Source organism: Eschrichtius robustus, chromosome 3, assembly GCF_028021215.1.
Source record: "Eschrichtius robustus isolate mEscRob2 chromosome 3, mEscRob2.pri, whole genome shotgun sequence".
Taxonomy (NCBI): Eukaryota; Metazoa; Chordata; class Mammalia; order Artiodactyla; family Eschrichtiidae; genus Eschrichtius; species Eschrichtius robustus.
Window position 1 is genome coordinate 175,912,398 of NC_090826.1, and position 72,089 is coordinate 175,984,486.

General features: G+C 37.2%; 1 non-coding gene across 1 annotated transcript; it reads left to right on the forward strand.

The window, feature by feature from the left end:
• The first annotated feature begins 30,607 nt into the window (after window positions 1–30,607).
• Window positions 30,608–30,715, forward strand: LOC137763149 (U6 spliceosomal RNA). Its single transcript, XR_011073713.1, has one exon. It is a non-coding gene; the product is annotated as a U6 spliceosomal RNA (small nuclear RNA).
• The last annotated feature ends 41,374 nt before the right edge of the window (window positions 30,716–72,089 follow it).

Consider the following 72,089-nt stretch of genomic DNA (forward strand, 5'->3'; position numbering starts at 1 on the left):
TCAGACTCAGTGTTCCTACCATTTTGAGCGCGTTGACTCTTTGTTGTGGGGACTCTTCCTGTGCACGTGAAGACTGTAGAACAGCATCCCTGGCTTCCACCCACTAAAAGCCACGGGCATCTCTTCCCGTCTGGTGGTGACAACCAGAAGGGTTTTCAGACATTTTCAAATATCCCCTGGTAGGAAAAACCACCTGCCAGTTGACAACCACCAGTGTAAATAGCAGCGAGAAGAGGACGGGTACAGGGATGAGAGTAAGCCCTGGGCCACTCCAACACGTAGAGCTTGAGAAAAGGGAGCGCAGCAAAGGAAACCTAGAAGTTGCAGCGAATGAGGTAGTAGAACACGGTGGAGAAACTTCTAAGTTCAAAGGTAAAACAACTGAGTTTGTCCTTTATAATGAGATGACAGCTGTCCTAATAAAGTATATATTCCTAATGGCACAAGAACTAGTAATAATATTTCTAGACTAGTAAGTATCGTGATTCTTTTAAAATGAAAATCATTTTGCTGCCCTGTTTCCATGTTTCCCACTTCTTTTGAAGGAAAAGCCAAAATCCTTACACTGGCCCCAAAGTTCCTCGATGACTTGGGCCCCTCCGCCATACTCTTCCCTGGGACTTTATCCTCCAATGACCCCTTGCTCACTCAGCTCAGGAATGGCTGACGTTCTGCTTTTGTGCCCGGTGCCCACGCCCCACATTCAGGGCCTTTGCCCTCGCTGTTCATTCTGGCGGGATTGTTCCTCCCAGGTATCCATCCCCAGGGCTCCCCTTCAGCTTTTCCAGTTTCCCTCAAATGTCTTCTCCGCTGACCTCACTTTCTAATACTGCCACTCTCCTCAGGGGGGCGCTTCTAACCCACTTCCTATTTGACCTTCCTCCCTTGCCTTTGTCACCATTGAACAGACTGCTTATTTTTACTTATTTTCTGTCTCCCTCTATTAAACGGCATGTTCTATGAGGGATTTTTTTGGCTGTGCTGTCCATCGTTCTATTCTTAGCACCTATAGCAGTGCTTCATACGTAACTAATATGTATTGAATCAATGAAAAAAAAATAAATGAACTAACATTTATTGTGTGCTTACTATGTGCCAGGCACCATTCTAAAAGCATCAGAGTGTTAATCAAATTAATTGAAATGTGTGTCATTTAATTTTGTTATCAATATTTTTGTTTTTCCTTTAATCAACAAATGTATTGCCCTTCATTGTTCAACAAACACATTTAATGGTTATTATAGGTCCGCTACTGTGCTAGGATGTGGGAATAAAGCAGCAGTTCCACTTAGGAGAAAGATTAGGCAATCCACATTTCTAACAGGTGCTGGGATGGAGATCTGCCCAGGAAGCTGTCAAAGCTCAGTGGTGGGACACATACATTAGCCTCAAGGGTTAGGGAAAGCTTTCTGGAAGAGATTATCATTGGACTTTGTTGCAAAAAGATAAGAATTAAACTAGAACAAAATGGGCATATGGAATCTAAAAAAATGATGCAAGGGAACTTATTTACAAAGCAGAAATAGACTCACAGAAATAGGAAACAAATTTAAGCTTACCAAAGGGGAAAACGGGAGGTGGGGGGGAACGATAAATTAGGAGTTTGGGATTAATAGATACACACTGCTATATATATCAATACAATAGATAAACAACAGGGACCTACTGTATAGCACAAGGAACTCTATTCAATATCTTATAATAATTTATAATGGAAAAGAATCTGAAAAAGAATATATGTATTTTATAAATATAACTGAATCACTTTGCTGTACACCTGAAACTAACACAACATTTTAAATCAACTATACTTCAATGAAAAAAAAAATGGACATTCCGGAAGGAAAACAGCACGTGGGTTAGTGTAAAACAGTATGGGCCATTTAAAAATCTTCAAAGACGGTTCATTATGTATTTACTGGAACGACTAGAAATGAAACTTACATGCTTGGCAAAAGAGTTTTCGTATTCTGAGACCTATACAAGGGAGGAACTGAGAGATTTTGAAGCTAGAAAATGACAAGATCACATGATCACATTTTAGCAATGTCAGTTTGGCATACGTTGAAGGTTTGCTGTCAAGGAACCACACAGGCAAGCTGGAGGGTGGCAGTGGAGTCATGGCGTTTTTCCAGTAGAGTGCAGACCATGGGCTGAACAAAGTGGCACTGAGATGAATAAGGAGGGTGATATAGAAGCCTTCCTGTGTTAAATTACAATTGGCTAACAATTATTTTTATTTTCTTAAGGCACATACTATGATAGGAAACCAATGTTCAGTGCCATTTGTTCTTTGTGTCTTCTTTGAAAAATTCTATCCTATGGATAATCTGTGTGACTGTATATGGAATGAAAAGTGATTGAGCTTTTAAATATAACTTACGTCTAACATTATAGGATAAGCTAGGCATTTTTTTAATCTCAGTTTTATTCAAATTTATTAGACAGCCCCTGAGAACATAGGGTATATATCACAAAAGTTAAATATTCAGAACACTAAGACACATAGCCTATGTTCCCAAAAGTAATTCAATGAAAGAGAGAAATCAAAATACATATAAGGTATATATCTGCTTTGGTTTATAAATGAACATAATATGGATTTGGATTTTTATGGAAAAGTACATTAATTATCAAGAAAACTGACAGCTCTATTATCTTTTTAAATAGGATCCCTCAAGCCCTTATTTAATAAAAGCTTTTTTGTTGGTTCATCTAAATGTTGCCCTTTGATGAGCTTTAGAGTCTATCAGTTTAGGAGTGCAGCCCTCAGATTAATGGGTGGGCTGGGAACCAGATGTCTGTTGTCAGGTCTGAAAACCCAATTAAAATAGAGGTCGTGAGGGTGGAAGGAAGAGAAGGGGTCAGCTGGAGCCTGTTGGAGCAGGGCACAGGCTGGGAGAAATCAGAGAATGTGTGCTACCTTGGCAGATCTGTTAAGGAAAGTAATACATAGATAATTTTATCAAATGCTTTGAAACTCCTGAACCAGATGGGATTCAGGGAGATATTAACCTCCATGAAATTTTCAGAAAGAGTTTGCTCTGAGTGTTGATCTCAAAAGTAAAACGCAATTTTGAAAAATCCATTAAAACTTATGTATTAGTACAGTTATCGAAAGTCTCAGTAATGATTTTTAAATCATATCTGAAGTATCTTTCTGCCTGGATATATTAATATTTGAATAACCCACCTATTTATTTATCTCTACCTAGTCAATAAACTAGTGCAAAACTTTCTTACTGCTTCCTATTCCTTTGGCCTCTCTGCCTGTCATGCTATCGTGTAGAGCACTCTAGGTTAATCTTCCTAAAGCAGTGCTCTAATATGTCAATATTTTTAAAAATCTATGAGAACTACCAACTGGTTACTAAATAAAGTCGAAATTTCTTTCTCCCCAAAGTGAGAATTTGTACAGTTTGATCCCATCTTTCTTGCATGCATTTATTCATTTGATAAATATTTATTATGTACTCACTGTATGCCAGACATGCATCTCGGTTCTACAGATACAACTGCAAATAAACAAAGCCCTCACCCTCATGGAATTCATATTCTAGTGGGAGGAATAAAAAAATAAAGGAAAATAATATAATACACACACATACACAGAGGATAAAGAATACTCTGGAGAAAAACAAAGCAGTGTAAAAATAGGTAGAGATTGTTATAGTATTGTGTGTGAGGGTTTTTGTTTTTTTTTTTTTGGTAAAAGGTATTTTAAAAAGGCTTTATTGAGAGGCTAACTTTTGAGTGGAGGCCTAGAGAGGTGCGAAATGAATTTTGAAGTATTTGAGGAAAGACCACTCCAGGCAAAGGGAATAGCAAACAATAATCCTGAAGAAATACCATGGCTGGTAAAGAACTAGGCAAAGGCCATGGGCCTGGGGCAGAGTGAGCAAAGAGGCACATAGTAGGTGACGTGATCAGAGAGGTAATAGGGAGGCCAGATCAGGTAGGATATTATAGGGTATCAAGATGGTGGGAAGTTTAAGAACTTTTAAGAGAGGAGAGACATGATATGGCTTATATTTAAAAGAAACACTCTGGTTCGTGTGTTTGAAAAGACTATGGGGGTAAATAATATATGAGGATCATGAATGTATTTATAGCCATTGAACTTGTGGGTCCACCAAGGGAGTAGGTATAACTATAAAGAGGACAGGGTCTGGGAAAGGAATAACCTTTGGATATTCTCATATACTCAGGCAGATGAGGGAGGCAGCAACAGGGCTTTAGAAGGAATGGCCAGTGATCAGGAGGAAAACCAAGAAAAGGGTTATCTCATATAAAGAAAGTGATCAGGAAGGCTCAGGGGATCAACTGGGTTAAATGCCTACAATAAGTCAGATGAGGGCTGAGAATCATCACTAAACTTAACAAAACAGAGGTTACAGGTGATCATGAAAACTATATTCAGTGGACTAGTAAGGAAAGAACAAGCACAGACAATTCTTAAGGAGTTTTGTCATTAAAAAAATAAAACATAGATAAGAATGATAGATGAAGGGTGACGTAAGGTTAAAAAAAGTGTTTCTTATTAGAAAAATTTCAGCATATTTGCATGTTGATAAGACAGTTGGTAAAAAGTAAAAAATAACAATGCAGGTGCAGAGAGCTCTTGAGAGACAGTCAGGGAGAGTGCATGAGATGAGAGTTTGGCTTCAGGTGGGAACGGGGGTGGTTTATAGGAATTAGAAACACAAGTGTAGAGATAGATTGGAAGGTGTCCTGGGAGTGAGGAGGTTTCCTTCTGATAGTTTTTAATTTTCAGGGAAATATGAAAAGGGTCTTCATCTGAAAATGAAGATGGATAAGAGATAGGTTCACGGAAAGAGAACGTATAAAATATTATCTAAGACGGTGAGAAGTTAATAAATCAGGCAGATGTAGGGCTAAGGAATTATTGGAATCAAGGTAGTGGAGAATGAGGATGTATGCTGGAAAGTTAGGAGATAGAGAGTGGAATGCATGAAATTGACTTTAATGAGGAGGATCCTTTATTTTTTTTAATTGAAGTATAGGGGACTTCTCTGGTGGTACAGTGGGTAAGACTCCATGCTCCCAATGCAGGGGGCCTGGGTTTGATGCCTGGTCAGGGAACTAGATCCCACATGCATGCTGCAGCTAAGAGCCTGCATGCCACAGGGAAGATCCCACGTGCTGCAGCTAAGGCCCGGAGCAGCCTAAATAAATAAATAACTGTTTTGAAGTATAGTTAATTTACAATGTTGTGTTAGTTTCAGGTGTACAGCAAAGTGATTCTGTTTATATATATATCTCAATATTATATATATATTCTTTTTTTTGTGTGGAAAATTTCAACTTTCATTAATTTTACACAAGCAGAGGTAGTCAACTTTATGATTATCTTTACATAAACATCAAAAAATTTCATTTTCCCCAAATTTGCAAGACTGAAGATGGTAGTTTATATTCTGTGTGTGCAGACATGATCAATATATGTTACTAAATAGCTAAACTTAAGTAATCATTTTGGCAAGAGAAATAGAACTTTCCCTAAAATGTGACCTGTGAAAAACAGAGTGTAGAAACCGTCACCTGATGAATATTAATGCTCTAACCAATTCACATGTAACGCTTATAAAGAAAATTGAACTGTAATGAGGTTTATTTGTTTTTAACAATAATCTCATGACCATCACCACCATCGTTATAAGTATCATCATCATCTCCTTTCTCTAGCTTCTTTATTCTTTATCCAGTTGAGCTGGTCCATCATTTCAAAAATGCATGTCAATACATTAACTCCTTTGCCCCTGATGTCACATAGCAAAGCACAAATGCTGGGGGGATCCCATCACCCACGTCCTCTGGTGCCTGCATCACTTTCTGTTGACTCTCTTCTAACTGTGTACGCTTACTACGTTGCCTACAAACTTCCTGGTAGCGGGTATATTGCTCTCGCAGTGAATCTAATAATTTCATAACCTGTGGCTGTGCAAGCAGTTCATCATCCATAGGAGACCACGAGACCCCTCCGTCTGAGCCATTAAATCGACGCTGCTGTAATTCGGATAACAATTCATGTCCTGTCTGAAGAACAGTTTCAGGATCAACTGATGGAAGAAAGTTTAAATCCACAGACCTTTCTTTCTCTTGCTGATTTGCTTTATCACTTCCATTGTTAATCAAAGCAAGTTCATCTAATAATGATGTAGATTCCTTTGTAAACTTCTCAAAAACCAGCCTCTTATTTAACCAGTCCATATGATCATAGGTGAGACTCCCACCAAAATCTTCTGTTAACTGGCATGGTTCTATATAACGAGTCAATTTATTGGCAGACACTAAAATAACCTCAAAGCCAAGTCTATCCTTTTCTTTCCAAAAATAAAAATGCGTTACTTTCTTATCCCAGAATTCATCTGGCTTCACTACACAAACAAGGGACACTTCAGCTGGAACAACATTCTGTAGCATTAAGACTACTGTTTTCACCACATTCCACTGGGATTTTCTGCCATCCACAATCACGGTAAATCCTCTAGCCTTACACTTTTCACTTGGAATGCTGAGTAGGTAGTCTAAGGTGACACTCAGTTCATCCATATTTGTCTGTTCCAGGCATAATGGAATTGTCAGAATGAGGCCACTTCGTCTGTCCTTTCCTCCTGAAAGGAAGGCTAGTTTTTTCTTCAGAATGGGTAACATTACTGAGGCCTCCATTTTACTCCAGTAAACTTCCTCCAGTAAATTTTCCTTTCTGTTGCACGATTCGGGTCCCTTTCACCCAGAAATGAACAAGGGTGCTCAGGAGGGGAGACGCGCGGGCTGCCCGGGCTTTGCGGGCCGCGACCGCAGCCGGCAGGCGGCGCAGAGGCCTATATATATATTCTTTTTCAGATTTTTTTCCCTTATGGGTTATTACAAGATATTCAAAATAGTTCCCTGTGCTATACAGTAAGTCTTGTCGGTTATCTATTTTATATACAGTATTATGTATATGTTAATCCCAAACTCCTAATTTATCCCTTCCCCCCTTTTCCCCGTTAATAACCATAAGTTTGTTTTCTATGTCTGTGAGTCTATTTCTGTTCTGTAAATAAGCTCATTTGTATCATTATTTTAGATTCCATATGTAAGCAATATCTTATGATATTTGCCTTTCTCTGTCTGGCTTACTTAGTGTGATAATCTCTAGGTCCATACATACTGCTGCAAATGGCATTATTTCATTCTTTTTTATGGATGTGTAATATTCCACTGTGTATGTATGTATGTGTATATGTATATATGTGTCTGTGTATATACACATATACCACGTCTTTATCCATTCATCTGTCGATGGACATTTAGGTTGCTTCCATGTCTTGGCTATTGTAAATACTGCTGCAATGAACACTGGGGTGCATGTATCTTTTCAAATTATGGTTTTCTCCAGATATAGGCCCAGGAGTGGGATTGCTGGGTCATATGGTAGTTCTACTTTTAGTTTTTAAAGGAACCTCCACTCTGTTCTCCATAGTGGTTGTAGCAATTTACATTCCCACCAACAGTGTAGGAGGGTTCCTTTTTCTGCACACTCTCTCCAGCATTTATTATACGTAGACTTTTTTTTTTTTTTACACAGATTGCTTTTTTTTTTTATTGAATTATGGTTGATTTACAATGTTGTGTTAATTTCTGCTGTAAGCAAAGTGATTCAGTTATACATATATATATACATTCATTTTTTAAATATTCTCTCCCATTATGGTTTATCATAGATTATTGATTATAGTTCTCTTTGCTATATAGTAGGACCTTGTTGTTTATTCATTTATAAAAGCTTACATCTGCTAACGCCAACCTTCCACTCCATCCCTCTCCCAACCCCCTCCCCCTTGGCAACCAACAGTCTGTTCTCTATGTCCGTGATTCTGTTTGTTTCATAGATAGGTTCATTTGTGTCATATTTTAGATTCCACATATGTGATATCATATGGTATTTGTCTTTCTCTTTCTGACTTACTTCACTTAGTATGATAATCTCTAGGTCCATCCATGTTGCTGCAAGTGGCATTTCTTTGTTCTTTGTTATGGCTGAGTAATATTCCATTGTATATATGAACCATGTCTTCTTTATCCATTCATCTGTCAATGGACATTTAGGTTGTTTCCATGTCTTGGCTATTATGAATTGTGCTGCTATGAACATAGGGGTGCCTGTATCTTTTTTTTTTAATAGATCTTTATTGGAATATAATTGCTTCACAATACTGTGTAAGTTTCTGTTGCACAACAAAGCAAATCAGCCATATACATACGCATGTCCCCATATCCACTCACTCTTGAGCCTCCCCCCCATCCTCCCTATCCCACCCCTCTAGGTCATCGCAAAGCACCGAGCCGATCTCCCTGTGCTATCCTGCTGCATCCCACCAGCCAACTATTTTACATTCAGCAGTGTATATATGTCAATGCTACTCTCACTTCGCCCCAGCCCCGCCCTCCCACCCCATGTCCTCAAATCCATTCTCTATGTCTACCTCTTTATTCCTGCCCTGCAACTAGGTTCATCAGTACCATCTTTTTTTTTGTTCTTAGATTCCATATATATGCGTTAGCATATAGTATTTATTTTTCTCTTTCTGACTTGCTTCACTCTGTATGACAGACTCTAGGTCCATCCACCTCACTACGAATAAACTCAGTTTTGTTTCCTTTTACGGCTGAGTAATATTCCATTTTATATATGTGCCACATCTTCTTTATCCATTCATCTGTCAGTGGACACTTTGGTTGCTTCCATGTCCTGCCTACTGTAAATAGTGCTGCAGTGAACATTGTGGTACATGTCTCTTTTTGAATTATGGTTTTCTCAGAATCCTTGCATCCCTGGGAGAAATCCCACTTGATCATGGTGTATGATCCTTTTAATGTATTGTTAGATTCTGTTTGCTAGTATTTTGTTCAGGATTTTTGCATCTATGTTCATCAGTGATATTGGTCTATAATTTTCTTTTTTTGTGTGATATCTTTTTCTAGTTTTGGTATCAGGGTGATGGTGGCTTCATAGAATGAATTTGGGAGTGTTTCTCTCTCTGAAATTTTTTGGAAGAGTTTGAGCAGGATTGGTGTTAGCTCTTCTCTAAATGTTTGATAGAATTTACCTGTGAAGCCATCTGTTCCTGGACTTTTGTTTGTTGGAAGATTTTTAATTACAGTTTCAATTTCATTACTTGTAATAGATCTGTTTATATTTTCTAATTCTTCCTGGTTCAGTCTTGGAAAATTGTACCTGTCCGAGAATTTGTCCATTTCTTTGTGGTTGTCCATTTTACTGGAATATAGTAGTTTGTAGTAGTCTCTTATAATCCTTTGTATTTCTGCAGTGTCAGTTTTGATTTCTCCTTTTTCATTTCTAATTTTATTGATTTGCCTCCTTTCCCTTTTTTTCTTGATGAGTTTGGCTAAGGGTTTATCAATTTTGTTTATCTTCTCAAAGAACCAGCTTTTAGTTTTATTGATCTTTGCTATTGTTTTCTTCATTTCTATTTCATTTATTTCTGCTCTGATCTTTATGATTTCTTTCCTTCCACTGACTTTGGGTTTTCTTTGTTCTTCTTTCTCTGTTTGTTTTAAGTGTAGGGTTAGATTATTTATTTGAGATTTTTCTTGTTTCTTGAGGTGAGATTGAATTGCTATAAACTTCCCTCTTAGAACTGCTTTTGCTGAGTCCCATAGGTTTTGGGTCGTCGTGTTTTCATTGTCATTTGTTTCTACGTATTTTTTAATTTCTTCTTTGATTTCTTCAGTGATCTCTTGGTTATTTAGTAGCGCACTGTTTAGCTTCCATGTATTTGTGTTTTTTACAGTTTTTTTTTCCTGTAATTGGTTTCCAATCTCATAGTGTTGTGGTCAGAAAAGATGCTTGATATGATTATAATATTCTTAAATTTTCCAAGCCTTGATTTGTGACCCAAGATGTGATCTATCCTGGAGAATGTTCCGTGTGCACTTGAGAAGAAAGTGTATTCTGCCACTTTTGGGTGCAATGTTCTATAAATGTCAATTAGATCTACCTGGTCTGTTGTGTCATTTAAAGCTTGTGTTTCCTTATTTACTTTCTGTTTGGATGATATGTCCATTGGTGTAAGTAGGGTGTTAAAGTCCCCTACTCTTAATGTGTTACTGTCGATTTCTCCTTTCATGGTTGTTAGCATCTGCCTTAAGTATTGAGGTGCTCCTATGTTGGGTCCATATACATTTATAATTGTTATATCTTCTTCTTGGATTGATCCTTTGATCATTACGTAGTGTCCCTCCTTATGTAAAACTGTTACTGTTTGCCGATGACAAGATACTGTACATAGAAAATCCTAAAGATGGCACCAGAAAATTACTAGACTGATGAATTTGGTAAGGTTGCAGGATACAAAATTAATGCACAGAAATCTCTAGCATTCCTATATACCCACAACGAAAAATCAGAAAGAGAAATTAAGGAAACACTCCCATTTACCATTGCAACAAAAAGAATAAAATACCTAGGAATAAACCTGCCTAAGTTGGGAGAGTGGGATTGACATATATACACTAATATGTATAAAATAGATAAGTAATAACATGCTCTATAAAAAATAAATAAAATAAAATTCAAAAATTCAAAAAAAAAGAAAACCTGCCTAAGGAGACTTGTACTCAGAAAACTATAAAACACTGATGAAAGAAATCATAGATGACATAAATAGATGGAGAAATGTACCGTTGTTGAATTGGAAGAATCAATATTGTGAAAATGACTATACTACCCAAAGCAATCTACAGATTCAATGCAATCCCTATCAAATTACCAATGGCATTCTTCACAGAATTAGAACAAAAAATTTTACAGTTTGTTTGGAAACACGAAAGACCCCGAATAGCCAAAGCAATCTTGAGAAAGAAAAACAGAGCGGGAGGAATCAGGCGTCCTGACTTCAAACTATACCACAAAGCTACAGTAATCAAGACAGTATGGTACTGATAAAAAAACAGAAATATAGATCAATGGTATAGGATAGAATGCTCAGAGATAAACCCATGCACATATGGGCACCTAATTTACAACAAAGGAGGCAAGAACATACAATGGAGAAAAGACAGCCTCTTCAATAAGTGGTGCTGGGAAAACTGGACAACTACATGTTAAAGAATGAAATTAGAACACTACCTAACACCATACACAAAAATAAACTCCAAATGGATTAAAGACTTAAATGTAAGACTGGACACTATAAAACTCTTAGAGGAAAACATAGGAAAAACACTCTTTGACATAAACCACAGCAAGATCTTTTTTGACCCACCTCCTAGAGTAACAGAAATAAAAACAAAAATAAAGAAATGGGACTTAATTAAACTTAAAAGCTTTTGCAAGCAAAGGAAACCATAAACAAGATAAAAAGACAGCTCTCAGAATGGGAGAAAATATTTGCAAATGAAACAACAGACAAAGGATTAATCTCCAAAATATACAAACAGCTCATGAAGCTCAATAGCAAAAAAACAAACAACCCACTCCAAAAATGGGCAGAAAACCTAAATAGACATTTCATCAAGGAAGACATACACATGGCCAAGAGGCATATGAAAAGATGCTCAACATCACTAATTATTAGAGAAATGCAAATCAAAACTACAGTGAGGTGTCACCTCACACCGGTCAGAATGACCATTATCAAAAAATGTAGAAACAATAAATGCTGGAAAGGGTGTGCTGAAAAGGGAACCCTGCTGCACTGTTGGTGGGAATGTAAGTTGATACAACCGCTATAGAGAATGGTATGGAAGTTCCTTAAAATCTAAAAATAGGGCTTCCCTGGTGGCGCAGTGGTTAAGAATCCACCTGCCAACGCAGGGGACACAGGTTCAAGCCCGGGGCCGGGAAGATCCCACATGCTGTGGAGCAACTAAGCTGTGTGCCACAACTACTGAGCCTGCGCTCTAGAGCCCGTGAGCCACAACTACTGAAGCCCACGTCCCACAACTACTGAAGCCTGTGCACCTAGAGCCTGTGCTCTGCAACAAGAGAAGCCACCACAATGTGAAGCCCACGCACTGCAACGAAGAGTAGCCCCCGCTCACCGCAACTAGAGAAAGCCCGCACACAGCAACGAAGACCCAACGCAGCCAAAAAAAAAAAAAAAAAAAAAATAGAACTACCACGTGTATCTTTTTGAATTATAGTTTTGTCTGGATATGTGCCCAGGAGTGGGATTGCTGGATCATATTGTTATTCTATTTTTAGTTCTCTGAAGAATCTCCATACTGTTTTCCACAGTGGCTGCACCAACTTACATTCCCACCAACAGTGTAGAGGGGTTCCCTTTTCTCTGTACCCTCTCCAGCATTTGTTATCTGTAGACTTTTTAATGATGGCCATTCTGACTGGTGTGAAGTGGTACCTAATTGTAGTTTTGAGGTGATACCTCATTGTAGTTTTGATTTGCATTTCTCTAATAATTAGCAATGTTGAGCATCTTTTCATGTACCTATTGGCCATATTTCTTCTTTGGAGAAATATATATTTAGGTCTTCTGCCCATTTTTCTATAGGGTTGTTTTTTTGTTGTTGTTGTTGTTGAGTTGTATGAACTGCTTATATATTTTGGAAATTAAGCCCTTGTCAGTCACATCATTTGCAAATATTTTCTTCCATTCTGTAGCTTGTCTTTTTGTTTTGTTTATGGTTTCCTTTGCTATACAAAAGCTTGTAAGTTTCATTAGGTCCCATTTGTTTATTTTTGTTTTTATTTCTGTTGCCTTGGGAGAGTGACCTAAGAGAACAATGCTGTGATTTATGTCCGAGAATGTTTTGCCTATGATCTCTTCTAGGAGTTTTATGATGTCATGTCTTATATTTAAGTCTTCAAGCCATTTTGAATTTATTTTTGTGTATCATGAGAGAGTGTGTTCTAACCTCACTGACTTACATGTGGCTGTCCAGCTTTCCCAACACCACTTGCTGAAGAGACTGTCTTTTTCCCATTGTATATTCTTGCCTCCTTTGTCAAAGACTAATTGACTGTAGGTGTGTGGATTTATTTTTAGACTCTATTCTGTTCCATTGATCCATACATCTGTTTTTGTGCCAATATCATGCTGTTTTGACTACTATAGCTTTGTGGTATTTCCTGAAGTCTGGGAGGATTATGACTCCTGCTTTGTTCTTTTTCCTCAGGATTGGTTTGGTAATTCTGGGTCTTTTATGGTTCCATATAAATTTTAGGATTATTTGTTCTAGTTTTGTGAAGAATGTCATGAGTAATTTGATAGGGATAGCATTAAATTTGTAGACTGCTTTGGGTAGTATGGCCATTTTAACAATATTAATTCTTCCAGTCCAAGAGCAGGAGATATCTTTCTGTTTCTCGAGTTGTCTTCAATTTCTATTATTAATGTTTTACAGTTCTCAGCATATAAGTCTTTCACATCCTTGGTCAGCTTTATTCATAAGTATTTTATTTTGGGGGGTGCGATTTTAAAAGATAATGTTTTTTCACATTTCCTTTCTGATATTTCATTGTTGGTGTAAAGAAATGCAACCAATTTCTGTATGTTAATCTTGTATCCAGCTACCTCGCTGAATTCATTTATCAGTTCTAGTAGTTTTTGTGTAGAGTCATCAGGGCTTTCTATGTATAGTATCATATCATCTGCATATAATGGCAATTTTAACTCTTCCTTTCCAATTTGGATACCTTTTATTTCTTTTTCTTTTCTTATTGCTGTGGCTGGGACTTCTAATAATATGTTGAATAGAAGAGGTGAGTGTGGGCATCCTTGTCTTCCAGATTTTAGTGGGAAGGCTTTCAGCTTTTTACCATTTAGTATTATATTGGCTATGGGTTTGTCATAAATGGCTTTTATTATATTGGGATATGTTCCCTCTATACCCACTTAGGTAAGAGTTTTTTTTTATCATGAATGGATGTTGAATTTTTCAAATGCTTTTTCTGCATCTTTTGAGAAGATCCTGTGGTTTTTGTCTTTTCTTTTATGTGGTGTATCACTTTGATTGATTTGCCTATGTTGAATCATCCTTGTGAACTTGGGATGAATCCTACTTGGTCTGGTGTATGACCTTTTTTATGTATATTCATCAAAGGTATTGGCTGCAATTTTTATTTTTTGGTGGTGTCTTTGGTATCAGGGTGATGGTGGCTTCATAGAATGTCTTTGGGCTGTTCCCTCCTCTTCACTTTTTTGATAGAGTTTGAGAAGAATCAGTATAAGTTCTTCTTTATATGTTTTATAGAATTTGCCTGTGGAGCCATCTGGTCCTGGACTTTTGTTTGTAGGGAGTTTTTAAATTATAGATTCTATTTCACTTCTAGTGATCGATCTTTTCAAATTATCTATTTCTTCTTGATTCAGTTTTGGTGGGCTGTATGTTTCTAGAAACTTGTCCATTTCTTCTAGGTTGTCAAATTTTTTAGCATATAATTGTTGATAATTCCCTTATGGGTTTTTTTTCTGTTTCTGCAGTATCAGTTATGTATCTTTTTTCATTTTTTATTTTGTTTATTTGGGTTCTCTCTCTTTTCTTCTTAGTGTATTTGTAGACTCTTTGATAATGGCCATTCTGACCAGTGCAAGGTGAGGCTAGAGTATAACCATGAGTGTGATGGGTAGAGATACTGTGAATAATAAGGTAATCATTGGAGTGGAGGTCAAAGTATTCAGAGACAGGGTTCTGGAAAAACTATCTATATGATGATTGAAAACTTACCAAAGTTATGAGCGTGATTGTGGAGATTAAATTAGAAGCTACAATCTTGAAGGAACAAAGGGAGTGAACTGAAGTCTGCAGAGGACTGCAACAAGGAAGGATAGTGGGTGAGATGATCTAATGGTTAGAGCTTCAAACCTCCAGTTTTTAAAGGGAAGGGTGGATAAGATTGGAAGAAACAATGTGAAGTAAGACCACCTTCACCACCTCCAGGCCTAGTAGGATAAGGGGTGTAGAAGAGAACACAGCCTGTGATTGAGAGAGCTGCAAGGGAAGCCCTGTCTTCAGGGAAGAGCCAGGTATTAGGAGAAGTGAATACTCATAGAAGCAATAGAAGATCTGGGAGATTTTTCTAATAATGAACTGTAAGATCCAGAGTGCACAGTGAAAGGGTTTGTAGATCAGGAGATAAAAATCTGATAAGAGATGAGGGTCACTGGGGACAGTTGTATTTCTGGTGACGACTGATATAATCAGGAATTGATTGTGTGATGCAATCAGTGCTCAGAGTCTTTAAGGGAGGTTGCATGGAAGAGGCTGTGAATATTGATGGGGTAAACAGGAAAGGTGAGAATGGGGGTGCGGATTGCACAAAGGCACGGATATGAGGACATGGGGATCTTTGGAAACCATTTCAGACGCTCTGTACCCCAGCTACAACCACAGTGCATAGCTCATTTCGAGATCATTGTTCTTTCCATTACCCTGTGCTGAATTGTAATGAGTAACATTGGGAGCCTTGGCACTTCTCAGAAGCCAATGGAGGAAGAAGAGCAGTCTTAGCAGGGGCACTTGAGCTTTGGGGGTCTCCTCTTCACTCCTGCTTTTGAAGGCATGGAAGTTTAGAGAGTGGATGGGGCAGTGATACTAAGACAAGTGAAGTCCCGGAGCCATTTCTTTTCATTATTTTTCCAACTGCTCCCTGTTGTACACATTATCTTCATCCTCTCCTCTGTTTCAGTTGTATCCCTCCTTTTTAGTTTTTACTTACATTATTCTCTCTATCTGTAATGATATCGATCCACTTCTGAAAACCTGACTTTCTCTATCACACTTTTCTTCATGTCCTGTCAGTATCAATTTTTCTCTTCTGCCTTTCTACAGTATTGTATGGCATTATCACCCTCCCAGAGATCACCAGGAAGCATGGTTTATTTGAAAGGAAAGGAAACAAGTAGGTAGAAGAGAATTAGAAATTCCAGTGATGTTAGGGATTTCCCTTATGAGACTCATTTCTCTTAACAGTATTTAATTACAGTTTTGCTGAGCATCTTAGTAGATGTTGCACACATAGGACACAGCTGAGGTTTATCAACTAGCAAGCACATAGGCATTCTTATCTGTTGTCTTGTGAGCTTTTCCACTCTGACCCAGGCACTCTGCATTATCAACATAATATTTTCTCACTTTGCAGCTGCACACCTGCATTATGGCTATGCTCTTATCCTCAGATGAGCTATCAGAATAGGCATCACTGTGCGTCACTGTGTATAGTATTTTATTTATACCTCTGGGAGCTCCATGAAGGTGGGGATACAAATCTTCTTCATACACTCTGTATAATTGCACCCAATACATTCCCCATGTATCTGATAAATATTCATGAATGAATGCTGATTTTTAAAATATTGGTAAAATTTTTACATAAAAGAGTGAACATATCTTAAGGACAAAGTAGGTAACTGAAAGATAGACTTGAAGTTATATCCCAGACCACACTCAAAAAAAACCCAAAAACAATAAACCTAAAATATCAGAAAAAATTGCAGAATTCTTAAAAATTGAAGGAAAAATTCAGAAAGCAGGACATAGCCAATTAGGAATTCTAGAGAGTAAAAATAAAGAGAAGTTAGAAAAGGAAATAATCAAAGGCATGAGTATTTAGATTTAAAAAACTAGTCAAATATTGAGTAGGAATAAAGAATATTAAGAGAGGCTCATTTTTATATTGGTGAAATTTCTGAACTCCAGAGATAAAGTTGAAATTCTAAATGAGTCCAGAAAGAAAAACAACAATAACTGTTATGTAACATAGTATAAAAATCAGAGGCATCAGATTTCTCATCACTAAAATGGGTTCTTACAATGGGTTCTTACATCCTTCTATATCCTGCTGTTTGTAGTGATTTAAATAAATAAAGAAATGGAACGAAAATAATATGTCCAGGCTAATCACAAACAAATATATTGGACTATTCTGCAAATATAAAGAAAGATGCTCAAACTATTAGACAAAGTAGCAATAAAATAGCATTTTGTACCATTTGAGATAAGATACAGAGCTTTTCTCAAACACTGATAGAGAAAATGTACATGGTTCTTAATTTTTTTTTTTTGGAAAGCAAGATGAAAATATCTAAAAGTGTTTAAAATACATAAACCCTTCAAGGATTAAAAATATACATACAAGGATATAAATTGAAAGATTCTTGATAGGAACATAAAATGGGAAAAAATAGTGGCTGAATAAATGATCATATACCTATACTGTTGTAGAATCATTAAAAAATGATGAATCGAATTTTTATACTAGTAGACTTGGAGGGATTTTCATGAGGCATATTAAATAAGAAATGCAAGATGAAAAAGTTTATAATATAATGTAGTTTTATAAGGGGGAAAGTAAAACATATGCACTTGTATGTGTACATATGCATATGAATAAGATGTACCTTTCTATATATCGATACATACAAGTAGTGGCTTGTAGTTGCTTTTGTATTTGTATATAAACTTTGAAAGACTATAGGGGAATAAACACCATTTTGTTACACTTAATGAATAAACTGATTAATAGATTTAGGCAAGGGACATCAGTGGTTACTAAAATTACTAGATGGAAGGCTAATGGTAAACTGGATATTCTCAGGGCACTGAAGCATTACTCCACAAATAGTTGCTTGTCCTTAAGGGGAAAAAATATAGCATTATAGAGGAAAGTTAAGGCCGTCACAACTCTAGTGTGATCATTTTAGAAATGCTGTTAGGATAACCAAGCATTAGGTACATAATGATATGACGCTATAGATTAGAAGAATATGTGATATTCTTTTTTTTTTTAATTAATTTTAAAATGCACATTTTAAAATTAAAAGTTCACAGCTTGATTAATGTGAACTTCATTAATGTTCCCAAAGTTGAACAGTCATGTATAACAAACATCTAGAAACAAAATAGACCACTGTCTGCCCCACAGAATCTGCCCCCTCTCCCCAATTCCCTAATCCCTCCTCCCCTAAATTATCACCCTTCTGGCTTCCACCACCAACTATAAAGTAAGCTTTCCATATGTGTTTAACCTGAATCTTATTTATCTTATAGGTCTAAATTCCCTTCTAAAGAGAACTTCTCTAAGTTCTTCTAAAAAATAGAAAAACATGCTAAATGACAACATGAGTAAACTATCTAACAACTCCAGAAAATGCTACCTTCTAAAGGACAACTTGCCATATCTCTGCAGTGACAGCTGGAAGTGGAGAAAAGGAAACAATTGTTAAAAATTTAAAAAGACATAAAAATTACAGTACATTGAATTCATGGTCTTGATTGGATCCCAACTAAAACCAGCTGTAAAATACTATTAAGACAATGGGGGAAATTTGAATTTGGATTGGGTATTTAAGATAGTAAGGAACTATTTTTAACTTTGTTGGTTGTGAAAATTAGTTTGGCCACGTTGAGTAAGTTTTTTGTTACACATTGAAATAGTTAGGGATGAAATGTTATGATATCTATAATATGTTTTAAAATATTTAAGAAAATATAGAGGAATAAGTATAACAAACTGTAACCATTGCCCAATCTAGACTAAATTATAGGTATATGAGTCTTTACCATATTATTCTCTTTTCTTTATTATGTGATTGAAAATTTCTATAATATAACATTTAAAAAAGACACATCAGGGGCACCCATATATTACATAGATTATATCTACTGTAAAATGAGAAGGTATAATTTAAGTAGTGACTCCAGATTTGCCTGCATTATATATTTAAAACATTGTATGTGTCATTCAGAGACATTTTCTTCTTCACCTGACTTTATATATCTATTTTATTGATGTTGTTAACAGTCTAAACCTTTCTAGAGTTTAATCCAAATTTCCTTACAAAGGATTTCACACTAATAGATATATTTGAACGTGTTTCAATTTCAGTATTACTGGAACCACTTAATAGGTTTTTCCTTCAAACTTCCATTTTCTTGTGCTCTGTAGAAAATCAATATGAAGTTAAGAAGGGACTGTTAGGTAAAATTACAAGGGTTAAATCTTCCTTATGTTTTTTATAGTGGTGCTAAGTAGACTTCTTACTCTTTAATTTCAAAATGGAAGTTTTTGAAGATTGCTTTATATCTGAATCTTTCTTTTATTACACAGGTTCTTTTTCATGTTTAACAGAAAAATATCTCCTTTAACAAGAATGTCTAACAAAAAATATGATTAAATACCAAATATAATTACAAACAATAAAACCAAAAACTGGTAAAGGCCAGAAGCGCTATCAGCTATACTTTCAAATGTCTAGGATATTATTGAACTAGATCTGAGATTACTGTAAAATCTGTACTTTGATAGTGTAGGTCATCTATGGACTATAGATGGTATAAATGCTAATTATTTAGTTGTTTCCTCATAGTAAAATCCTTAAAGTACAAGCACATTTAGGGCTTTATTATTATGATTTTCATAATCTGTTGGGCCTCCAGTCTAAGCTAAACTAAATATTCTTGATAGTTCACTAGTTAATACAGTATATATACTGAGCTTTCTGTTACAAAAATATTACAAAGATTTTATATAGATCTGTAGCTCAGTTTGAACTGGAGAAATAAAATGATTTAAAAGATATAGTTAAGCAATTTGGTATCTTAGATCATTTCAGCTCAGTTAGAACCAATTCATACTCACAGGAATAAGTACCATTTATTGATTTGTTTATTTAAAGATACACGTAGTTCCCTTGAAATTTCAATGATCTTAATTGCACCCAGTGACTTTTATTTGGTTGCCTGTTATGGAGAGGTCTCATTGACCTGCTGCTTGTTCTTTTCAGCAAGTGGTGAATTTCAATTAACTCTTTTTCTGCAAAAAAGGAGAAAATTGGTTTCTCTGCACTTCTATATCTGGGATCAAAACAGAAGTCCTGACACTTAGAAAGCCTACTGACAAAGTTATGTTTTAATTTTCTCTTGATGTTTCATTCAGAATCTGTATTCATGGATTTATTTAAATATAAGAGTCAATTTATTTATGTGATAAATAATGTGACAAACTATTAATGATAAAAATGCATATATTGTGAAACATTTCATCCCAGGTAATAGAATCAAATGTAGTCCAGATCTTGCAATGGCTGTAATAGAACATTGCTATGTATCATTTTCCTAGATATTGGTTTGCACAGTTTGCTACAAAGATTTCATTAACAATGAATGTTTTCCATGTAGAATCATAAGTTATGTGCAACCAACTATTTTCTTTGTATTGTTTGGATTTAGAAAAATGCAATTTAGAAAAGATCATAGAACCTCTTCTTCCATGCATAAAAGCAATATTTCTAATACAGAAATATTAGAATTAGTCTGAAAATAACAAGAAGCCATGATAAGACAAGAACAAGGTCAGTGCCCTAAGACATATAAAAAGAAATAGTTTCAGACTTACAAGAGAACAAAAGTATCCTCATCATCTTGCTTGATGAGGATACATGTAGCTGTAGAAAACCTATAGTTTTAAATGGAAGCCCCTACAGAGGCCGAGACTGTACTAAAAGTACTCTGAGAAATTTATACCTAAAATAGCTCAGAATTTTAAACTAAGTTTGGCACCTGAGAATGAAAAATAAGATATATAAGAAAAATATAGTTCTTTATGGCCCTAGACCTTTATGACAGTGCAAAAAGAAGTCTCCCAGTAAGGCATTAATCCTAATTAATACTAATTAATTGCTTAACATATCTAAAAAGAGAGGGGTGGGGTAACCTGCCAAAATCCTTAAACAGTCAAAGAGCTAGAGTTCAAAGCTATTTCCAGCCTTTGTCTTGCCAAATGGCAAGGGAGGAAAATAATGGTCAATAAATAAGTATGCTTTCCTTTTGGAGTCAAGGGAAGCTAGCTCTTCTTTTTTTCTGTCATGGCAAACTATTCCAATCCTACCTAAACTCCAATATTTTGGCTTCCTTTTTACAGTAGTATAGTATAAATGTATATTTAGTTAAATGGACATGATCAGCATTGAGTGAAATACAACTAGTTGACATTGTGACTTATGGATATATCTTTTGAAATTAATTATTTCAAATAGGTTTCTAAGAGCTAGATATAATCTGGAATCATTGAAAAAAAGAAGTGTTGGAATTTCTAATCTTGAGTACCAGCCTCCAAACTTGGTTCTTAAAGTAGTTCTTTTTAAAAATTTTTATTTTATATTGGAGCATAGTTGATTAACAATGTTGTGTTAGTTTCAGCAAATCAATCAGTTACACATACACATGGATCTATTCTTTTTCAAATTCTTTTCCCACTTAGGTTATTACAGAATATTGAGCAGAGTTCCCTGTGCTATACTGTAGGTCCTTGTTGGTTATCTATTTTAAATACAGTAGTGTGTACATGTCAGTTACAAACTCTGAATTTATCCCTCCCCACCACCTTTCCCCTTTGGTAACCATAAGTTTGTTTTCTAAGTCTGTGAGTCTGTTTCTGTTTTGTAAATAAGGTCATTTGTTATTTTTTTAAGATTCCGCATATAAGCAATATCGTATTTGTCTTTCTCTTTCTGACTTACTTCACTTAGTACGAAAATCTCCAGGTCCATTCACGTTGCTGCAAATGGCATTATTTCATTCTTTTTAATGCCTGAGTAATAATCCATTGTATACATGGACCACATATTTTTAAAATTTTTATTGGAGTATAGTTGATTTACAATGTTGTGTTACTTTCTGCTGTCAGAAAAGTGAATTAGTTATACATATACATATATCCAGTCTTTTTTAGATTATTTTCCCATATAGGTCATTACAGTATAGTGAGCTCCCTGTGCTATATAGTAGGTCCTTATTGTCTGTTTTATATATAGTAGTGTGTATATGTCAATCCCAATCTCCCAATTTATCCCTCTCCCCCTTTCCCCCTGGTAACGATAAGATTGTTTTCTACATATGTAACTCCATTTCTGTTTTGTAAATAAGTTCACTTGTCTCATTTTTTTTAGATTCCACATATAAGCAATATCATATATTTGTCATTGTCTGACTTACTTCACTCAGTATTACAATCTCTAGGTCTATCCATGTTGCTGCAAATGGCATTATTTTGTTCTTTTTTATGGCTGAATAATATTCCACTGTATCTATCCACTGAACATCTTTTTTGTTCATACCTCTGTCGACGGACATTTAGGTTGCTTCCAAGTCCTGGCTGTTGTAAATAGTGCTGCAATGAACATTGGGGTGCATGTGTCTTTTTGAATTATGTTTTTCTCCAGATATAAGCCCAGGAGTGGGATTGCTGGATCATATAGTAGTTCTGTTTTTACATTTTTAAGGAACCTCCATAGTGTTTTCTCTAGTAGCTGTATCAATTTACATTCCCACCAACAGTGTAGGAGGGTTCCCTTTTCTCCACACCCTCCCTCTCCAGCATTTATTGTTTGTAGACTTTTTGATGATGGCCATTCTGACTGGTGTAAGGTGATATCTTATTGTAGTTTTAATAATTAGTGATGTTGAGCATCTGTTCATGTGCCTCTTGGCCATCTGTATGTCTTCTTTGGAGAAATGTCTATTTAGGTCTTCTGCCCATTTTTTGATTGGGTTGTTTTGTTGATACTGAGCTGCATGAGCTGTTTGTAATTTTTAGAGATTAATTCCTTGTCTGTTACATCATTTATAAATATTTTCTCCCATTCTGTGAATTGTCTTTTCATTTTGTTTATGGTTTCCTTTGCTGTGCAAAAGCTTTTGAGTTTAATTAGGTTCCATTTGTTTATTTTTGTTCTTATTTTCATTACTCTAGGAGGTGGATTGAAAAAGGTCTTGCTGCAATTTATGTCAGAGAGTGTTCTGCCTATGTTTTCTTCTAAGGGTTTTATAATTTAAGGCCTTACATTTAGGCCTTTAATCCATTTTGAGTTTATTTTTTGTGTATGGCATTAAAGAATGTTCTAATTTCATTCTTTTATATGTATCTGTCCATTTTTCCCAGCACCATTTATTGAAGAGACTGTATTTTCTCCATTGTATAGTCTTTCCTCCTTTGTCATAGATTTATTGACCAATCCAGGTGCATGGGTTTATTTCTGGGCTTTCTATCCTGTTCTATTGATCTATATTTCTGTTTCTGTGTGACAGTATCATACTGTTTTGATGACTGTAGCTTTGTAGTACAATCTGAAGTCAGGGAGCCTGATTCCTTCAGCTCCATTTGTTTTTCTCAAGATTGCTTTGGTTATTCGAGTCTTTTGTGTCTCCATACAAATTTAAAATTTTTTTGTTTTAGTTCTGTGAAAAATGCCATTGGTAATTGGATAGGGATTGCATTGAATCTATAGATTGCCTTGGGTAGTATAATCATTTTAATAATGTCGATTCTTCCAGTCCAAGAACATGGTGTATCTTTCCATCTGTTTGTGTCATCTTCAGTTTCTTTCATCAGCATCTTTATAGTTTTGTGTGTACAGGTCTTTTGCCTCCTTAGGTAGGTTTATTCCTAGGTATTTTATTCTTTTTGATGGAATGGTAAATGGGATTGTTTCTTTAATTTCTCTTTCTGATCTTTTGTTGTTAATGTATGCTAGAGATTTCTCTGCATTAATTTTGTATCCTGCAACTTTGCCAAATTCATTGATGAGCTCTAGTAGTTTTCTGGTAGCATCTTTAGGATTTTCTATGTATAGTATCATGTCACCTGCAAACAGTGACCATTCTTAAAGTATTTCTTTAAGGGCCTGAACCAACCGTTAACTGTCCTGAGAAGGACATTGAGAAATGTTATTTCTGTCTTGACCTTGTAAAGTCAGGAAACATAATATGTGCCAAATCTGGAGATTCTGTTCTCTTACATTGCCCAGATAATATTTTTGACCTTGATTTGTTAACTTGTGGTATAAAATACTCAAGAAATCTGTACCTAGGAAGATTTGCTCAACTAAAAATTCCCTCTACCTTAGAGAAGAATGAAAGTATATTTGATTTAGTTGTTTTTTCCTCAACTCTGTAGAAGATAACATCTGTTATATAAATAAAACTTGTGAAGACATTACTGTGGATGGTTAGGATTTTTCTAATATGTTTAAACTGAAACTAGAACCTTTTCAGGCAGTTCAAGATGAAAATTTGTGCATTTATGATGCAATCAATGAGATCTTTTCAGCTCAACTCATGCCAGGAGATATTTCTTCATACTTAGTGGACAAGTTTTGCTTTGCCATGATTAATTTTTTAGCTCGTGTTTATGTTTAAAATTAGTTAATTGAAAAGAAAATGCGTGTGATGCACAAGTAACTGAGGCCCATTCTGGGAGATAAAAGGTGAATTCATTCATTCACTTATTCATTCATTCATTTTGGATTTTTTCATATATTCAGTAATATGTGAATAATTATATATGAATTCTTAATAAGTTTCAGGCACTTTCCTAAGTTCTGGTCTTACAATATTGAATAAAAAGAAAGTGGTCTCAGATCTCATGGGTTTAGAAGCTTTGATAAATGAATAAAGTTGAATGAATTAATGATATAAATTCATATTATTTTTCTATATGAAAATATTAGGGACCAACAGTATTAAATAGAATATGGTGAATGGTTAAGAATTTCATCTGTTGCATTTTAAAACTAACACTGTTTTCTAAAAATGAAAGAATGTTACATAACCAAAGCATAGTGAGTCTTTTTGTTAGTTAACACAGCTTGTGATGGACTAACCCAATTAGAGGCCCAAGAGTACTGTTAAATTTAAGAACTAAGATTCCAGCTGCCAATACTCTGTCAAGAATCCAGATGGTGCTTTTGGAAGAACACATTTTCAGTAATTTGGCATCATTTAATTCCATCATTAGTGAACAAGATCTTCATAAATTGAGTGGATTGTGTTATACCAAGAGTTTTAATATATTTATTTTTACCACATTTGAAACTATACAAAATAGGAATATGTATACTTAAGATGAAATAACTTTCTAAGAAAAGTTAATATGTGTTAGTCTTGAAACTACTTCCTTTGAAACTCATTGAATGTCGTGAAGGCAAATGTTTCATCATATTGATCATTGTGTCCCAAATTTTGAGCTTCTTTTTTAGTTGTACTCTTTCAGGTAGGTGATACAGTCCTAGGAATATGGGAACACTGATTGTATCAGTACAATTTGGGGTGAGGTTAGCATAGTCCTGTTGTGATCCTATCCAAGCATCACACATTGATCTCCCTCTTCTATTCTCTTTGAAATGCCTGAAGCTCTGATGTAATTCCAGCTGAAACTTTTATGCCTCTCAAGCTGCCTTGATGTTCACAATGTTCTTCAGAATGTTAGAGGGCTCCCACATATCCCTAGCTGCCTGTTTTTCTTTACTCACTGTTTATTCAATGATTTTATTGAAGGATTCCAGACTCTATAAACTTAATTTTCACATTCACTGTGATACTTTTTTTTTTTCTTCCTGTGGGTCCGTGTTACTAGTTGAACAACTTTTACCATCCATTATGGATCTAAACAATTCTCTAAGAAGTATGTAAATAAATGGCTTGAAAGGAGCCATAACCAAACCATGGTGTACTCAACCAATGCCAGAGAGCATAGTAGGGCACTAAGAAGTAAAGGTTATTGGCAGAATGTGTTATAACACTGTTGTAGTTTCCACAGGAAGCAGACTCTGAGATGGAGATTAGTCTGCAGGTGTTTTATTAGGGAACATTTCTGGGATCAACACCAAGGGGAAGAAGGGAAGGAAGCAGGAGTGGGCTAAGGGAAAAATTGTCATGAACTCTTGATGGGAGGCTTCAGCCGGCTCCACAAAGAGCTTGTGAAATAGGAAGCACCTTTTAGAATTGTACCCAGTTGGGGCAAGGGCCCCAGGGGTTCATATACCCATGTCTGACCAGTCATTGGATGTGACTTGACTGTTCCCAGATGGCTTACAGCTGAAGCCTTTCTTTCAGCAGCACTCCCCACAGTCCTCAGTCCTAAGGGAAGATCTGTGATGCCTGGAAGTATCTGTTCCAAATACTCCTTGGCCAGTATTATCCAGTGAAATATTCCACGCTACCACTCATTGACTGAGAGCCTGCAATAGTGCTCAGAGAATGAGGAGAAATACATATCAGTGTTATTTCACAGATTTGTTTCATACACACAAATACATACATGCATATAAATATATATTTGTATATTTTTATATAAAAAATCATTTTAGTATATTGTTTATCACTTATAGTTGTGAATTATATATTCAAATGAACTTATAACTTCATAATCTTGGATGAATAGCACATACTTAAATGGCTGCAAGCACTTCATTACTAGTCTTGTGAAACTTTAAAATATTTCTGCCTTTGTCATGCATTTTTCTTTTTCAAAAAATATTTTTTTTAATTTTCTAAAATGATGTTGAAATTACCAAGCAGAAATTCTGTGACATTTCTATGGTATCAGACTTTAAAAGTGACATGTAATCCACCATGCCGATTTAACAATGGACTCCAGCAATCTTTCAGTCTGATACTTAGACCACCACTGGTCTCAATTAGCTCCAATTTAATGGCAGTCATTCTTTTTTAACATGATCTGATTTAGTGAGGAATGAGCTGGACTAAGTACCAATTCACCTAAGATTGGCCAACAAACAGTAAACAGATGATAACAACTTTGACTGGATTTACATATGGGCTAGAAATCAAATAATGACTGTACCATAGAAATTTCTATGCTTTTATTGAATTCACTTAATATCTATTGCTTCCTAGGTACCTGTTCAAGATATATTTTTTAGGTTTGGAAAATTATTAATGAAACTCTTATTAAAATGTCACCATTTTGTTTATATGTAGATACATATATATATACATGAAGTTATATCATAAATATATACGTACATAAATTGCTGAAAATAGTTTTAATTTAGATAAGCTAAAAATAATTTTAGAATATGAAACATATATATTTGAAATTGTGCTTTTCTTAGTCATCTTTTAAATTAGTAGTCGATATACATAATGTCGTTTTGGCATGGATGAAGTTAATGATGTTAGCTCATTTTGGCTCAGGATTCACTGAGTCTAAATATAAACCATTTAACATGGACACTAGAATGTTTCTCCATATGGGCAAGGACATTATCTTCCTGTCCACTGCTGTGCATTCAGCACCTAGCCCAGTGCTTGTTTAATTTTAGGCTCAAAAAATATTTGTCAAATAAGTGAATAGATGTATATTTAAGTGACATTTATTAAATCTGTAAATATACATTTTATATTTGTGTACATTCTTAATAATACAAAATTTACTGAATAATATTTAGCTCTAGGGTGTGGACAGAGGTGAGTGTATTAGGAGTATATATTCTCTTCCAGAACTTATTTATTGCTGGTCAAACTATAAAACTAAAAATATATTTTTGAAATGAATTTATGTAAGTTATGGCACAAATAAGTGCACTCATTTCCTGGGTTTAAATTAATTTTGAAAATAAGTAGATGTCTTTGCATCATTTAAAGGTACCATATTTCTTTAATATTTTAAATACTGTGTTACTTGTTAAAGCACTCAACATAATGTCATTGGTGATGTTCTTCATAATTCTTTTAAAACATACTAAATGATATTCTATCTGCATCATTAGGTTACCGTACAACACTGTCCTTTGAGAATATGGTTTTGCTGTCATTTCTAGTTGTAATTACTTCCAACAAAAACTGTACAGGCTTATTGAAATGACTTGATGTGTGAAGGTTGAGAAGACAATGTCTACGATCACTGTAAATATCTGCAGCTTGATCACATGGCGTGCTTATTTCACATAGGCTCACTCTTACAAGGTGCCATATTTCTGGGTACGATTTTTTAATCCTCTCCAGCATTTATAGTTTCTCTATAAAAGTCTGAAGTTTGAGATTTCTTGTAACTCAAAGTTTCTCAACCTCAACACTTTTGACATTTTGGACCAGATAATTATTTGCTTTATGGGGGTACAATGCGTTGTAGGACGTTTAGAAACATCTGTTTTCTCCATTTACTGGATGCCAATAGCAACCTCCACCTCAGCTGTGAAAATAAAGTGTCTCCAGATATTGTCAAATGTCATGTGAAGGCAAAATCACCCCTGGTTGAAAACTACTGCATGACTTTCTCTTTAGTGCATGCGTGAGTGTGTGTACAGTAGGATTTTCAGGGGAATGTTAGTGTTTCCAAATTTTGCCAGGCTAAAATTAAGAATGAAATGTCAAATGCCACTCAGTTTAAAGAGAGGTGCCCTGGAGCTACCCAAAATGGGGACCAGGCACCTTGCCCGAGGGCTTTCTTGGAGGCAGAACTAGCTCTACTTTTCCACACGTCACCCTAGTCATCCTCTCCCCATGTACTGGTCGATAGGAAAAGAGAATGATCAGATGGGTGATTCCTGCACAGATGGGAATGCAGAGCTTCTGAAAAGCTTGCTCACTCAGGAAACTGCTGGAGGGAATCCATGAGAGCTTCTGAAGTATCTGCCTGTGTACTGGGAGGGAGTTATATTAGAAGGTAGGATAAATAGTCAAGTGGCTTGACCAGTCACTTACTGATTCTAATGTTTGACTTACACATAAGAGTTATTTGAAGATTCTTATCTCGTGTTTTTGTTTCTTTGCTAGTTTGTTTTTGGGTGTGTTTGTGTGTATTTTCATTTCTTTTGTGCAAATACCAAAGAGTAAACTTTCTAGATCAAGGAGTGATAGGTGTACATTTAACTTTATAAGAAACTGCCAGAGCTTTTTCCAAAAGGCAGCAAAGCCTTCTCTTCATAAGACAGTAACATCACCACATTAGGCTTTGGTTTCTTTCTCCTCTCGGCCTTCAAACATGGGAGCAACTAGAGCCAGAATGATGGTAGAAGAATATCCGCATATTTAGAATCAGGTATAAGATTGGAAGTTTTAAATAGATCAGACCAAGTTTAATTGACAAAACTGACTAGAAATTATTAAAATCTGTCACAAATAATACTATAGTACAGGAGATGAAGATATGACAAACCACGGTATTGGGTAAAAATAAGATTCTTCTATATTTATGCCTCAAAGAGTTAGTTAAGACTATGGAATAAACTTGTTTCCCACAGGACACACAGACACACACATATGCTAGTGTATATGTGACAAAGCTCAAATATACAGTCAAAATTCAGAAATGAAGCATTAAAATCTTTTTTTTTTTTTTTTTTTAACAGATCTTAGCTTAGCTTTGGGGCTGCCATTTCTTCTCATGGAGTAAAAAACCAGAAACAAAATTCTACCTGATAAGCATGACTCTTTAAATTTAAAGCTCTGTCACTTTGGGGTTAAAATTATTATTTTTAGGTAAAATTAACTCAAATTTAATATTCAAACCCAACCAATTTAAGACTAATTTTTTCTCTCTTCTTACTTCTTCTCTACCCAGAGTGAGGCAAATGAAGTGTTCAGGGCATCTGCATAGCCCTGATATCAGTGAAGGGGCATTGGGTCCATGGAGGCCATGGTCTGTGGTCGTGCTTAGTTGTACAATCACGCTTAAATTTTTAGCGTCATCCTGCAGCCTCAGTCTATGTGCTGCTCAAGTCTCCACAGCTGATACATTGCTGGTAAATGAACTCTCAGGGAGCCCAGAATTGTTCCCTAATAATAGCCTCAACCAGTGCTTCATAGTGTCACTGGTAGCTGAACTCAGCTCTGTCCTTCCCCTGGTTCCCTAACTTTAAGCTATTTATGCAGAAATTCTTATAGTCCAGCTTTGGGCAAAGTTTTATTTTTTTAAAATTTTAACTGAGGCCTTCATAGGCATGCTTTAAATTACTTTAACAAATACCAGGTGACATTTTTCTTTTAGAGTTATTGCCAATGCTGATTGCAGTTTTTCTTATATTGGATTGGCCAAAAAGTTCGTTCGGGTTTTTCCATAACAGCGTTGAAAACCCCGAACGAACTTTTTGGCCAACCCAATATTTGCGCTCCACTTGATAAATCCCTTACATATACAACTTCTTTACAAGTTTTAACCATGTAGTCAAACAGACATTTTCAGGATCTGTTAATCATTAAAGTACCATTCCACCATTATTTGAAGTCCCCCACCAAGTTTTGTTATATGTTTTCCACTCAGCACCTAATTTTGCAATGCAACAGCATTTAGAAAATGGATTTTACAAAACTCAAGGTAAATGATACACATAAGTAAATACACTAAAGAAATTTATAACATTTATATATATGAAAATTACAACAATATTAAAAGCAAAGCAATGTGTCCTTTATCATGCTGTTTGACCTGAAAAAAAAAAAAGATTTCTAAAGAAATAAAAGTATTAGATATAGGAAGAGAGATCAGAAGGACATGATGACTGTAATTGTTTTATATTCTTAGAGCATTTATGACAATAAGGTATTCAATATATCGTCAGCATTCGCAATGTTAATTATTCATAAAAATAACTTTGGCATCCATCCAACTGTAAATGTAATTAATTTGCTTCTGTCCTTCAAATACAAAATAAAATCCATGTTGTAATTTTTTCCTCAAGAAAAATAATTGAATTTTAATTTTTTCAAAGAATCAATTCTAATTTTTTCTACTAAGGTATTTGTCAAATATAACACATAAATATTAAGAATATTTTTTGTTAATTTTTCAATCATTGACTAATAATATCTTATCCTTGTGCTTGCTTCAGCAGCACATATACTAAAATTGGAACAATACCGAGAAGATTAGCATGGCCTTGTGCAAAAGAATAATATTCTATCCTTTTAAGGAAAAAACTTCATGGAAATTAAAATTGAATAAGATATGTTAGAAAATACTGGATTATTTAAAAATTATAAGTACATATTTCAGTTAGCTCTGTTGCCTAATTTTTTTGCTTCTTATAGTACACAAGCATACCTCAAAGATATTGTGGGCTTAGTTCCAGACCATTGTAATAAAGTGAATATTGCAATAAAGTCAGTCATATAAATTTTTTGTTTCCCAGTGCATATAAAAGTTATGTTTACACTATGCTATTGTCTATCGTATGTAATAGCATTATATCTAAAAAACCAATGTACATACCTTAATTAAAAAATTTATTGCTAAAAAAATGCTAACCGTCTGAGCCTTCAGCATGTCCTCATAGTACCATCAAAGATCACTAATCACAGATCACCATAACAAATATAATAATAATGAAAGGGTGAAATATTGAGAGAATTACCAAATGTGACACAGAGACAGTAACTAAATGCTGTTGGGAAAATGGCACTGATAGACTTAGTCAACACAGGGTTGCTGCAGACCTTCAATTTGTAAATTGCAATATCTGTGAAGCACAGTAAAGCAAAGTGCAATAAAACAAAGTATGCCTGTAATGTTCTCCTCCATAATTTTGGTTATTCATAAGCACTGATGAGAACATTGCTGGCTTATTTATATCGGTGTTTGCTATACAATTGTTTTGACTTTTGTATATGCTTAAAATTTTTTACACAAAAATATTTGAAAAGTATTTTGTTCACATTGTGGAAATATTCTGTATCTCATTTTTGCTGTGTAATGATATTACCATTAACTTAGCAGCTTGAAACAGCACAAGTTTATTTTCCCAATGTCAGTGGTCAAGAATCTGGGTATGATTTAGTTGAGTTTTCTGTTTTAAGGTCTTATAAATCTGTTATCAAGGACATGCTGGTTAGGGCTGTGGTGTCATCTGAGGTTCAATTGAGAAAGGATGCACTTCCAAGTTCATATGGCTGTTGGCAAGATTCAGTTCCTTAAGGTCTGTCATCCTGAGATCTTTAGTCACCTGCTTGCTGTTGGCTGGAAGCCACATTCAGTTCCTTATCACTTGGACCTTTCCATAGAGCAGCTTAAATGCCAGCAAGGGTGAGAGTTAGCAGAGAGAGTTTTCTAGTAAGACAGAAGTTGTGAGTTATGATCTTAAGCTATATTTCTCTTTTTGTACCATTTCTGTACTGTTTTGATTAGTGTAGCTTTGTATTATAAAGTCAGGGAGCTGATTCCTACAGCTCCGTTTTTCTTTCTCAGAATTGCTTTGGCTATTCGGGGTCTTTAGTGTTTCCGTACAAATTTTAAAATTTTATGTTCTAGTTCTGTGAAAAATGCCATTGGTAATTTGATAGGGATTGCACTGAATCTGTAGATTGCCTTGGGTAGTATAGTCATTTTGACGATATTGATTCTTCCAATCTAAGAACATGGTATATCTCTCTATCTGTGACATCTCATCACCTTTGCCATATTCTCTGATTAGAAGCAAGTCATGGGTCCCACCCACACTTAAAGAGAGGAGATTGCACAGGGCATGAATACTAGGAGATGAGGAAAATGGGAAGCCATTTTACAATCTGTCTGTCTTTCAAGCCAATTAACAATTTATTTTCATTGATTTTAGAGAATAGACTTACTGCACAACCGTTTGAAGTAATTTCATAATAGTTATGTTTATGGGCAACTTCAGCTCCCAGAGTACATATGGTATGTAGTCCTTGAATATTCACTGGCATGGTCTGTGGGTAAGTTCACCTGTAGGAAGTGCATTATTTCATCTATTTTCTGGTTAAAGGGGATGAGACATAACTTGGTTTGACTAATGATTATGTGTCATGTATTGGCATAGGGATCTTTATTAGGTCTTATTTAATCAGTATGGATATTGCAAAATTTATTTTTACATCTGGCTAGATGGAATCAAATAAATTCATGCATATGTACATGCATAAGTAAACAAAATATAAATAGCTGCCCTCCTTTGGCAATAAAAATGTTGGGTAGGATGAAAGAAAAAAGAGAAGGGACTAAAAACAGACTTATAAACAACAACAAAGGAAAACATAAAACTTGTAAACAAGTGAGATATTTGAGGGCTCAAGGCCTTTTAAGACTAAAAGGATTCTAATCTCCCATCATTTTGTGAAGTCTCATACATACGTTTTATATGGTGTTCATGATTAAATTACAAAAGACCTCATAAGTTTACCTTTAAATCTATTGGAGATGTTTGGCAAATGATATTTGTGGGAAATGAGAAAAGGCGGAATTAGTTTAAAATCTGGCAAGAAGAAGAAAAGAGAATAACTTGTGTGTGGCAAGATTCCAGGAACTTTGAGGCAGAAGTAATAGAGGCTTCCCAAAATTCATGGAAATTACAAGAAAGCCTTGGGCATTCCACAGAGGGCATCTCAAAAGGTGAAGGTAACTTTGATGACTCAAGCTCAAATTTACAATGATTCTATAGGGGGGAATATTTGAATCTCTCTCTTATAATGAAACATAATCTCAAGGAAGATAATGATTTACCTAAGATGCCCCAGTTAGTGATTACAGGAGTAGGACTCATACTTGGGTGAGTCTAACTCTACATCAAATGTACCTTCCACTGCAATCTGGTTGGATGCCACAGGTGGAGGGAACTGGAAACAGCTGTAACAGTTCAAGGAAGGTTTTGTTGTAATTTCGTATCATTGTGTGTGTGTATGTGGTGTGTGACCCAAACAATGAAAATATAAATGGTAGTCAATAATCAAATAGTAAATATTTTTGAGGACCAAGCCTTTACAGGGCAGTGAAGTTACAATAACTTAGGTTTTATAGTAATTATTTTTAAATGGATGTACATACTAAGTGTGAAAAAGTGACAAAACTCAAACAGTTCAAACAAAGGCTGCTTTTGGCATGTGATGTAAGGCTATAATATTAGAATGGAGGCTTTACAAATAATTGTATTCAAATATTTAATTAAAATAGCATTAAATTTAAGACTAAAGGATGTAACTCTTATTACATAGGCAAGTCATGACTGTATTATACATTTTTCATCCAGGACAAACTGTAGAATACTACAATGCATTTCTCTTTAGCCCTGTTAACAATTTTTGGCAAATGATATGTAGCTATTTTAATAAAGAAGAATTTTATAGAAATCTGACTTCCCAAAATAATATCTGTGTGCTTGTAAAAATCAGAACTTTGAACACCATTTGAGCAATTAAAGGAAACGACTTATTAATTCAGAAGAAAAACTTGCATAAATGTGAACTGGTGTGCAGAGAATAATTAAATTGTAATTCCAAAAGGTTAATGTAGTGATTTACTTGTCCTGATTTTTAAATTTAGATAATAGTGCAGATTTTTTCAATATGGCAAACCAATGCATGATTTATGTTCCAGTACAGATGGGAATGGTACATCTGTGCTAAGGTTTTTTGTATGTTACTCTACAATTATTTGATATCAATATTTTTACATACTGCATGCCAAATTGTATTAGCATTTAGGTTTCAAAAGTTTTAAACTATTCTGAGTGCAACAACAATACAATCACTTTATATATAAAGTTGACTGATGAATGTCCTTGTAAAAAAGCAAACAGTGAATTTTTTATGCTCTATAGTGTTGTAACAAATATTTAATTTTCCTTATTTACCACTCAAAGTCCCACTTTATTTTGGGCACCATTTCTCAGGCAAATTTTGTTCCTTTCTTTTAACTTATTTTACATTTTCTTCTTTTTCCAAATTGACAATAGTATTAATCAGGTTCCTAGAAAAAAATGAAAAAAAAACATAGCTCAAATGATAAAATATGTAAGCAAATTTTTATTTACCATATTAAACTACAAAATTTCACAACTAAAATTAAAATTTATAATGTGTTGCTATATTATAATTACAGTATATATTTTAATTCCTCTTATGCTATTGTCATTACCCTACAGTTGAGACTGGTAAGTACCTTTTATACACTATACTTCTAAAAGGTAGACATGCATAGTGTTTAAATTTGTATACTGGTATACATTGTATAAGTACAATGTGATTTGGAAATAAATTTGCATTTGAAGACCTTTTGCTAAAAAATAATATTTGAGAACCAGTTTTATTACTTTCATAAGGAATGCATGTGTTCTTAAAGCATTTATCTGATAAGGTACACTAGATAATATTCTTGAAAATTCTAGAATATTATTGGAGAGTATTTCAAATCATGTTAACTATATTGACCAATCTATTTGGCAAGTTAATAGCTTAAATTTTTAATGTAATGTTTAATGATGGTTGTGTTACTGACCAGGGTTCTTGGCCTCCTTAATAGAAACAGATAAGAGGCCAGATGAAAAACTCAGGCAAGGCTTTACTGGGATTCGTGCTGCAGCATGAGGGAGGGAAAACAAGCAACAGGTTCCCTTGCTGTCTCCCTGATGAGGGGGGGGAAGGGGACCAGCTGGTTCCTTATATGGGATGAGGGTAGGGGTCGGGTCCAGAGGTCAAGCTGGAGGAGTGGCTTAGGTGGTCTGCTTACCCCCTTGGTGGTGCTGTGTGCATGCCCAATACCCTGCTTTTGCTCCCAGCTCCTCAGAAGTGGCAGTTGGGTTTTGGTCTTTTTGTATCTTGTTGTTCATAATTTGCCCCAGCTGTGCATGCATGCAGTTATTTTTAGTTCCTTATAGTGTCTGTATTTTGTTGCTGGAGGAGATGTTTGTTCAGGTACAAGCACTGCAGCAAAGGGTCCCAGGTCCCAGCCTGTCTCATTCCCCCTTGAGGGATTCTACACCCCTTTTTCTTAAGGGGCCAAAGGTCTCTTCTGAAATTTCTTCATGCTGGACAAGGGCTGCAGACCCTAGCCTACGCTAGAGGTGTAGACATCCCTTACTGACTGTTCCAAGGAACTGTAGCTACCTGGGCCACCTCCTCTGGAATGGGTTGAATTCGTTGAACCATGAGTCTTATTTGAAACTGTTGGGGCCTAGGAGACACAAACAAGGGCCAAAAAGGAGAGGAGCAGTAGCCACTAAAGGGCCTAGAAAGGGAAGCAACCAGGTTAACTTAGGGCTTCCTTTACTGCTGACCAGACAGTGGAAGCGATATCACCCCTGCTAAAATTGTGAAGCCATTCTGCTTGGGTGTATATTTCCTTAATATTAACTTCTACCTGTCCTGTCGCATTGATCCAGGTGCAGCAGGAAGTATTAGTTATCACACAAACTCCACCTTGTTCTGCCAGAAGGTGATCAAGAGCTAGATGATTGTCAAGAACTACATGAGCCAAAGGAAAAAGAGAGGTCTTAAGTCATGTTAAGGCTTGTCCTGTTTCCTCATATAACCAAGCTGTCTGGTGAGATTTCTTGGTGTTGCTTTATAATAGGTAAAGCCTCCCCAGAGCTGCCACTCCTATGGCCAGCCCTGCCCCTGTTAGGATCATTCCTAGTGCTCTCTGGGTTCGGCGGGGAGCTGGAATGGTTCTGTTATAGATAAAAATACCTCTTGTCCCTATAGTGTACCCTCCTATGAAGGGGACAATGCATTTACAGGCTATAGTTTGGCTGGAAAAGGACAGGGCCTGGCCATAATTCCATAACATATGATGGTTTGGGTGTCTGAAGAGGAAAATAAACCCTTCCAGGGTGCAGACCTGAATGTCTGTCTCACGGTTGTTAAGAGCGGACAGTTCTTGAAGGATATAACTGTTGTGAGTACTTAAACAATTAGGGGACAGCAGACCATTATGCTGATAATTAAGTGTATGAAGCTCTACAACATTTTTAACAAGATGCTCACGGATGATCCTGCTGACACCATCAGAGGGTCACCCTCCACAGGTCAGATCACTATTTGCCTGGAATTCCACAGGTGAGTTGAATGGGATTGACTAGGTGGATGGGACATTTCCTTCCCACCACTCACATTCCCCTTCCCTGTTGTTTAGGGAGACTGGGCCATAGTTGGAAACAGGGCACCAGTGGGTAAAGTTGTAGGTACAGTTTATCCCTATATAAGAGGCAGGATATCTGGTGTAATTATATCTTGGGGGGGTTCTCAGGGCATGTGAAATAAATGCTATTTGTGCAATTAATCATAGTGTGCCCCACACCTCGGGTCCAGTTGTATGGGGGTAGTCGCATTAAAGCATTGGAATCGCACCCTGGAAAGTCCAAGTGTGACCAGCAGAGGTCGAGGGGGTGGCAGTTGTCCCTGATTTAGATCATTAATTACCACTGGACCCGGCCGGTTCAGGGGAAACGCAAGAGGACCAGTAGCCAGCTGGGGGTGTTGACGGCATATCCAGCATTCTTTTAAATGTTCCCCTTTAGATATAATTCTGGAAATACCGATAAGTGTATTTTCTTGCCACTGTCCCCTAGTTACAGGGACTAGTAAGGTGGACAAAGTCAATGGGAGGAGCATTTCTGTGGGACAGTGTTTCCCTTAAACCCAGCATGGACAAAGGAGCTCCTTCCCTGGTGGCTGAGCAAACTGGTGGAATGCAAGCAAGAGTACAATAGCAAGAATGGCAAAAGTCCAGCCCACCACATCATTTTACTTATCTGTCGGTGGTACCTGTATTCTAAACAGGTATCTCAGATTTTTCTACTGGCTCACGGGTGTATTGTTCTTCTCTTGTGACCTGCTGGGTCTTTGGAGGTAAAAGCTTTTAGTCTGGATAAATGTATCCAACTAGATATCCCTTGCAGTTTGACAGCAAGGGGGGGGTGGCTAAAATTACTTTATAGGGGCCCTTCCATTTTGGCAATAATTCACCTTTGGGGGACCCCTCTTTCCAGGTTTTAAGAATAACTTGATCCCCAGGGTTTATATGGAAAGGATAAGCTTCAGAAACAATCTTAGAGTGTTGTTTTATTCACTCAACTTAAAATTATACAGGAAGGGGCTATCTGGGGGGGGAGTCTTAGTAAATACAAAACTCAACAGAATTTGATATCCACTGAAACAATCGTTTTCTCTCTAAAATACCCTATTTACCAAATATATCCAAATTAAGATTGTTTTCAAATTAAGCCTGATTTCAATAAACTTGGCTTGATTACTTATGTAATTTATCACATAGGTCCTTTAAATTGGCTGTGTTAGAATTTTTTTATAAGGAATCTCAGACTAAAGTTTTAAAAGGCTGCTCAGAGCCAGGAAAGCAATGCCAAGGGCTTATCACAGATTCTGCTTTACAGATTTGGATGAATTCCTCTCTTTTTGAGGTGTCTGAAAAATACCTTGAGATTCCTGCACTCGTCAGGAGGTGGCCTTTCTCATTTACCCAATAAAGCGGCTGGGAATATGAGTTTCCAATTTCTGGAGGGATCAGGTAGAGGGAAAAAAATAAATGTTTCCATTCTACTTAGGGATGTAAGTTTATGAACCTGCTCTAAATTATAATTAGCTTGAAAGGAAGGGTTTCCTTATATCTGGAAAATGCAGATTAAAAGGCAGTAATATTTTTAGAAGACCTAAATAGACATTTTTCCAAAGAAGACATACAGATGGCCAAGAAGCACATGAAAAGCTGCTCAACATCACTAATTATTAGAGAAATGCAAATCAAAACTACAATGAGGTACCAACTCACACCAGTTAGAATGGGCATCATCAGAAAATCTACAAACAACAAATGCTGGAGAGGGTGTGGAGAAAAGGGAACCCTCTTGCACTGTTGGTGGGAATGTAAACTGATAAGCCACTATGGAGAACAGTATGGAGGTTCCTTAAAAAACTAAAAATAGAGCTACCATATGATCCAGCAATCCCACTCCTGGGCATATACCCGGACAAAACTATAATTCCACAAGATACATGCACCCCAATGTTCATTGCAGCACTATTTACAATAGCCAGGTCATGGAAGCAACCTAAATGCCCATCGACAGACGAATGGATAAAGAAGATGTGGTACATATTTACAACGGAATATTACTCAGCCATAAAAAGGAACGAAATTGGGTCATTTGTTGAGACGTGGATGGATCTAGAGACTTTCATACAGAGTGAAGTAAGTCAGAAAGTGAAAAACAAATATCGTATATTAACGCATATATGTGAAACCTAGAAAAATGGTACAGATGCACTGGTTTGCAGGGCAGAAATTGAGACACAGATGTAGAGAACAAACATATGGACACCAAGGGGGGAAAGCAGCAGGGGGGTGGGGGTGGTGGTGTGATGAATTGGGCGATTGGGATTGACATGTATACACTGATGTGCATAAAACTGATGACTAATAAGAACCTGCTGTATAAAAAAATAAAATTAAAAAAAAAGGCAGTAATATTTTAGACAAAAGTGAAAAATTATAACCATATCCATCAGTTTAATAAACCCATGTAATTAACAGTTTTATAAAGCCATCAGGTTTACCCAGTTCAGTGGTGTGATATGAAAGTTACCAAAAACCTGTACTTGTCAAAAAACCCTTTCTATGAATCTTCCTGGAGATGAAGCATTTTTACAAAGCATCAGCTTATCTTTCTAAGAATGACAAAAGAGTAAAAGGGCACAGTTAAACACCTGATCACAAAGCAATTGACAAAGAAACTTGATTATAATAACTAGAATTATGACTGGTAACATTTTATCAGGGCATACCAGATTTTAAGGAAATCCATAAAATTTTTAGAAGATCTATATTAACAACATTCACCCATATGATACAAGCTAAGAAGATTTAGTACTCATTTGACAATGATTCCCATGTAATTTAACATACCAAATGAACCCAGTTAGTTTAAGATTTCTCTTTGGGATGGTCCAGGGTCCCTCTGAAGCACCCCAAAGTTAGCAGAAGGTCAAAATTTTAGTTAGAATTTGACATTTGGGAAGTCTGTCAAAAATATCAAAAAAATTTAAAACACCTGATCAGATAGGATCATATGTCTCTGTGAAACAATTCTGATTCATTTGACCAAAGTGACAATAAAAGATTTCAAGGGCAAATAGGGACAGTTTATTTAAAGGCAAAGAAATTTGCACAATCTGCTGTCAGAAACAGCATTCCAAAAAAACTCTGTTCTCTTAAGAGAGAGAAACCAGCTCACAGCACTTCAGCCTGAGATTCCAGGTGCAGCCATCTTAAATTGAGGTGTTGCGAGCAGCTTTTCTGCACAGTGTCCACCAAAGTGTGGTGTCAACGCAGCAGTTCTCTGCTGGGAACTCTAATCAGACATGTTAGGTGCAAGACCTCTGCACACAGCTCCCTAAGTGTACTATACACAAGGGCAGGTGAGTCCACTACATTACAGAAAGAGAACAATCTGGAGCCCAGAGGGTGGAGACAAGATGGCAGAGTATAAGGACTTGAGCTCACCTCCTCTCATGAAAACACCAAAATCACAACTAAGTGCTGAACAAATATCAACAAAAAAGTCTGGAACCTATGAAAAAAGATACTCTACATCCAAAGACAAAGAAAAAGCCACAGTGAGATGGCAGAAGGGGTGCATTTGTGATACAATCAAATCCCATACCTGCTGGGTGGGTGACCCACAAACTGGAAGATAACTATATCACAGACGTTCTCCCAAAGGAGTGAGAGTTCTGAGCCCCACATCAGGCTCCCTAGTCTGGGGGTCTGGCATCGGAAGGAGGAGCCCCCAGAGTATTTGGCTTTGAAGGCCAGTGGGGCTTGATTGCAGGAACTCCACAGGACTGGAGGAAACAGAAACTCCACCTTTGGAGGGCACACACAAGGTCTCATGTGCACCGGGATCCAGGGAAATAAACAGTGACTTCATAGGAGCCTGGGCCAGATCGACCTGGTGGTCTTGGAGGGTCCCTGTAGAGGTGGGGTTGGGGTGTGTGGCTTACTGTGGGGACAAGGAGACTGGTGGTGGAGGTAATGGGGAGTACTCACTGGCATGAACTCTCCTGGAGGAGGCCATTTTGACACCAAGACCTGGGCCTACCCAACAGCCTGTAGTCTCCAGATCTGGGACGTGTCAGGCCAAACAACCAACAGGGCAGGAATATAGCCCCATCCATCAGCAGACAGCCTGCCTAATGTTTTCCTTAGCCTAGAGCCGACTCTAAACACACCCCTTGAGATGGCCCTGCCCACCAGAGGAACAAGACCCAGCTCCACCCACCAGTGGGCAGACACCAGTCCCTCCAACCATAACTCACCATAATAAAGGCCATATATGACAGACTCACAGCTAACATCATACTCAATGGTGGAAAGCTGAAAGCATTCCCTCTAAGATCAGGAACAAGACAAGGATGTCCACTCCCACCACTTTTACTCAACATAGTTTTAGAAGCCCTAGCCATGGCGATCAGAGAAGAAATAGAAATAAAATGAATCCAAATTGGAAAAGAAGGAGTAAAACCATCACTGTTTGCAGATGGCATGATACTATATATACAAAATACTAAGGATGCTACCAGGAAACTACTAGTGCTTATCAATGAATTTGGTAGAGTTGCAGGATACAAAATTAATGCACAGAAATCTCTTACGTTCCTGTACACTAACAATGAAAGACCAGAAAGAGAAATTCAGGAAACAATCCGTTTTATCATCGCATCAAAAAGAATAAAATACCTAGGACTAGTCCTACCTAAAGAGGCAAAACACCTGTACTCCAAAAACTATCAGACACTGATGGAGGAAATCTAAGATGACACAAATGGATGGAAAGATAGACCATGTTCTTAGATCAGAAGCGTCAATATTGTCAAAATGACTAGACTGCTCAAGGCCATGTACAGATTCAGTGCAATCCCTATCAAATTACTGATGGCATTTTTCACAGAACTAAAACAAAAAAATTTAAAATTTGTATGGGAACACAAAACACCCTGAATAGCCAAAACAATCCTGAGAAAGAAAAACAGAGCTGGAGGAATCAGGCTCCCTGACTTCAGACTACACTACAAAGCTACAGTAATCAAAACAGTATGGAACTGGTACAAAAAGAGAAATATTGAGCAATGGAACAGGATAGCCCCAAAATAAACCCATGCCCCCTGGGGTCAATTAATCTATGACAAAGGAGGCAAGAATATACAATGGAGAAAAGACAGTCTCTTCAACAAGTGGGGCTTGGCAAACTGGACAGCTACATGTAAAAGAATGAAATTAGAACATTCTCTAACACCATACACAAAAATAAACACAAAATGGATCAAAGACCTACATGTAAGTCCGGGCACTATAAACCTCTTAGAGGAAAACCTAGGCAGATCACTCGCTGACATAAATTGCAGTAACATCTTTTTGGAACCACCTCCTAGAGTAATGAAAATAAAAGCAAACATATGGGACCTAATTAACCTTAAGAGCTTCTGCACAGCAAAGGAAACCATAAACAAAACAAAAAGACAACCTGCAGAATGGGAGAAAATATTTGCAAACAAAGCGACAGACAAGAGATTAATCTCCAAAATTATACAAATAGCTCATGCAGCTCTATATCAAACAAACAAACCAATCAAAAAAATGGGCAGAAGATCTAAATAGACACTTCCCCAAAGAAGACATACAGATGGCCAAGAAGCACATGAAAAGATGTTCAACATAACTAATTCTCAGAGAAATGCAAATCAAAACTACAGTGAGGTACCACCTCACACCAGTCAGAACGGCCATCATCAAAAAGTCTACAAACAATAAATGCTGGAGAGGGTGTAGAGAAAAGGGAACCCTCCTACACTGTTGGTGGGAATGTAAATTGATACCACCACTATGGAGAACAGAATGACTATATGATCCAGGAATCCCACTCCTAGGCATATATCCAAAGAAAACCATAATTCGAAAAGATACCTGCACCCCATTTTCACTGCAGCACTCCTTACAATAGCCAAGACATGGAAGCAACCTAAATGTCCATCGACAGATGAATGGATAAAGAAGTGGTACGTATATACAATGGAATATTACTCAGCCATACAAGGAATGAATTAATGCCAATTGCAGCAACATGGATGGACCTGGAGATTATCATACGAAGTGAAGTGAGACAGAGAAAGACAAATATCATATGATATCACTCATATGTGTAATCTAATTTTTTAAAAAAATGATACAAATGAACATTTACAAAAACAGAAACATACTTACACATATCTCAAAAACAAACTTATGGTTACCAAAGGGGAAACTTGGGGGTGTTGGGAGGGATAAATGAGATCTTGGGATTAACATACACACATGACTATATAAAAGACAGATAACCAACAAGGACCTACTGTATAGCACAGGGAACTCTACTCAATATTCTGTGATAATCTATATGAGAAAAGAATCTGAAAAGGAATGAGTATGTGTATATATGTATAACTGAATCACTTTGCTGTACACCAGAAACTAACACAACATCATAAATCAACTCCAATAAAATTAAAAAAAAAAACAAAACAGCACTTGTAAGAAGAGGAGAGTACAAATACAGGATATTGGAAATGCATTTAAAATTAAAGAGATCAGCAACTAAAACAATCTTGTAAACATGTATATAGACTGCTATATCAAAACTTCATGGTAACTGCAAACCAAAAATCTGTAATATATAAACACACAAAAATAGAGAAAGGAATCCAAGCTATTCCTTTCTAAAGATACTATACTAAAGATAGTCATCCAATCACAGTAGAACAAAGGAGGACGAGAAGAAAAAGCTACAAAACAAGTACAAAACAATCAACAAAATTGCAATAAAAACATACATATTGGTAATTACCTTAAATGTGAATGGATGAAATACTTTAACCAAAAGACACAGACTGGCTGAATGGATACAAAAACAAGACCCACACAGACACTGTCTACAAGACACCCACTTCAGATCTAGGGACGGGACACATGCAGACTGAAAGTGAGGGGATGAAAAAATTTATTCCATGCTATTTGAAATCAAAAGAAAGCTGGAGTAGCAGTACTCATATCAGGCAAAATAGAGTTTAAAATAAAGACTGTTACAAGAGACAAAGCCACTACATAATTATCAAGGGACAATCTAAGAAGAAGATAGATCAATTGTAAATATATATGCACCCAACATCGTAGTATTTGCCTTATATATTGAGGTGCTAACAGCCATTAAAGGAGAAATCAACAGTAACACGATAATAGTGGGGGCCTTTAACACCCCACTTACACCAATAGACAGATCATCCAGAGAGAAAAGCAGTAAGGAAACACAGGCCTCAAATGACACATTAGAAAAGATGGACTAAATTGATATTTATAGAGCATTCCATCCGAATGCAGCAGAATACATTCTTTTCAAGTGCACGTGGAACATTCTCCAGGGTACACCTGATACTGGGCCATAAAGCAAGCCTTGGTAAATTTAAGAAACTTGAAATCATATCAAGCACCTTTTCAGACCACAACACTATGAGATTAGAAATCAACTACAGAAAAAAAAAAAAAAAAAACTGTAAAGGTCACAAACACGTGGATGCTAAACAATATGCTACTAAACAACAAATAGATAATCAACAGGACTTACTGTGTAGCACAGGGAACTCTAGTCAGTACTCTGTAATAACTTATATGTGAAAAGAATCTGGAAAAGAATAGATATATGTAAATGTTTAACTGAATCACTTTGCTGTACACTTGAAACTAAGACAACATTATAAGTCAACTATACTCCAATATAAAATAAAAATTAAAAAAAAAGAGAATCCAAATTTATTCTTCCATCAACCTTCTTTAAATAAAATCCATTTACGTTATTAAATTTAATCCAACCTTAGAGAATCCTATCCATGTACAAATTTATTTTCTCAGTGTTCCATTTCTATAAACCTCCTACAACTTTTGGTATCCAAATTATTTTGTCCCCTGTTTTTTTGTTTTGTTTTGTGTTTGTTTTTCATTTAGAAGCAACCAGGTCTAGGACAAAACCACCTTTTGTTTTCCTTTCACAAAATGCATTTCCATTCCTGATACTTTTTTAATTTTTTAACTGAAAATATGTTTTCCATTTTCCTTGCATATTGAAATGTTTCCCTTATAATTTTTAACCTTAAAGCCTTAATAGCTAAAAAAACAAGAAGCAAGTCCTCGTATACTGTTTGTCACATCAGCATTCATTTTTTGGAATATCCCATAACCTCTAGAAACATACATCTTCTTAATGCATAATTTATTTCCTCAATGTGGCACATGCCATATGTCCAATAAACCGAAATATCTTTACTTTTCCTCTGATAAGAAGACAAATGTAGGTAGAATTAGATCTGTTTAGCAATTAATGTTCCAGTATTTTATCTCACTTGAAATAACCTGGATATTCAATGAATTCCTATCATTTAAGTTATTTTCAAGTTACCAAAATTTGGAGAGACTGTTTTAGATGGACATTTCCAAAACATAATTATTCCTAGAGTTTACCAAAAAGCTCTTATCTCAGTTACATTTACTTAAAAGTTTAATAATATTATTTTCCTTGTTGACAATTTTTATAATGCAAACAATATGCACTTACTGACTTGCAGTAACCCTAGGTACAATAAAAGTTTTCTAGTTAATGTTGAGGACTCTAAATACAGGTCTGTATTAATTAAACCCACAAGCTTAAGCTAGCTCTAATACTAGATATTAATTCAATACTGAATATTTCCCAGGTCACATGAACCTGAAATGTATTCTGACAAGTTTCTTTTATATTTCTGAGAATGTGCTCAATTTCCTTTAAGCCAATTAATTACAGTTCATTTACATAAAGACAGCCGCCAGAACCAGAGAGCTCATAGTTTTCCTGCCTGAGTTTAAAAAGGCCTCTTTTTTTTTTTTTTTTTTTTTTTCTTCAGTCTCGGGGACTACAGATGGTTCAGATAGTTCCTGACAGCCAGGGCAGAACATTTACATTGTAAAGACAGTAGAGAGAAAAGCAAGCTCCTCTTTTGTTGTTGTTGCTCTTCTTTAAAGTCCTACTAAGTAACCCAAGGCTGGAGTCTCAGGGAATGTGGGCTGTGTTTGCATTTCAAGGCTTAAGTGCTCCGTTGTGCCCACAATTTCAGCAGAGACTTGCAGGAGCAGTTGGACAGACAAAACTACATGAAACAAAGATCCTTCTAAATTCACTAAGTCTCAACATGTACCAATGACAGAAACTTAAAGACACCAACAAAGAGTCCTCAGAGTGAAGGGGAAAGGAGTTGTAGGGGTGAGGACCAAGGGAGAGGTAAAGGGAGGAGGGACAGAAAAGACTGAAAAAGAGAGAAAGACACAGAATGAGAGAGATTGCCATTTCAATCCATCCCCTGCAGGTGTCCATTCAGGCACCAAACCCGCACGCTTCCAGAAAGGGCCAGTGAAGGAGGGCGCACCCTGTCTACTGCCCACCGGGGTGATCAAGCCCAGAAACCAGCCAGTTGTACGTCGTCTGTGGGATTCTAACCCACAGCTGGGACTCTCACCCATGCTCACACCAGTGTATAGAGATCTCCCAGTGGGACTTCTCTTGGCAGCAGGAAAATAAAGTTGAGTATATTGGTATGATTGGACTTCCAGTCACTACACAATACGTGGTTTCAACCTCTATCACTCTCAGAAATCTCCCATCAGGGAGAGCCCACTGGACCAAGATCTACACGCGGTATGAGGAGAGCCTCTCCCACCTCTGTTTGTCACCTGTCAAGGTGAGCCATTGCCGGCCAGAGGGAGCAGGTCTCACAAGCTGAGAGGAGTGATGCTATAGCTGCCTGACGTCCACTCTCTTGGAAGGATAGGACAGAAGTAGGAGAAGACAGAGAGAGGAGAAGTAAAGAGATATCAGGAGAGGGAAAAGAACAAAGGGGAGAGGGAAAGTGTTGCCTGAATGAAGGTACTGAGTACCTCAGGGGCCAGGAGGGCAGACTTATCAAATGTGGTGATGCTAAAACAAGAGGTTCAGGTAGCCGCTTGTCACCCATGGGGAAGCTGCATTCAGTGGTCACAGAGGTGCCCAGGTCCTCTCCCAGGAAGGGATCAATGTCCCTTCATGGTTGCTACAAAGTATGTAACCAACCAGGGTTCTTGGCCTCCTTAATCAATAGAAATTGATAAGAGGCCAGACAAGAAATTCAGGCAAGGCTTCATTGGGACTTGCGCTGCAGCATGAAGGAGCAAAAACAAGTAACACGTTCTCTTGCTTGCTCCTGGAGAGGGGGGCGAGCTGGTTCCTTATATGGGGTGAGGATAGGTGTGGGTCCAGGGGTCAAGCTCGAGGCGTGGCTTAGGTGGTCTGCCTACCCCCTTGGTGGTGCTGTGTGCAGGGTGCATGCGTAGTACCCTGCTTTTGCTTCCAGCTCCTCAGAAGTGGCAGTTGGGTTTTTGGTCTTTTTGTATCTTGTTCATAATTTGCCCCAACTGCACATGCAGGCAGTTATTTTTAGTCCCTTATAGTTTCCTTGTATTTTGTTGCTGGGGGAGATATCTGTCCATGTGCAAGCACTGCAGCAAAGGGTCTCACGTCCCAGCCTGCCTCAGTTCTAAGAAAGAGAACAAACATTAAAAAAAGGCAGAAGCAAGCTTATGTTCACTTCAAAACTGTATGTTTTAAAACAAAATACTGCAGTGTGTTTTCACCAGGGAGCACTTGTATTCCCTATTTCATTTTAGTAATGAAGAGAAGAGTTGCCATCTGGCCATTTCAAATGTATGGAGTTGGTGCTTCTATATATAAATGACAGCATATGGAAAAGGAGGCTTGCAATTTAGTACATATTCCTAGAAATACTTAGATAATTTATTCCTTTCAAAATGTGTACTATCTGCCTCAACTAACACATTACTTCTAACTTCTAAAAAAATTAAGGGGAATATGAAGTCGTTTTCCCCTCAATAGTTCAAGAATATACTTCTCAAAATTTACCTTAGTAGATAGTTTCTTTTTAAAATAACTAAATATGTATGTATTTGTAACCTCTCCTGCCCAAGACCTACTGATATTAAATTACAATTTTGAAAAGTATTATTATAGGAGTATAAAGAGAATAGTAGATGCAAGTTTTCAACAGATTTTTAAAAGCAGAGACAGAGGTGGGGAAAATGATTTAATAGGGCAAAAGAAGCAACAACTAAAATACAGGAAGAGAGAATGTTGAGAGTAGAGACCATTCACCCTGCAGAAACCTAAAAAACAAAAACAAACAAACAAACAAAAAACCTTGACCTTAGAACTGACAGGCAGGATAAGGCAAAAAATTGGAGAATACATTGAAATGTATGGAACAGCCATTTCCCCTTTCAACTCCACACATAGGTCCCTATACATAGGCCAAATAATAGGGATTTATTCTTTAGAGGAATCAGATTGGAGGGAGAAAGTTTGAAAACCTGAATAGTCAGATCTTCCCTCTCACCCCAGATATAGAGCACTTATATCCTTCTTAGTCTGCCAAGCAAACTCCACACCTCAATAAGCAAATTTGAAAAAAAATAACAGGTATAACGTAACAAACAATGGAAAAAATGTTAAACCCTCAATGTAATATAACACAACATTACATTCATTAAAAAAGCAATGGCAAAATATTGTACCAAAGGGCCTATAACTGTAAAAGAAATAAACTCTTTTAAATTATAAGCATGGTAGCTAATTTCTAGAACATATATTAAAAACTAGGTTAGAAAATGCACAGGGAACTATACTCAACATTTTGTAATAACTTATAAGGGAAAAGAACCTAAAAATGTAAATATATATATATATAAAACTGAATCACTTTGCTGTATACCTGAAACTAACACATTATAAATCAACTATACTTCAGTTTAAAAAAAAGGAAAATAGAATAATAAAATCACAGAAAGTGAAAAAGTAAAAGAAATTGAAATTATTAAACATTAATCTGGAGCTCGGAGTAGGAAGATGGCGGAAGAGTAAGACGCGGAGATCACCTTCCTTCCCACAGATACAGTAGAAATACATCTACACGTGGAACTGCTCCTACAGAACACCCACTGAACGCTGGCAGAAAACGTCAGACCTCCCAAAAGGCAAGAAACTCCCCACGTACTTGGGTAGGGCAAAAGAAAAAAGAAATAACAGAGACAAAAGAATAGGGACGGGACCTGCACCAGTGGGAGGGAGCAGTGAAGGAGGAAAGATTTCCACGCACTAGGAAGCCCCTTCGCGGGCGGATACTGCAGGTGGCGGAGGAGGAAGCTTCGGAGCCACGGAGGAGAGCGCAGCCACAGGGATGCGGAGGGCAAAGCGGAGAGACTCCCGCACAGAGGCTCGGCGCCGAGCAGCACTCACCAGCCCGAGAGGCTTGTCTGCTCACCCACCGGGGCGGGCAGGGCTGGGAGCTGAGGCTCGGGCTTCGGTCGGATCGCAGGGAGAGGACTGGGGCTGGCGGCGTGAACACAGCCTAAAGGGGTTAGCGCACCACAGCTGGCTGGGAGGGAGACCGGGAAAAAGTCTGCAGTTGCCGAAGAGGCAAGAGACTTTTTCTTGCCTCTTTGTTTCGCTGCGCAAAGAGAGGGGATTCAGAGCGCCACCTAAACGAACTGCAGAGATGGGCGCGAGCCACGGCGATCAGCGCGGGCCCCAGAGACGGGCGTGAGACGCTAAGGCTGCTGCTGCCGCCACCAAAAAGCCTGTATGCGAGCACAGGTCACTCTCCACACCGCCCCTCCTGGGAGCCTGTGCAGCCCACCACTGCCAGGGTCCCGTGATCCGGGGACAACTTTCCTGGGAGAATGCACTGCGCGCCTCAGGCTGGTGCAACGTCACGCTGGCCTCTGCCACCGCAGGCTCACCCCGCCTCCTCTGTACCCCTCTCTCCCCCCGGCCTGAGTGAGCCAGAACCCCCGAAGCAGCTGCTCCTTTAACCCCGTCCTGTCTGGGCGGGGAACAGACGCCCTCAGGCGACCTACACGCAGAGGCGGGTCCAAATCCAAAGCTGAACCCCGGGAGCTGTGCGAACAAAGAAGAGAAAGGGAAATCTCTCCCAGCAGCCTCAGAAGCAGCGGATTAAAACTCCACAAACAACTTGATGTTGCCTGCATCTGTGGAATACCTGAATAGACAACGAATCATCCCAAATTCAGGAGGTGGACTTTGGGAGCAGGATATATTAATTTTTCCCCTTTTCCTTGTTTTGTGAGTGTATATGTATATGCTTCTGGGTGAGATTTTGTCTGTATAGCTTTGCTTTATAATAGCTTTATTTTACTTCACTGTATTATAGCCTCTTTCTTTCTTTCTTTCTATTTTTTCCCCCTTTTACACTGAGCCATGTGGATGAAAGGCTCTTGGTGCTCCAGCCAGGCATCAGGGCCGTGCCTCTGAGGTGGGAGGGTCAACTTCAGGACACTGGTCCACAAGAGACCTCCCAGCTCCACGTAATACCAAACGGCAAAAATCTCTCAGAGATCTCCATCTCAACATCAAGACCCAGCTTCACTCAACGACCAGCAAGCTACAGTGCTGGACACCCTATGCCAAACAACTAGCAAGACAGGAACACAGCCCCATCCATTAGCAGAGAGGCTGCCTAAAATCATAATAAGGCCACAGACACCCCAAAATACACCACCAGATGTGGACGTGCCCACCAGAAAAACAAGATCCAGCCTCATTCACCAGAACTCAGGCACTAGTTCCCTCCACCAGGAAGCCTACACAACCCACTGAACCAACCTTAGCCACTGGGGACAGATACCAAAAACAACGGGAACTACGAACATGTAGCCTGTGAAAAGGAGACCCCAAACACAGTAAGATAAGCAAAATGAGAGGACAGAAAACCACCCAGCAGGTGAAGGAGCAGGGTCAAAACACACCAGACCTAACAAATGAAGAGGAAATAGGTAGTCTACCTGAAAAAGAATTCAGAATAATGATAGTAAGGATGATCCAAAATCTTGGAAATAGAATAGACAGAATGCAAGAAACATTTAATAAGGACGTAGAAGAACTAAAGAGGAACCAAGCAACGATGAAAAACACAATAAATGAAATTAAAAATACTCTAGATGGGATCAATAGCAGAATAACTGAGGCAGAAGAAAGGATAAGTGACCTGGAAGATAAAATGGTGGAAATAACTACTGCAGAGCAGGATAAAGAAAAAAGAATGAAAAGAACTGAGGACAGTCTCAGAGACCTCTGGGACAACATTAAACGCACCAACATTCGAATTATAGGGGTCCCAGAAGAAGAAGAGAAAAAGAAAGGGACTGAGAAAATATTTGAAGAGATTATAGTTGAAAACTTCCCTAATATGGGAAAGGAAATAGTTACTCAAGTCCTGGAAGCACAGAGAGTCCCATACTGGATAAACCCAAGGAGAAACACACCAAGACACATATTAATCAAACTGTCAAAAATTAAATATAAAGAAAACATATTAAAAGCAGCAAGGGAAAACCAACAAATAACACACAAGGGAATCCCCATAAGGTTAACATCTGATCTTTCAGCAGAAACTCTGCAAGCCAGAAGGCAGTGGCAGGATATACTTAAAGTGATGAAGGAGAAAAACCTACAACCAAGATTACTCTACCCAGCAAGGATCTCATTCAGATGTGATGGAGAAAGTAAAACCTTTACAGACAAGCAAAAGCTGAGAGAGTTCAGCACCACCAAACCAGCTTTTCAACAAATGCTAAAGGATCTTCTCTAGGCAAGAAACACAAGAGAAGGAAAACGCCTACAATAACAAACCCAAAACATTTAAGAAAATGGGAATAGGAACATACTTATCGATAATTACCTTGAATGTAAATGGATTAAATGCTCCCACCAAAAGACACAGGCTGGCTGAATGGATACAAAAACAAAACCCATATATATGCTGTCTACAAGAGACCCACTTCAGACCTAGAGACACATACAGACTGAAAGTGAGGGGATGGAAAAAGATATTCCATGCAAATGGAAATCAAAAGAAAGCTGGAGTAGCAATTCTCATATCAGACAAAATAGACTTTAAAATAAAGACTATTACAAGAGACAAAGGACACTATATAATGATCAAGGGATCGATCCAAAAGGAAGGTATAACAATTGTAAATATTTATGCACCCAACATAGGAGCACCTCAATACATAAGGCAAATACTAACAGCCATAAAAGGGGAAATCAACAGCAACACAATCATAGTAGGGGACTTTAACACCCCACTTTCACCAATGGACAGATCATCCAAAATGAAAATAAGTAAGGAAACACAAGCTTTAAATGATACATTAAACAAGATGGACTTAATTGATATTTATAGGACATTCCACCCAAAAACAACAGAATACACATTTTTCTCAAGTGCTCATGGAACATTCTCCAGGATAGATCATATCTTGGGTCACAAATCAAGCCTTGGTAAATTTAAGAAAATTGAAATCGTATCAAGTATCTTTTCCGACCACAACGCTATAAGACTAGATATCAATTAGAGGAAAAGATGTGTAAAAAATACAAACACATGGAGGCTACACAATACACTACTTAATAACGAAGTGATCACTGAAGAAATCAAAGGGGAAATCAAAAAATACCTGGAAACAAATGACAATGGAGATACGACGACCCAAAACCTATGGGACTCAGCAAAAGCAGTGCTAAGAGGGAAGTTTATAGCAATACAAGCCTACCTCAAGAAACAGGAAACATCTCGAATAAACAACCTAACCTTGCACCTAAAGCAATTAGAGAAAGAAGAACAAAAAAACCCCAAAGCTAGCAGAAGGAAAGAAATCATAAAGATCAGGTCAGAAATAAATGAAAAAGAAATGAAGGAAACAATAGCAAAAATCAATGAAACTAAAAGCTGGTTCTTTGAGAAGATAAACAAAATTGATAAACCATTAGCCAGACTCATCAAGAGAAAAAGGGAGAAGACTCAAATCAATAGAATTAGAAATGAAAAAGGAGAAGTAACCACTGACACTGCAGAAATACAAACGATCATGAGAGATTACTACAAGCAACTCTATGCCAATAAAATGGACAACCTGGAAGAAATGGACAGATTCTTAGAAATGCACAAACTGCCGAGACTGAACCAGGACGAAATAGAAAATATGAACAGACCAATCACAAGCACTGAAATTGAAACTGTGATTAAAAACCTTCCAACAAACAAAAGCCCAGGACCAGATGGCTTCACAGGTGAATTCTATCAAACATTTAGAGACGAGCTAACACCTATCCTTCTCAAACTCTTCCAAAATATTGCAGAGGGAGGCACACTCCCAAACTCATTCTACGAGGCCACCATCACCCTGATACCAAAACCAGACAAAGATGTCACAAAGAAAGAAAACTACAGGCCAATATCACTGATGAACATAGATGCAAAAATCCTCAACAAAATACTAGCAAACAGAATCCGACAGCACATTAAAAGGATCATACACCATGATCAAGTGGGGTTTATCCCAGGAATGCAAGGATTCTTCAATATACACAAATCAATCAATGTGATACACCATATTAACAAATTGAAGGAGAAAAAACATATGATCATCTCAATAGATGCAGAGAAAGCTTTCGACAAAATTCAACACCCATTTATGATAAAAGCCCTGCAGAAAGTAGGCATAGAGGGAACTTTCCTCAACATAATAAAGGCCATATATGACAAACCCACAGCCAACATTGTCCTCAATGGTGAAAAACTGAAACCATTTCCACTAAGATCAGGAACAAGACAAGGTTGCCCACTCTCACCACTATTATTCAACATAGTTTTGGAAGTGTTAGCCACAGCAATCAGAGAAGACAAAGAAATAAAAGGAATCCAAATCGGAAAAGAAGAAGTAAAGCTGTCACTGTTTGCAGATGACATGATACTCTACATAGAGAATCCTAAAGATGCTACCAGAAAACTCCTAGAGCTAATCAATGAATTTGGTAAAGTAGCAGGATACAAATTTAATGCACAGAAATCTCTTGCATTTCTATACACTAATGACGAAAAATCTGAAAGTGAAATTAAGAAAACACTCCCGTTAACCATTGCAACAAAAAGAATAAAATATCTAGGAATAAACCTACCTAAGGAGACAAAAGACCTGTAGGCAGAAAATTATAAGACACTGATGAAAGAAATTAAAGATGATACAAATAGATGGAGAGATATACCATGTTCCTGGATTGGAAGAATCAACATTGTGAAAATGACTCTACTACCCAAAGCAATCTACAGATTCAATGCAATCCCTATCAAACTACCACTGGCATTTTTCACAGCACTAGAACAAAAAATTTCACAATTTGTATGGAAACACAAAAGACCCCGAATAGCCAAAGCAATCTTGAGAACGAAAAATGGAGCTGGGGGAATCAGGCTCCCTGACTTCAGACTATATTACAAAGCTACAGTAATCAAGACAGTTTGGTACTGGCACAAAAACAGAAATATAGATCAATGGAACAGGATAGAAAGCCCAGAGATAAACCCACGCACATATGGTCACCTTATCTTTGATAAAGGAGGCAAGCATATACAGTGGAGGAAAGACAGCCTCTTCAATATGTGGTGCTGGGAAAATTGGACAGATACATGTAAAAGTATGAAATTAGAACACTCCCTGACACCATGCACAAAAATAAACTCAAAATGGATTAAAGACCTAAGTGTAAGGCCAGACACTATCAAACTCTTAGAGGAAAACATAGGCAGAATACTCTATGACATACATCACAGCAAGATTCTTTTTGACCCAGCTCCCAGAGAAATGGAAATAAGAACACAAATAAACAAATGGGACCTAATGAAACTTAAAAGCTTTTGCACAGCAAAGGAAACCATAAACAAGACCAAAAGACAACCATCAGAATGGGAGAAAATATTTGCAAATGAAGCAACTGACAAAGGATTAATCTCCAAGATTTACAAGCAGCTCATGCAGCTCAATAACAAAAAAACGAACAACCCAATCCAAAAATGGGCAGAAGACCTAAATAGACATTTCTCCAAAGAAGATATACAGATGGCCAACAGACACATGAAAGAATGCTCAACATCATTAATCATTAGAGAAATGCAAATCAAAACTACAATGAGATATCATCTCACACCGGTCAGAATGGCCATCATCAAAAAATCTAGAAACAATAAATGCTGGAGAGGGTGTGGAGAAAAGGGAACACTCTTGCACTGTTGGTGGGAATGTAAATTGATACAGCCACTATGGAGAACAGTATGGAGGTTCCTTAAAAAACTACAAATAGAACTACCATACGACCCAGCAATCCCACTACTGGGCATATACCCTGAGAAAACCATAGTTCAAAAAGAGTCATGTACCAAAATATTCATTGCAGCTCTATTTACAATAGCCAGGACATGGAAGCAACCTAAATGTCCATCGACAGATGAAAGGATAAAGAAGTTGTGGCACATGTATACAATGGAATATTACTCAGCCATAAAAAGAAATGAAATGGAGGTATTTGTAATGAGGTGGATGGAGTTGGAGTCTGTCATACAGAGTGAAGTAAGTCAGAAAGAGAAAAACAAATACAGTATGCTAACACATATATACGGAATCTAAGGAAAAAAAAAAAAAAAAGGCCATGAAGAACCTAGTGGCAAGACGGGAATAAAGACACAGACCTACTAGAGAATGGACTTGAGGATATGGGGAGGGGATGGGGTGAGATATGACAGGGTGAGAGAGTGTCATGGACATATATACACTACCAAATGTAAAATAGATAGCTAGTGGGAAGCAGCCACATAGCACAGGGAGATCAGCTCGGTGCTTTGTGACCACCTAGAGGGGTGGGATGGGGAGGGTGGGAGGGAGGGAGATGCAAGAGGGAGGAGATATGGGAACATATTGTATATGTATAACTGATTCACTTTGTTATAAAGCAGAAGCTAATACACCATTGTAAGGCAATTATCCTTCAATAAAGGTGTTTAAAAAAAAACACATTAATCTGGAGGATCCAACATTTCTCTTCTAGCAATTTCAGATAAAGGAAATGCTGGGGAAACCTTTTTAAATAAAATAATACACGATTTTAGGTTATTCCTGAATGATAGTGTTTCCAGATTAAAAGTATTTATCAAATGCCCAGGAGAGTGAATTAAAGGAGACCTACTTAGTGTAAGGACACACTATTCCATAATTCAGAATGTTATAGATAATAGTCAAGAGGGAGAAAATCAGAAACAATAATTACAAATATATATTAGTGAAAATCAAAATGACATTAGCCTTTTTCTCAATAATGCTGAAAAGTAAGAACAATTAGAAAAATCTCATTAAGGAAATGCATTTCAATCTAGAATTCCATTTCTATCCAAACTACCAATCCAGTGTGAGGAGAAAATGATACAAAACGACTAAAACAATTATTCCCTTATACTTCATCTCCAGGGAAACTACTGGAGAATGTCAGACGAACACTGAACTAGGGCTTTATTCTGGGTAACACCACTTCCTGCTCTCTGAAAAGCTTTAGTTTGATGCTTTCTTTTTCTCTATCCAACTATTTCTCATCCTGTACTGATACTTACTGTAAAATGCCTTGACTCCATAGACAAATTTGATTCAGAGACTGTGTCCCCAGGATTGTTCAGTAAAGAAAGTGCTTGGATCAACCATCTGGTGAAATTCTTTACTCTTGGTGGGTGTCAGACTCATATATATTCACAGTGGACATGAATCAGATTAAAAAGAAAAAGTGCCACTTACATAATCCAAGTACCCTTACCGTGATTCCATGATCACTGGAAAGTCTTCAGACAAAAATGTAGTTTTGTCTATGACTTGCAGAAACATGGATATTGCAGTCAGATTTATAATAATATATTTCTTAATAAGTTAATAAAATTGAAGTACTTGTCTGTAAAAATATATGTGAATAAAGATAAACAGTCATGAACCAGTGATAATTTATTCCAACTATTATTTTATTTTCTCAATTTTTACTTAAAATTTTTTCAAATAAATGGTTTAAACTCATTGGATTTACATTTTTATCATCCACTATTCACTAACTCCATAGGGTGTATCAATACATAATACATTAATTTGAGTAGGTTTCTCTTAGAGATCTAAATTAGCTTGTAGAGTCAAATATACCCATTCCTTTTTTAAAGTAAGTTTCAGGGGTACAGCATTAAAAGTCAACATCTGTATACACTACAAAGTAATCACCATCACAAGTCTAGTTACCATCTACCATCATATATTTTACCCCCTTCACCCATTTTGCTCAGTCCCAACCCTCTTTCCTCTGGTGATCACTAATTGGTTCTCTGTATCTATGAATTTGTTTTGTTTGTTCACTTGTTTTGTTTTTGTTTTTTTTTAATTTCACATATGAGTGAAATCATATGGTGTTTTTCTTTCTCTGACTTATTTCATTTGCATATAGCCACAAGATACATCCATGTTATTCAAAATAGCAGAATTTTACTCTTGTTATGGCTGAGTAGTATTCCATTGTATATTTTAACCACATTTTCTTTAACCATTCATCCATAGATGGATGCTTAGGTTTCTTCCATATCTTGGCTATTCTAAATGATGCTGCAATGGACATAAGGGTGCATATATCTTTTCAAATTAGTGTTTTTTTTGTGTTTTTCAGATAAATACCCAGAAGTGAAATAGCTAGGTCATATGGTAGACCTGAATGTAAGACCTGAAATCATAAAATTCCTAGAAGAAAACATAGGTGTTACCTCATTAACATTGGTCTTAGCAATGTTTTGTGGATCTGACTCCAAAGGCAAGGGAAACAAAAGCAAAAATAAGTAAATAGCACTATATCAAACTAAAAAGCTTCTGTACAGCAAAGGAAACCAGTATCAAAATGAAAAGTCAACCTACTGAATGGGAGAAGATATTTCCAAATCATATATTCGATAAAAGGTTAATATCCAAAGTATATAGAGAACTCAAAGTCAACAACAACAACAATAATAAAACAACCCACTTAAAACATGGGCACATGATCTGAATAGACATTTTTTCCAAAGAAAATATACAGATGATCAACAGGCACGTGAAAATATTTTCAATATCACTAATTATTAGGGAAATGCAAATCAAAAGCACAATGAGATATCACCTCACATCCGTTAGAATGGTTATCATCAAAAATAAAAGAAATAACAAATGTTGGTGAGGATGTGAGGAAAAGGGAATGCTGGTACACAGTTGGTGGGAATGTAAATTGGTACAGCCACTATGGAAAACAGTATGGAGTTTCCTCAAAAAATTAAGACTAGAACTACTGGGAGGTGAATCAAGATGGAAGGGTAGTAGTATGTGAAACTCACCTCCTTCCCCAAATATATCAAAAATACATCTACATGTGGAATGATTCTTACAGAATATCTACCGAACACTGGCAGAAGATCTCAGACTTCCGAAAGGGCAAGAAAAATCTCCATGTAACTGAGTAGGACAAAAGAAAAAAAAGAGAGAAAGAAATCGGGACAGGACTGGTGAGCTTGGGAAAGAGCTGTGTAAGAGGAAAGGTTCCCTCGAAGTCCCCTTACCAGCACGGAGGTCAGCCAAGATAGAGGCGAAGCTTCAGAGCCTCAGAGGAGAGTGCAGCAACCAGTTTGTGGCAGCCAGAACAGAGAGAAACCTGCAGAGATGGTCAGTGCCACCGCCCTGTGCTCCCCAGCCTGAGAGGTGTGTCCACTGGAACAGGTTGGGGCTGGGTGCTGAAGCTCGGGCTTTGGAGATCAGACCCAGGGAGAGGACTGGGGTTGCTGGGGGAAACAGCCTGAAGGGGGTAGAGTCTAGTGCAACCACAACGCAGGGTGTATGGGGAGGAAGCCTGGCTGGCCTCAGAGGCCAGGCACCATAGTTTGGAGGGTGTGGAGGGGAGGGGTAGGACCTGCCGCTGCAGCCTTTTTCCCGTGCGCACTCTCGGGCAACAGGACACCACCCACACGAGCTTCTGGAGCAGGTGCTAGCTGCCGCTGTGAACTCCAGGAGCAGCTGCAAGCCACTGCTGCTGCTCTTCTGAGATCCAGGCTGCAGGAGCAGTGGAGAGCCACCCTTGCAGGCTCCAGGAGTGGTCGTGAGCTGCCTCCACCGCTATCACAGGCTCCAGGGGTGCACACGAGCTGCCACTGCCACAGAGAGCCCTGGGAGCGGGCACCAGCTGCCACATCTGCACACCCTCTCTCTACCAAGGGGGTAATGGTCAGTACACACTGAGGAAAGAGGCAGCAGGCATTCATACTAAAAACAGCCCTCGCGACAAAAATATTAAACCTACACATGCTACACAGGGATGCTGCCACATATAACCCTCAAAAACCACAGTAGATAATTGTTTCTCCTGAACTCACAGAGTAAGGGAAATATAAGTAAAATGAAAAAGCAGGGGAACCACCCCCAGTTACAAGACCAGGAGAATTCCCCTGAAAGAACAAACAATGAAACAGACCTCTCCAGTCTAATAGGCACCAGTTTCAAAAAGAAGATAATTAAAATACTGAAGGAATTAAGAAAGGCCATCAACAGAAATGCGTGCCCATTTCAAAAAGATGATAATGAAAACACTGAAGGAATTAAGTAAGGCTATCAATAGAAAGGCAGAGTACTGTAAAAAGGAACTAGAAATTATAAAGAGACAAGACAAATTAGAAAATCCATTTGCCGAGATGAAAGCTGGGCTAAACGCAACGAATAGCAGAATGAATAATGCAGGAGAATGAATAAGTGATCTGGAAGATAGAATAACGGAAATCACCCAATCAGAACAGCAGACAGAAGGTCAAATGAAAAAAAAAAAAAAAAATGGAAGCAATATAAGAGATAAAGCATGCCAATCTATACAACATAGGGATCCCAGAAGGGGAAGAAAGAGAAAAGGGGATCAAAAATGTATTTGAAGAAATTATGGCTGAAAACTTCCCAAAACTAAAGAAGGAAACAGAAATCCAGGTACAGGAAGCACAGAGGGCACCAAATAAGGTGAACCCCAAACAGACCTACACCAAGACATATTATAATAAAAATGGCAAAAGTTAAAGAGGATTCTGAAGGCAGCAAGAGAGAAAGAGTTAATTACAAGGGAACCCCCATAAGAATATCAGCTGATTTCTCCACAGAAACATTACAGGCCAGAAGAGAGTGGCAAGATATATTCAAAATCCTAAAAAGGAAAAACATGCAACCTGGAATATTCTACACAGCAAGACTGTCATTTAGAATAGAAGGAGAGAGAAAGAATTTCTCAGACAAGCAAAAACTAAAAAAATAGAGCAATACTAAAACTATCCTAAAAGAAATATTGAAAGATCTCTAAACAGAAATGAAGCAAGAATCTATAGGAAAGAGAAAATCATAATTGGAAAGTAAATCACTTAAATAAGCCAGTACACAGATTTTTTTAAAAAACCAAAACATTTTTGTGAAAACAATGATAACCACAATGAACAACAAAATGATAAACATGAAGTTGTAAAAGAGGACATCAAAATCATAAAATGTGGGGGAGGAGAGCAAGAAAACAGAGATGATTATTATTATTATTATTAAGAATGTGTTTAAGCCTGTATGACTATCAGTCTAAAGCAAGTAGATATAGGAAGGGGTTAACATACTTGAAAAACAGGGTAACCACAAATCAAAAACATAAGATTCACAAAAAACAAAAAGAAAACACAAGCATAAAATAAAAGGAAATCATCAAACCACAAAATGAAAAACAGGTATAAAGAAGAAACACAGAATCAACTGGAAAATAAGGTTTAAAATGGCAATAAATACATGTCTATCAATAATTACCTTAAATGTCAATAGACTAAATGCTCCAATCAAAAGACACAGAGTGGCGGATTGGATTAAAAAAACAAGAGCCTACCATATGCTGCCTACAGAGACCCACTTTAGGGCAGAAGACACATATAGATTGAAAGTGAGGGGATGTAAAGAGACAATACTCATATCAGACAAAATAGACTTTAAAACAAAAGCCATAAAGAAAAAGGACACTATATAATGATAAAAGGATCAATACAAGAAGATAATTTTACACTTGTCAACATATATGCACCTAATACAGGAGCACCCAAATACATAAAACAAATACTAATAGACAAAAAGGGAGAAATTGACAGGAATACAATAATAGTAGGGGAGTTTAACACCCCACTCACATCAATGGAGAGAGTTTCTAGACAAAAAATCAATAAGGCAATAGATTCTAAATGATAAAATAGAACAGATAGGCTTAATTGATATTTTCAGGATGTTACACCCAAAAAACCAGAATATACATTCAAGTGCACATGGAACAGTATCTAAGATTGACCACATACCAGGGTACAAAACAAGACTCAAATTTAAGAGTATAGCAATTGTCTCAGCAGAGTCAAGATGGCAGCATGGGAAGATGCGGAGTTTGCATTTCCCCACAACTAGGCCACCTGCCGGATGCTGGTGGGGGACCTTGATGCCCAACAGATGGGAAGAACCCCCAAGCGACTGGGTAGGACATGGAGGGACTGAGGGGGGAGGAGAAGTGGAGGACGGACAGGACCAGCATCCCTGAGGGGTGGCTGGGAGGGGGGGTAGGGGTTCCTCTGCCCAATCGGCCCAGGAAGCCAGGCTGGGTCCTAGGCTCTCAGAGGCCCCCTCCAGGCCACGTTGGTCCTAGGCTTGTAGGAGGGAGGGAGGGAGGAGGGGGGAAAGGAGAGTAGAGGTGGATGGTGGGAGGGGAACCCTCTAGGACCCCATGATTGGGGAAGGCACAGAGGGCTTTGCTCCTCCAACTTGGGCCTGGGAAGCCTATTGGGCTGCCAGGTCAGGTCCCCCACCCTCCAAAGCCCCCTCTGGGCCCCATGGGTCCTGGGGGTGTAGGAGGGAGGCTGGGGAAGAACAGGAGAGGCAGGTGGGAGGGGCCCACCAGGATAGGAGGAGCTGGAGAGGAGTAGAAGGCATTTGCCCCTGCCCTCTGAGACCAGAGGCATGCCTGGGCCCCTTCGGTTCCATTGAGACTAAGCCCCACCCCCCACCCCCTCAGGGCCTTTTCCAGTCCTGTGGGTTCAAAGCATAGGCCCCACCCACCACCTAAACCCCGCCCCTGCCTAAGCCCGGCCGCCCACAGCCAAGGCCTTTTCCACCTTTTTTTCTTCCTCTTTTTTACTATTGTGGTTCTGTTTTACCTTCCCATTGTTGTTTCACGTATATTTTTATTTTTATATCCTTTCTAACTTATGTGTTAGTTTCAAAGTCTGATTTTATTTTTTACTCTTTGTTATTGTTCTGCTTTTTTTCTTTTTTTCTTTTTCTTGCCACCTCGTGTGGCTTGTGGGATCTTGGTTCACGAGCCGGGGGTTGGGCCAAAGCTCCTTCAGTGGGAGCTCCAAGTGCGAACCACTGGATTAACAGAGGACCTCAGAACCCAGGGAATATTCATCAGAGTGAGGTCTTCCAGAGGTCCTCATCTAGGCACCAAGACCCAGCTCTACCCTACAGCCTACAGACTCCAGTGATGGAAGCCTCAGGCCAAACAACCAGTAAGACAGGAACAAAATACCACCCATCAAATAAAAAGAAAAAAGAAAAAAAAAGGAGACAGCAGAAAAATATGTCACAGATGAAGGAGCAAGGTAAAAACCTGCAAAACCAAATAAATGAGGAGGAAATAGGCAATCTACCTGAAAAAGAATTCAGAGTAATGATAGTAAAGATGATCCATAATCTCGGAAGTAGAATGGAGGCACGGAATGAGAAAATACAAGAAATGTTTAACAAAGATCTAGAAGAACTTAAGAACAAACAAACAGAGATGAACAACACAATAACTGAAATTTAAAATACACTAGAAGGAATCAATAACAGAATAACTGAGGCAGAAAAATGAATAAGTGAGCTGGAAGACAAAATGGTGGAAATAACTGCTGAGGAGCAGAATAAAGAAAAAAGAATAAAAAGAATTGAAGTCAATCTCAGAGAGACCTCTGGGACAACACTAAACGCACCAACATTTGAATTATGGGGGTCCCAGAAGAAGAAGAGAAAAACAAAGGGTCTGAGAAACAATTTGAAGAGATTAGAGTGGAAAAGTTCCCTAACACGAGAAAGGAAATAGTCACCCAAGTCCAGGAAGTGAAGAGAGTCCCATACAGGGGAAACACACCAAGACACATATTAATCAAACTAACAACGATTAAGTTCAAAGAAAAATATCAAAAGCAGCAAGGGAAAAGCAAAAAATAACCTTATGGGGATTCCTTTGTATGTTATCAGCTGATTTCTCAGCAGAAACTCTGCAGGCCAGAAGGGAATGGCAGGATTTACTTAAAGTGATGAAAGAGAAAAACCTACAACCAAGATTACTTTACAAGCAAGGATCTCATTCAGATTCGATGGAGAAATCAAAAGCCTTTCAGACAAGCAAAAGCTAAGAGAATTCAGTACTACCTAACCAGCTTTACAACAAATGCTAAAGGAACTTCTCTAGGTGGGAAACACAAGAGAAGAAAAAGACCCACAAAAACAAACCCCAAAGAATTAAGAAAATGGTAATAGGAACACACACATCAATAATTACTTTGAATGTCAATGGATTATATGCCCCAACCAAAAGACATAGACTGGCTGAATGGATACAAAAACAAGACCCATATATATGCTGTCTACAAGAGACCCACTTCAGACCTAGGGACACATACAGACTGAAAGTGAGGGGATGGAAAAAGACATTCCATGCAAATTGAAATCAAAAGAAAGGTGGAGTAGCAATACTTGTATCATATAAAATAGACTTTAAAATAAAGAATGTTACAAGAGAAAGGAAGGACACTACATAATGATCAAGGGATCAATCCAAGAAGAAGATATAACAATCATAAATGTTTATCCACCCAACATAGGAGCACCTCAATATATAAGACAAATGCTAACAACCATGAAAGGGGAAATCGACAGTAACACAATAATACTAGGGGACTTTAACACCCCACTTACACCAATGGACAGATCATCGAAACAGAAAGTAAATAAGGAAACATAAGCTTTAAATGATACCATAGACCAGAGAGATTTGATATTTATAGGACATTCCATCTGTAAACAGCACATTACACTTTCTTCTCAAGTGCACATGGAACATTCTCCAGGATAGATCACATCTTGGGTCACAAATCAAGCCTCGGAAAATTTAAGAAAATTGAAATCGTACCAAGCATCTCTTCTGACCACAACGCTATGAGATTGGAAATCAATTACAGGAAAAAAACTGTAAAAAAACACAAATACATGGAGGCTAAACAGTGCACTACTAAATGACCAAGAGATCACTGAAGAAATCAAAGAAGAAATTAAAAAATACATAGAAACAAATGACAATGAAAACACAACATCCCAAAATCTATGGGATGCAGCAAAAGCAGTTCTAAGAGGAAAGTTTATAGCAATTCAATCTCACCTCAAGAAACAAGAAAAATCTCAAATAAACTATCTAACACCACACGTAAGGCAACTAGAGAAAGAAGAACAAAGAAAACCAAAAGTCAGTAGAAGGAAAAAAATCAGAAAGATCAGAGCAGAAATAAATGAAATAGAAACAAAGAAAACAATAGAAAAGATCAATAAAACTAAAAGTTGGTTCCTTCAGAAGATAAACAAAATTGATAAACCCTAAGCCAGACTAATCAAGAAAAAAAGGGAGAGGACGCACATCAATAAAATTAGAAATGAAAAAGGAGAAATCACAACTGACACTGCATAAGTGCAAAGGGTTGTAAGAGACTACTACAAACAACTATAAGCCAATAAAATGGACAACCATGAAGAAATGGACAAAATCTTGGAAAGGTAAAAATTTCCAAGTTTGAACCAGGAAGAATTAGAAAATATAAACAGACCTATCACAAGTAATGAAATTGAAACTGTAACTAAAAATCGTCCAACAAACAAGAGTCCAGGACCAGATGGTTTCACAGGCGGATTCTATCAAACATTTAGAGAAGAGCTAATATTCAGTCCTTCTCAGACTCTTTCAGAAAATTGCAGAAGGAGGAACACTCCCAAATTCATTCTACAAAGCCACCATCACCCTGATACCAAAACCAGAAAAAGATATCACAAAAAAGAAAATTATAGACCAATATCACTGATGAACATAGATTCAAAAATCCTGAACAAATACTAGCAAACAGAATCTAACAACATATTAAAAGAGTCGTATCACAATGATCAAATGGGATTTATCCCAGGGATTCAAGGATTCTTCAGTATACGCAAATCAATCAATGTGATACATCATATTAACAAATTAAGGAATAAAAACCATATGATCATCTCAATAGATGCAGAAAAAGCATTTGACAAAATTCAACACCCATTTATGGTAAAAACTCTTCAGAAAATGGTCATAGAGGGAAACTACATCAACATAATAAAGGCCATATATGACAAACCCACAGCAAACATCATACACAATGGTGAAAAACTGAAAGCATTTCCACTAAGATTAGGAACAAGACAAGGATGTCCACTCTAGCCACTCTTATTCAACATAGTTTTGGAAGTCCTAGCCATGGCAATCAGAGAAGAAAAAGAAATAAAAGGAAGCCAAATTGGAAAAGAAATAAAACTGTCAGTGTTTGCAGATGACATGATACTATAACATAGAAAATCCTAAGGATGCCACCAGGAAACTACTAGAACTAATCAATGAATTTGGTAAGGTTGCAGGATACAAAATCAGTGCACAGAAATCTCTGGCATTCCCATACACTGACAACGAAAAATCAGAAAGAGAAATTAAGCAAACAATCCCATTTACCATCACAACAAAAGGAATAAAAAACTTAGGAATAAACCTACCTAAGGAGGTGAAAGACTTCTACTCAGAAAACTATAAAACACTGATGAAAGAAATCAAAGATGATGTAAACAGATGGAGAGAAATATACCATGTTCTTGGATTGGAAGAGTCAATATTGTGAAAATGACGATACTACCCAAAGCAATCTACAGGTTCCATGCCATCTCTATCAAACTACCAGTGGCATTCTTCACAGAATTCGAACAAAAAATTTTACAATTCGTATGGAAACACAAAAGACCCCAAATAGCCAAAGCCATGTTGAAAAAGAAAAACAGAGCTGGAGGAATCAGGCTCCCTGACTTCAGACTATACTACAAAGCTACAGTAATCAAGACAGTATGGTACTGGCACAAAAACAGAAATATAGATCAATGGAACAGGATAGAAAGCCCAGAGATAAATCCATGCACATATGGTCACCTTATCTTTGACAATGGAGGCAAGAATATACAATGGAGAAAAGACAGCCTCTTCAATAAGTGGCGCCGTGAAAAATGGACAGATACATGTAAAAGAATGAAATTAGGACACACCCTAACACCATACACAAAAACAAACTCAAAATGGAGTTATGACCTAAATGTAAGACTAGACACTATAAAACTCTTAGAGGAAAACATAGGGAAAACACTCTTTGACATAAACCACAGCAAGATCCTTTTTGATCCACCTCCTAGAGAAATGGAAATAAAAACAAAAATAAACAAATGTGATCTAATTAAACTTAAAAGCTTTTGCACAGCAAAGAAAACCATAAACAAGACGAAAAGACAACCCTCAGAATGGGAGAAAATATTTTCAAATGAAACAACGGACAATGGATTAATCTCCAAAATATACAAACAGCTCATGGAGCTCAATATCAAAAGCACAAACAACCCAATTAAAAAAAGGGTGTAAGACCTAAGTAGACATTTCACCAAAGAAGACATACAGATGGCCATGAGGCACATGAAAAGATGATCAACATCACTAATTATTAGAGAAATGCAAATCAAAACTACAATGAGGTATCACCTCACACTGATCAGAATGGCCATCATCAAAAAATCAACAAACAGTAAATGCCTGAGAGGGTTTGATGAAAAGGGAACCCTCCTGCACTGTTGGTGGGAATGTAAATTGATACAGCCACTAAGGAGAACTGTATGGAGGTTCCTTAAAAAGCTAAAAATAGAACTACCATATGACCCAGCAATCCCACTCCTGGGCACATACCCAGAGAAAAACATAACTCAGAAAGAGTCATGTACCACAGTGTTCATCGCAGCACTATTTACAATAGCCAGGACATGGAAGAAACCTTAATGTCCATCAACAGATGAATGGATAAAGAAGATATGGCACATATATACAATGGAATATTATTGAGCCATAAAAAGAAATGATATTATTTGTAGTGAGGTGGATGGACCTAGAGTCTGTCATACAGAGTGAAGTAAGTCAGAAAGAGAAAAATAAATACCATATGATAACGCATATATATGGAATCTAAAAAAAAATGGTACTGATGAACTAGTGGCAGCACCGGAATAAACATGCAGACATAGAGAATGGACTTGAGGACACTGGGTTGGGGAGGGGAAGCTGGGGTGATGTGAGAGTAGCATTGACATACATACACTATCAAATATAAAATAGGTAGTGGGAAGCAGTAGCATAGCACAGAGATATCAGCTCGGTGCTTTGCGATGACTGAGGGGTGGGATAGGGAGGGTGGGAGGGAGGCTCAAGAGCGAGGGGATATGGGGATATATATATGTATAAGGCTGATTCACTCTGTTGTACAACAGAAACTAACATAGCATTGTGAAGCAATTATACTCCAAAAAAGATGTATAAAAAAAATTGTCTCAAGCATCTTTTCTGAACACAACAGCATGAAACTAGAAATCAACCAGAGAAAAAGAAATGAGGAAAAAAAAGATTACATGGAAAGTAAACAACATGCTACTAAAAAACCAATGGGTCAACGTTGAAATCAAAGAGGAAATTTAAAAATACCTTGAGACAAATGACAATGCAAACACAACCATATAAAATCTATAGGATGCAGCGAAAGCAGTTCTTAGAGGGAATTTCATAGTGATACAGGCTTTCCTCTAAAAACAAGAAAAATCTCAAATAAACCACCTAACCTACCACTTAAAAAATTAAACAAAGAAAACATACAAAACCTGAATTCAGCAGAAGGAAGGAAATAATAAATGTCAGAGAGGAAATAAATAGAGATTAAAAAACAGTGTAAAAAATCAATAAAACCTAGAGCTGGTTCTCTGAAAGGGTAAACAAAATTGACAAACTTATGGCCAGGCTCACCAAGAAGAGAAGAGAGCAGACCCAAGTAAACAAAATAAGAAATGAAAAAGCAGACTTAACAACTGATACTGCAGAAATACAAAACACTATATGGGAGTACTATGAACAATTATATGCCAACAAATTTGACAACCTAGAAGAAATGGAAAAGTTTCTAGAAACACACAGCCCACCAAAATTGAATCAGGAAGAAATAGATAATTTGAACAGACCAAGCACTAGAAGTGCAATAGAATCTGTAATAAAACAAACAAAAACAAAACAAAACCAAAAAAACCTCTTTACAAACAAAAGTCCAGGACCACATGGCTTCACAGGCGAATTCTACCAAACATACAAAGAAGAAATTTTACTGACCCTTTTCAAACTCTTCCAAAAGATTGAAGAGGAGGGAACACTCCCAAAGACATTCTATGAGGCCACCATCAGCCTGGTACCAAAACCAGAGAAAGATACCACCAAAAAAGAAAATTACAGGCCAATATAGATATAGATGCAAAAATTCTCAAAAAAATATTAGCAAACCGAATCTTACAACACATAAAAAATATCTTACACCACGACCAAGTTTGATTCATCCCAAGTTCACAAGGATGGTTCAACATAAGCAAATCAATGTGACATACCATATCAACAAAAGACAAAAACCACATGACCATCTCAATATATGCAAAAACAGCATTTGACAAAATCCAATACCCATTCATGATAAAAACTCTTACCAAAGTGGGTATGGAGGAAACATATCTCAACATAATAAAAGCTATTTATGACAAATACACAGCCAATGTAATAATAGTGAAAAGCTGAAAGCCTTCCCACTAAAATCTGGAACAAGAAAGAATGGCCACTCTCACCTCTTCTATTCAACATAGTATTGGAAGTCCTAGCCACAGCAGTCAGACAGGAAAAAGAAATAAAAGGTATCCAAATTGGAAGGGAAGAGGTAAAATTGTCATTATGCAGATGACACGATACTATATACAGAAAACCCTAAGGACTCCACACAAAAACGACTAGAACTGATAAACAAATTCAGCAAGGTAGCAGGATACAAGATTAAAATACAGAATTTGGTTGCATTTCTTTACATTAACAATGAAATATTAGAAAGAGAAAGTTAAAAAAAAAAAAAAAAAAAAAAAAAAACCTTTTAAAATCTCACCTCCCAAAATAAAATACTTAGGAATAAACCTGACCAAGGAAATGAAAGACTTATACATGGAGAACTATAAAACATTAATAAAGGAAATTGAAGGTGATTCAAAGAAATGGAAAGGTATCCCATGCTCTTGGATTGGAAGAATTAATACTGTTAAAATGGCCATACTACCCAAAGCAATCTACAGGTTTAATGTGATCCCTATCAAACTTCCTATGACATTTTTCACAGAACTAGAACAAATAATCCTAAAATGTATATGGATCCATAAAAGACCCAGAGTTGCCAAAGAAATCCTGAGGAAAAAAGAACAAAGCAGGAGGCATAACCCTCCCAGACTTCAGAAAATACTACAAAGCTACAATAATCAAACCAGCATGGTATTGGCACAAACACAGATATATGGATCAATGGAAGAGAATAGAGAGCCCAGAAATCAACCCACGCACCTATGGTCAATTAATCTTCAACAAAGGATGCAAGAATATACAATGGGAAAAAGACAGTCTCTTCAGCAAGGGGTGTTGAGAAAGTTGGATAGCTGCATGTAAATCATTGAAGCTAGAACACACCCTCTCACCATACACAAAAATAAACTCAAAATATTTTAAAGACTTAAACATAAGACATGACACCATAAAACTTGTATAAGAGAGCATAGACAAAACATTCTCTGACATAAATCATAGCAGTGTTTTCTTAGGTCAGTCTCCCAAGGCAATAGAAATAAAAACAGAAATAAACAAATGGGACCTAATCAAACTTACAAGATTTTGCACAGCAAAGGAAACCATAAAAAAAACAAAAAGACAACCTACAGAATGGGAGAAAATATTTGCAAATGATGCAACCAGGAAGGGCTTAATTTCCAAAATATACAAACAGGTCATACAACTCAACAACAACAGAAAACCAAATAACCCAATCGAAAAATGGGCAGAAGACCTAAATATATATTTCTCCAAAGAAGATATACAGATGGCCAATAGGTACATGAAAAGATGCTCAACATGTCTAATTATTAGAGAAATGCAAATCAAAACTACAATGAGGTACCACCTTACACTGGTCAGAACGGCCATCATCAAAAAGTCTAGAAACAATAAATGTTGGTGAGGGTGTGGATAAAAGAGAACCCTCCGGCACTATTAGGGAGAATGTAATCTAGTGCAGCCACTGTGGAAAACAGTATGGAGATTCCTCAGAAAATTAAAAATCGAATTACCATATGATCTAGCAATCCCATTCTTGGGCATACATCCAGACAAAACTATAACTGAAAAAGATACATGCACCCCTATGTTCATAGCAGCATTATTCACGATAGCCAAGACATGGAAGCAACCTAAATGTCTATCAACAGATGAATGGATAAAGAAGATGTTGTGGGCTTCCCTGGTGGTGCAGTGGTTGGGAATCCGCCTGCCAATGCAGGGGACACGGGTTCGATCCCTGGTCCGGGAGGATCCCACATGCCGTGGAGCAGCTAAGCCCGTGCATCACAACTGCTGAGCCTGCACTCTGGAGCCCACAAGCCACAACTACTGAAGCCTGTGCACTTAGAGCCCGTGCACTTAGAGCCCATGCTCCGCAACAGGAGAAGCCACCGCAATGAGAAGCCTGTGCACCGTAACAAAGAGTAGCCCCCGCTAGCCACAGCTAAAGAAAGCCTGCGCACAGCAACTGAAGCAGCAAAAAAAAAAAAAGATGTTGTACATATATACAATGGAATACTACTCAGCCATAAAAAATAATGAAATAATGCCACTGGCAACAACATTGATGCAACTAGAGATTATCATACTAAGTGAAGTAAGTCAGAAAGAGAAAGACAAATACCATATGATACCACTTATATGTAGAATCTAAAGTATGACACAAATGAACCTGTCTATAAAACAGAAACAGACTTATGGACACAGAGAACAGACTGGTGGTTGCCAAGGGGGAGGGGGTTAGGGGAGGATGGAGTGGAAGGTTGGGGTTAGCAGATGTAAGTTATTATATATAGAAGGAATAAGCAACAAGGTCCTACTGTATAGCACAGGGAACTATATTCAGTATCCTGTGATAAACCATAATGGAATATTAAAAGAAAATGTATATATATATGTATAACTAAATCACTTTGCTGTACAGCAGAAATTAATATGACATTGTAAATCAACTATACTTCAATAAACAAAAGAGTAGAACTACCTCTTCTTTTCAAACAATTTATATACAATGAAGTTTGATATGCACAACAGGCCAAACGTTATCTAGTGTTTTGTTTTTACTATCTAAATTTGATCCTACCAGCAGCAACCCTCACTGTAGTTCTGACTTTCTGAGCCTCTTAACTTACACGGGTTCTTTCCAAAGCCTGAGAAGGGGCCCTAACACTGTGTTATATAATTACACATTTTGTTAAATTTTGCAAAAGATATTTTATGACTGAAATTATATGGTATTTGTACTTTCTCTGTATGACTTATTTCACTTAGCATAATACCCTCAAGGTCTATCCATGTTTTCACAAATGGCAAGATTTCATCTTTTTTTATGGCTGAGTAGTATTCCATTGTATATGTTACCTTCATAAAAAATAAATCTAAAATTAAAAAAAGAAAGATATTTTAATTGCCATCTGATAAGATTATTCTTTTTTTCTAACATGAATTTTCATCCATCAAAGCTAACCTGTGTGTCTGGTGGCAACAGAGTGAACTGGACATCCTAGTGACCCAGATAAGAGTAAGCTGAGTTGGGGATACATTTAGTTTGCAGGAACTTCCTTATACAGATAAGTTGTTAGTTAACTATTCTGACATAGAAGTGGTTTCCAGATATACTCTTCCTGCCCGCTGTACCAATTTATGCAGCATTGTGACAGGAAGACTATGGCACAGACACTGGGCTGAGGAGGTAGCCAGGAGGAAGTGTGAAAAGTTGGAGGGTGGTTTGTGGAAAATTATTCCAAATCTTATAGACCATATAAACACTTGATAATTCTTCCTGTATTTGACAATACCAATAATTTGAATATTACCAAGAGAAAATTATGAATTAAAAAGAAAACTAATTCATTGATAATAAAAAAAATTGATAAACCATTTCAGAAGACTGAATTGCCTATTTTCCATATAAAACATCACAAAATCTTGATTATGCTATGAAATAGT